The following is a 72,089-nucleotide window of genomic DNA, read 5'->3' as shown; positions in this document are numbered from 1 at the left end:
TATATAATAATTCAATTAACAGCTACGTATTAAGCTCTGGTAACCAGCAAAAGTGCATACCTGTATATCGCACATTGGAACAATTTAGCTGGCAGATGGTGGATCGGCGGCTTGCGGTCGATTGTTACATGTACTGTGTTGTCAAGTTTAAGATGTCCCTCTGATTACAAACACTATTGGTTAATAATGAAAATACCTTGTATTTCCCGCTACCAAACTGTTGAAATGTGGCTTGTTTTGAGACGTTTGGTGCTAATTTGGCTATCGTCATTATGAGGAAACTCATTAGAAATGACGTCGTTAAACTTGCGCTTAATTTTAAATGAGAACTGCCTAATGTTTTACCATTTATCTGATTAAAGTCTTATAAATATCGGGATAGACTGGTCCTTGAAAGTATTTTGTAGCAAACAAATAGTTGATTTTGACCTTTAAATGTCAATGAGCCGACTTATTACTCCCCTTTTACCAAAGTTGGCCATGACAATTTTATAAACACACATAATATTTTAACACATGTTGATACCGATTTTAGCGTGATGATTATAATAGTGGTTGGAGTTAACTTGTCTTTGAATAAGGTAAGAGTTATTATTTTAATTAGCGTTACTTTTATGGTTAAATGTCAAAAATAATTAAAACAAACAACAACGGACAACTGGAAACGAAAGTAAAATTAGCGACGGTGATTTTTTCTCAGTTCCTTATATTGTGTTTACATTTTAATTTAATAAATGAAGTTTGTATTTGTTTTATTATGGTTGAATGAGTTATTCCAACTTTAAATTATTTATATTTTCCAACTAAATGTGTCTGCAAGAAATGACAGTTTTTTCTTGGAGAAATTCCTATCTTGTAATTTGCCTATAGTATAGGCTATACTCATTGTCTGTCACTTTATAAAAGTGCAGTTTAAATTTATGTTGCTATTGAGCAACATTATTACCTCAATTTGCTTAAATCTAATTTTTGCTTTAACACAGAATAACATCAGAGAATCGAGCTGGAAGATAAACAGCCAGACAGGGTCACTGTGCAGATGATGTCAAGGAATATATGAACTTATTGAGAAGAAGTTTAATAACCTAGTGTACACCAACCCAGCAGTAAACTCTTAGCCTCTCTGCTCAATGCCTGCACTATACGAGGAAGAATTAGAAATCTGTGAAAAAGGCAATATTCCTGTCTATCACACCTGCAGATTCAGCAATGCCAACAATATGTGACTAATAACAGCTCATATTACACCTAGTTGCTGTAAAATTTTCAAATCACGAGCAGTCTATGATAATATGCTGCAACAATGATAAATTTACGATTTAGCAGCCGCAAGACCTCACTCATATTTATGGAAAAGGTTTAAATGTATAAGACACTTAACCTATATTCCTTTTATAATGAAACTTGTTTTTATAATTTTTATTCCATTCTGACATTATATGTCAACTTAGAATAATTGCATGCATTTTTAATTTTTAAAACGGATACCATGGTAACCACAACGTTTTAATTAATGCCATGCAACTTACTCTTTAACATTGATGTTTATTGAATGTATTGTGGTTTAATAGGTTTTAAGATAGCAATGTGTAACATTAATTATCCAATTAAGGTAGTGCACCTCTAATGGGCACATATCCAAATATAATTTAATTAATTATTTTCCTAATCAGCATCATTTCACTGAACTACATGCACATTTGTAGGTAGGCTTTCCATGCTTTAAAAAAAAAATATACCGATTTTTTTTCAAAACCACCCTCACGCTCGGCTTTTGTCCAATTTATTTTCACCCCTGGGGTATATAAAAGTTCCATAATTCATTCAAATTTCCAAATATGGACATGCAGTTGGTGTGTACAGATGCAGTAAAGGTGTTTAAAGTTTAAACAAGATGAAATAAGTATTATTTTACAGACATTTATTTTTTACAAATTTTAATCTTTGGAATATCGCCATGAAATGTAAGTGATTTCAGCCAAGTAAAAATTGGGTCGGTTAAAAACAAAGTGTCATAAAAATTCAAAATAGTATCATTTAAGTTATATTTTAAACTAAGTTTTTATAGAAACACTATATACAGCAAAAATACCAAAAAAATAGACAGATTTACCGTTTACTTTTTGAAATAAAAATAAAAATGCAACATGCATCATTCGTATGTTCAGCAGTAAATTAATCAATTTAGCCATAACGTTGTTTAAATTTTAAAATTGAAGGATGTGCATACAATTTTCAACATATTTAACAATAAACATAGCTTATGTGATTTATTAAATCAAATTACGTTAGAACAGAAATAAAACGCGTCGAAAAAAGTCGATGTCGGCAGGAATCGAACCTGCGCGGGAAGATCCCAAAAGATTTCTAGTCCATCGCCTTATCCACTCGGCCATGACAACTTCACATTAGTGCAACCTTAAATTAGATATACATAAGTAAACAGGTAAAAAGGCTCGCTCGATCTGTGAAGAAAACGCGAAATCGTATTTTTCAGATGATAATTGGATCAAAGTCAAAATTTATAGTGAAAATAATGTATTCTAAATGCATAAGTTAAACATATATCAAAATTCGAAGTTTGAAAAAAATAAAATGTATCTCTCGGAAAAAAGCGATCATTGAAGATCGGCAATGATCGTAAAATAAATCGCGGGAAATCATTAGAGGTGCGCTACCTTAAATAAACATTGGAGAAAACAGTGAAAATTACGTTTGTCTATATATGTACTTAATTATGGGAACTGTTTTTAACTCTTTATAAATGTATATTATCACTGAATTACTATAATATCTACATTGCTATGAGATTAAACATGCAATTTGTAATTACATTGCATATTTATGTTTTCAAGGTTTAATAAACTTAATATTTAATGTTCAGTTATTTTAAATGCATTATTTTATTTTCACCTTTTTTTTAAATAAGTAATTTTGTGTATGGGCATTGGTTTTCATGGTTACAGTACAATTAAAACATTGAGATACCTTGTAAAGAATCACTGATTATATTAGGAAAATAATATCTTCAAACTTTAGACTATACTGGTACAGTTTGTAAGATATATTTTGCCATGGCATAACATTTGTTAAAATTTGCTAAATGTTGATTATCTTATCTGAACAGAATGTACTGCAAACTTATTTAGCGCAAATAACCACACAAGTCTATATCTATTGAAATAGACCCTATGACTTTGTATCTGCATCAGGTATGTACGATTTTTTTCCGTATATCAGTTATTAAACAAACAACAGTTAAAAAGTGAATTGCATACACAGAATTTCTGTAGCTTTAATTATTTATGGTGTTTCCATGGTAACCAATTTAAATTTTATAATGTTGATAATTTTTTTGTAATTATTGAGTAGTATTAAGTATATTGTATATAATTATAAGTATATTGTATTATAAAAACATATGTTATATATTTATTCATACACTTGTAGATTTATTATACCCCGATTACTTGTAATGGCAGGGTTTTTCCCCTCTTTTTGGGAAGATAGCACATGGCTTTGGAATTGGGAATTTTAGCGGCATTTTTATGAAATTGGGAAAATAAATTCATTAGCCTTTTTTTTCACACGAAAAGTCCACTGATTAGGGAAATACTAAATTTGATATAACTCTTTATAATCATTCAAATAAAAAGAACAAAATCATATAATACTTTGTAAGATGAAATTGAATTAAAAATTAAGATAAAATACGCATCAGACACTTCTTTCTACAAAAAAAAGAATTGAAATTGGGAATTTTTTGCCACATTTTCGGATAAAAGTATACTTTTTGGGATTGGGAACATAGCCGAATTTCTGATATAAAATCGAGCCAAAAAAAACTGAATGGGGGCTACATAGGAGTCACTTTGTCGGTCTGTCGGTCGGTCTGTCGGTCTGTCCCGAAATGTCATCCGATCTTCACCCAACTTGGTCACAAGTTGTATCTAGATGATGTCTAGGTCAGGTTTGAATATGGGTCATGCCAGGTCAAACACTAGGTCACGGGGTTACTTAGTGTGTTTTAAACCGAAAGTTTGTCCGGACCATAACTATGTCATTTATCGTTATATTTTAAAATGACTTGGTACATTTGTTCACCCTCATGGGACGATGTGTCGTTTGAAAAAAGTCCGATGATATCTCCAATGTCAAGGTCACACTTGGAGTTTAAAGGTCAAATGCATGTCCGGGCCATAACTTTGTCATTTATGGTGAGATTTTAAAATAATTTGAACAATGTGTTCACCATCTTTGGATGGTGTGTCACGCGAAAGAATTACGTCAATATATCCAAGGTCAAGGTCACACTTTGAGTTCAAAGATCATAAATTAGCTTGTCCGGGCCATAACTTTGTCATTCATTGTAAGATTTAAAAAATCATTTGGCACATTTGTTCACCATCATTGGACGGTGTGTTGCGCGAAAGAATTACGTCGATATCTACAAGGTAAAGGCCACACTTTGAGTTCAAAGGTCAAGCATGACCATAAATGAGATTGTCTGGGCCATAACTAATTTAAAATCATTTGGCACATTTGTTCACCATGATTGGACGGTGTGTCGCGCGAAAGAATTACGTCCCAATATCCAAGGTCAAGGTCACACCTTTAGTTCAAAGGTAAATAATGGCAATAAATGATATTGTCTGGACCATAACTATGTCGTTCATTGTGAGATTTTAAAATGACTCTGTACATTAATTTTGTGCACAGTCATTGCACGTCGTGTCGTGTACGAATTCAATAGTTCAAAGATCAAACTGGCTATAAATTATAACGGCATAATAATTCTTACAGATTGCCATAAATTAGATTCTCTTGTTTTGTGAAGACAGCATGCAAAATAGTCTGGGTCAATGCGGCACGTGGGGGTATACGCCACGTCTGTGACAAAGCTCTAGTTAAAAATTTTTCCCTTTTAAATTGACATAGGCATTTCTAAATCAGCCGTTTTTACCTGAAACTGAGAAATATTGCCCACATCTTATTTTTTCAGTGTTCAACATAAATAATGTTTTCTGAAAATCTAAATGAGTCAATTTTGTAAATGTACCCCGTTTTGACCAAACATCTTAGAACAGGCAACATACAGGTTTCCTTGTGATTCACAAAATCACACCAAAGCTTAACACAATAATATTAGTAACTTTTTTCTTGTAAAAACTATTCAATGTTAAAAATTATCGTAAATTGGACCCTTAAAATAGAAATTTTAATGTTTTTACGCCACTGAACTTAATGAAAAATAAACATAGAGAACGTCTATGAGTTGCGATAATATAGTGTATTCATTCCTTAGACTTAGAAGTGCTTGTTCAATATAAATGAATACGTAAACTCATCTGTGTATAGATTTTCACGACTGTAATGAACACAGTTCCAAAAAACATAAGTCCACATGAACTGAATATAAATTACACATGCATACGTAAATCGTTTTGTTGAAGGTATTCAACAAAACTTTTCCATACGTACTACTTTGTATAATGTTCTAGTTCATCATACTCAAACATGGCTGATTGGATTGATCATTTCCTTCTTTCATTCTGAACATGGTATTACTTCTATAATCTGAATAAGATTTAGCACGGTAATGTATCATATATAAGTCGTATATCATATCCTTTGCACACCTGTAATGTATTAGAACGTACACGTTTTTTCTCCCCTCAAAACCGGGGCGATTTTTACAGTGAACGACTACAACGTTATAGAACGCATACAAATTTTGTTGTTTCAAAACCTGACCTTTATGAGGCGTAGAATCCCTTTTTTTTCTTTTAAGAATACAATTACCCATATTTGTAAATGAACTGAAACTTAATCAAAGACAAAAATTAAAATAAGACTGCGACGTTCGAACGTTCAATATACAGTCTGTTGACTACAAACTTTTCAAATAAAGTTTCGACCATTTATTGTTAATAATTGAGCGTTAAAATCAATAAATACTTAAATGCTCAAAACTCATCCTAAAAAAGCAAATGAATTTGAAATGGTATTTTGAAAACAATGATTTTCTGTCATGTTTTTGGAATAAACTTAAGAAAGTTCTGCATTTTGAATGTTAATATGACAACGTTTTGGCAAAAAAGGTCAACGGATCATGTGTTTATTGATCTGTATTGTTTTTTTCAATAATACTTTTTTATACGTTACAGAGGTTTATTTGCTATTGACAAAGTTCGTAAAAAATATGTTACAGTTCTTCTTTTGTCTACATCTACTTCATTTTTCAGTTGAATAAAAGCGTAAAAATACGGTAGAAACCGCTATGGGGCATCCCTTTCTAAAACAAATTATAACGTATTTAAGCGGATAATTGTTTGACGATGAACAACTATGACGGGTAAAAACGTATTTTAGGCCCGATTTTCGATGTGAACCGTAAAATGTATTTTAAAAAACGCGACAATCCGTTACAGTATTGAAAATTGTGAAAAACGTGCACGTTTAACAACGTTGTAGGTGTTACCTTTTAAAAAAGCCCTGGTTCTGAGAAAAGAAAAATTGCATAAGTTTCAATACGCTACAGCGTTTCGCTGCAAAAATCGACCAGGTGCCTAAAGGATATAACCTTAAATGCTGCGTTTTATTACTGAAACTTCAAAGGCGATATAAAGTTTCAAGAGGGTATTGGTTGATTGCAGCGTGAAGATTCTAATTAAAACAGTCATCAATATATCATATATTGATAAAAAATTCCTGACACAGAATTTCTGTTTCCATCTGTTAGTTTTTTGTTGTATTATTCATTTTTTTAATTCGAGGCAAGTTATTGATTGCCTATACAATGCCTAAAATGTATTCGACAAAGTCAAGTTTTCCGTATCTGGGTTTTCAAATTATTATAATTATTTCAATTGGCAAATACTTTTTCTCTATATATTCAGGAACTTAAGAGCCAATCAGACATTTATCAAAAACGATCAAAACTTCAACACCAGTGCGACATTTAACTTTTAACTGTTACGTTTTTACTAACGAAATACATGCACGACGGTTAATAGATAAGATATATGATACACAGCAGACTCATTATTAACGACGGCATGGTAATCGTTAAACTTTTTGTTGTGTATGTGTTCAGTCATCAATTTGATAGCACAACACTTAACCTAAACTTTAGATATAATTAATTAAATACTAATACAAACAATGATGTTATTTAAAGTGAATCTTGATACACTGATCGATATAAGTTTTTTATATTTGTTTTGTATTGTTGGCTATTTTAGTATCAAACATGTATTATCAGTCGACAAATTCAAACATGCACATTTTTGAACGGAATAGACCATTTATATGGTACATTTTTCTGAATACAGATAATGATCCCAAGTGTATTGAAGATAAATATTTTATATATTCAAACATTTTGTTGTGGCTGAATCTAAAATGGCTGAAACTTGTGATAAGAAGATTGGTGTTAAATGATCAGATTGTAATTCGCTATACCAATATTGTTCCATATGAAGTTTTCAAAGAAACACAGCATACACAAATTGCGACAACAATCTCAGTTCGACGGTTAGAATTTACTTCTAAAAGTATATCGTATGTAATGTAGATTGCACCAAATTTAATAGTGTTGATAATAATACTTTAAATGACATAAAACATACGAAACGTGGTGACCAGGTATCATCATTTCCGCTTTGTCAATGTTTCCAGGTGTTGTTGTACGATATGAAAACCGCATTTGTAATTTTAATACTGAGATGATAAAGTCAGTCTGTTATGTGCACAGCGTGTCCCACTATGCGTTGATTATGAATTTCCAAACATATATGAACACATATTGTGAATTAATACACCCCATACGACAATTAGGTCCTTCTTAACATTACTGTACATAAAGTGTTAAAATCATCATCATCATCATCATCAATGGTAACTAATTAAGAAAAGTTCAGTAGATACTCCAGTTTTGTTCTCAACCCTCGATATGAAAGATTCATATGTCATATGTAGATCTTAATAATAACAATTAAATAATAATATTGAATTAAAGCAACAAAATAAATTGTGCAACTTAAAGAGTTATTCTTTCTGTATATGTTTCGAACTAAGCATGCTAAACCATCACAATCACTTAATTATGTAGTGAGCGCAATGTAAAGACCAAAGTGTTCCGTACTTAAATTTCCTTATGTAGTCGGCGACTGAATTGATACAACCGTCCTGCGTTTTGACGACAATGTTAATCATTCCTTTCTCTTCATCATCATCATCATCATCCTTAACACCGTCATCATCATCATCATCATCATCATCATCTTTATCATCCTCTTTATCATCATCAGCATCATAAGCAACAGCAGCAACAGAATCATCATCAGCGGCAGCTACTACTTATCATCATCATCATAATCATCATCATTATCACCATCACCATCATAATCAACATCGTCTTCACCATATTCATCTTCTTGAGATGTTTCTTCGCATGCAAATCTTCCTCTGTCTTGTAACTTGTAATTATATTTCTGTCTAGTATAAATATATACAAATTGTGGGTGCGGTGGTACATGAGTAAATTGTAGAAAAAACAAAATGGTACATAAACATGCATGCATGCTTATGAAATAAACATTGTATTAACTCCCTTTGTCGAAGTGTTTCTTTGAGGAACATATACGAGTCATACTTGATGCGCGCTGTTATCGCATGTTATTCGACCTCCAACAGTTATCCGATCGCGCGACTTTAACCGCATTATTATGCAGCTAAGTATGCCAAGGTCTTATTATTGATGGAATGCAAAGCATGCTTACTTTAAAGCACCCATAACACCATTTGACAAAATGTCTTTGTTTTTGTTGTTCTGATGATTAACATTAAAACAAAAACTCGTTGGGCTAATAACGATGACATTTTACAATATTATCTTTGACAGTAGGATTATTAAACCTTTAGCATAACATGTTTTATGAATTTGAAAACGTTTCTATTTATTCGTTGCCAAAATAATGTTTCGAATTCCAAAGAATTAATTATAATGTACAAATACTCGTTATCATGTACCAGTTTAGATCGAATTCGTGTATGTACCGGTAATGCTGGGACGCATTAGCCATGGTATAAACTACTATTATCTGTTTGTTTATTTTGAAGATCGTGTACCTTTAACATCATAAACGTGAGCGCTTGAGCAATAATATTTCTTGTACGCCAATACGCCGATTGTTTTTAACAAACATATGGCGAACAGCTCATAGTTTCACTTTGTACTGCGCAATAAGATACAACTTTGGGAAATCCCTCTCAGTCGCATTCGATATCAAAGCGCTTAAGGCACTGCATTTGTTCGCTGTTGTATAATCTTAGACGCAACTCAATTTTCAAAATTATGTTATGGCTTTTTATATCGCAAGTTTGAAATGATCACAACCCATTCAAATTTATAAAGAGTGTCTTAAAACACAGGTCGAGATATGTTGTTGTTTTTTTCAAATCATTTATACAGCTTATCAGTGTGCACAGGCTATATAATCTTATTTGACATGCATTAAACACCAGAGAAGCAGTATGAAAGGGCCACAAACTCACAAAATGTCTACTTTTCAGTTGTACACTTGTGTGTAAACAGCAGAAAACAAAAATGATTATTTTCATAATATTTAAGTTTTTATTTAATATTTTCGAATGAAATTTGGAGTACATATACTTTAGTATGCAAACAATATGTATGCGTAATTTGGTGGTTGAAAGATATATAGTTATTGACTTATAGAAAAAGTGTTTTGTTGTCTGCTTGAAATTCAAATTTCCCTGTAAATGCTTAGCACCGCCCACTTGAAAGGTTATGAACTTCTCTCAGCCAGTAGCTAGCAAATGGCTCAAATCAAGTTTACATGTAAATACAGATTCAACAGTATACCAAATGCTGTCTGCTCAAACACGTGTTTCTATTTATAAACACAAATAAACACTCTCATGTTAGCAGCAAATCAGTGGCAGATAAACCCAGCCTACTAGTTAATGTTGGTTAATATTTAACCACCGCAAAATCAAGCAAGTGAGATCCGGCTTTGAAGCCCCTTTTTTCCTGAAAGCAGCCAATATGTACAGATTTCAATGATAAACAAGAAATGTGTTTGTCAGAAACACTATGTCCCCTTCTGCGCCGCATTTACATTTTTTTTTACCTTTAACCTTGAAGGATGACCTTGACCTTGACCTTTCACCACTCTAAATATGCAGCTCCATGAGATACACATGCATGCTAAATATGAAGTTGCTATCTTCAATATTGCAAAAGTTATGGGAAATGTTAAAGTTTGACCAAACAGACCAACGTACAGACCAACAGACAGGGCAAAAACAATATGTCCCCCACTATAGTGGTGAGGACATAAAAATAGACTGACCAACGTTGTCTTTCTACAAGTTGTTAAATAAACTCTATGTACTGTACCAGTGATAACAGGTAGATGCGATTTAAGCAGACACTTCTAGCATTATTGTCTGCCAAAGTTTACTGGAGTGATCCACACAGGCAGTCACCGGTTATGGTTCCTGCCGTACCTAAGCCCATACTGATCCATACTTATTTGCAAAATTGCGTCTGCATTATTTGTGAGCTTCGCTCAAAATAAAAACAATGTTAATTGAGTATATGCTAAAAAAGAACGAAACTAAAATTTTGGGGAAATGAAATTTTAAACTCTGACTTGCGTAAACTTACCATTCCCATGGTATTTGATGGTGTAAAATACAATACCATTAATGTGTATACATATATTTAAGAAATGTTCTGTCTTCACGGATCACATGACACATATTAATAATAAGGTTTCTCAAAAATGACATGGACACATTTACCTGCACTATGTGACCTTGTTATTTTCCCAGTGTTGAATGTGAAATAATATACGTGACTTTCGGAAACTTTCACATGATTATTGCAGAACTATTGAAATGAATACAATCAACAATGACGTGCAATAAGTAATTTAAATTAATACAATAAACAATGGGTTGCAATAAGTGTTTATTTATATAATTATCTTTACATTGAAACGAACCTTGATCCAAGTAAAGTGAGGCACATTATATTATATATATTATAGTTGAATATTCTTGTACAGAGCAATGAGTAATAAGAAAATAATGTCCTTGTATGATGCATTTGTAGCATGTATATGAACATAATTGCAGACTAGACAAATATCATTTGTTGTTAACAAATGTATAGATATTCAGAATAATATATTAATATGAGACAACTTATAAACCTTCTGACAATGTCAGACTGGTACACACACAAATGTAATTTATAGCAAAAAAATGTATCTTACGGAATAAAGGTAGCTAGTGATAACTAAAAAACAACCAGTTTAAGTGTAATCGTACTGATAGCTAAAATGCAAACATTCTAAGTGTTATTTTACTGATAACCATTATAAGTGTTATATTACTGATAACTAAATGTACTCTATTATAAATGTTATGTTATTGAAAACCATTCACAGTGTTATCTTACTGATAACTAAACTAAAGCCATTCTAAGTGTTATCTTACTGATATCTTAATTTTAACTTTTCTAAGTGTTAATCTTACAAAACTTCAATAAAAAAACTCAGATTTTGTAATATGAGAATGTTCCAGGTGTTCAATAAATCTGTACTTTGTATCCTGTTTAACAGAATGCACTAACAGGATGAATTCAAATTCCAATAGAGATTTGTGCAATTTTTAACAGACACAGTGAACTATTAAAATTGTAGAAGAAAAAATATTGCCATGTTCTGTTCAATAATTTGAAAGCATTCTAACAACAAGTAAGATTCATACTTAGTACCCTGTTTTGTGGAATGCCTCTCACATCCTTCATACAAGTGAAAATGATTTTCTCATTTTTAAGCAAAAATGTACATGAACATATAATACAACTCTCATATTTGTTATATTAAGATGATAAATAGATGCATGTCAACCTTTTTTTTAATGTGAACAAAAATGTCTAAGACCGACTGACAGATAGCCAGAGAGATCAACAGACAAATGACATTCACTTTAATTTCTGCCACATTGCTTGAGTGATAAAGAGCCAAACCAAAATATTTTATTTTATTGGCAATTCCTTTATGTTCAAACAACAACAATATGCATGAACTGTAATGCTAATTGCCAATAATGGTGACAGGTCTGTACATTCTTCTGTCATATGACTATGTAATGGTACGTAAAATTTACAAGATTGTATACTCTCTTTTATTTGAATTATTTATATAATTTCTGATTTGTAACAAGGGCTGTTTGTAAAAGATGCATGCCCCCCATATGGGCTGTCAGTTGTAGTGGCGGCCATTGTGTGAATACGTTTTTTGTCACTGTGACCTTGACCTTTGACCTGGTGACCTGAAAATCAATAGGGGTCATCTGCTTGTCATGATCAATGTACCTATGAAGATTCATGATCCTAGGCCTTATTATTCTTGAGCTATCATCTGAAAACCATTTTACTGTTTTGAGTAACTGTGACCTTGACCTTTGACATAGTGACCTGAAAATCAATAGGGGTCATCTTCCATTTATGATCAATGTACCTATGAAGTTTCATGATCCTAGGCGTAAGCATTCTTGAGTTATCATCCGGAAACCATTTTAGATATTGCAAAACTTTAACAAAGGTTACGGTTTTGAACAAACACAATAAATGAATTACTGTGACCTTGACATTTGACCGAGTGACCTGAAAATCAATATGGGTCATCTACCAGTCATGATCAACGTACCTATGAAGTTTCATGATCCTAAGCCTATGGATTATTGAGTAATCATCCGGAAACCATTTTACTATTTCGAGTCACTGTGACCTTGACCTTTTACCAAGTGACCTGAAAATCAATAGGGTTTATCTGCCAGTCATTTTCAATGTATTTATGAAGTTTCATGATCCTAGGCCTATGGATTATTGAGTAATCATCCGGAAACCATTTTATTATTTCGAGTCACTGTGGCCTTGACCTTTGATCTAGTGACCTGGAAACCAATAGGGGTCATCTGCCAGTCATGATCAATATACCTATGAAGTTTCATGATCCTAGGCCTAAGCGTTCTTGAGTTATCATCCTTAAACCATCCGGTGGACGGACCGACAGACGGACCGACAGACCGACGGACCGACCTACGGACCGACCGACTGACCGACCGACATGTGGAAAACAATATACCCCCTCATCTTCGAAGGGGGGTTGGGACATAAAAATGTTAGCTTGGAATTCTGTCGCCCACCAACGAAATACTAATAGAACATTAAATTTTATGGTACTTAATCAAAATTTGGAAAACTGGAAATATCCAAAAACAAGTATCGTTGAAACGATGGATGCTCGCCTTGTTTGATCTTGAGAACAATTTTAATCTATTATTAGCATAATTATTGGGAAATTAGCGGACTTTGCTGGTGAAAGCGTTGTAGTGTCTTGAACAAAAAATGATGGCTTAGCTTTTGGTAAATTCCAGCACATGTAGGATGTTCACGTATTAATTCGGGTTATTAAAACTGGGTTTATTATGATGATGTATAACTCATTTCAACTTTTTCTAAAACCCGAAACCCGTTTCGTGTTTAAAAGCCACCTTTTGGCATCAAAAAAAAAATCGAGATTCAATTGTGTTTTGTTTTTTTTTTGGGGGGGGGGGGTTCGTCAAAATTTACAGTCGGCGGGTCGGATAATCATTTGATAAACAAAATTTGGCCTAAATAGGTCCAGGGATGTCATTAGTTTTTTAAAACCAAGGGTCAAAGGATCCATGTACTTGAAAAATTCAGGGTTCAGATGAAATGTTTAGGGGTCAAAACACTGAAGAGCAGAGTAATTTTTGCTTGAGTGTACTAGTTAAATTCTGTGTAAATGTTTCTTAGTATAATTTTAAGTCAAATTTTATGCAATTTATTTAACATAATTTGTATGTTATATACATATAGCATAGACTGATTTACATGTGCAGTAAAATTTGCATCAAGATGATGCAAAGCAGAAAAAATGCAGAATTCAAAAGTGAACAAATAGCAAAATAAGTGAATCAAATGCAGCATTCTGCTTCAATTGAAATACCTGTTGAAGCTTATATAATTGAAAAAGAAAATTTTGACATGTAAACCTGCTGGCATTCTTCCGATATAATCCAATCAATTTGATGTTTTTGTTTTTTTCCCAAACTTTCCCATGTAGAAACCTTATAAATAATTGATGAGGGCTTTATGGCTTTAATTTACCCATCGGTCTTGATCCAGTGACAAGATAACTGAGTGTATAATTAGCTCAAAGTATTATATCCTGAGTTGAAACCCCCTAGGCATAGACATACAACACTATTTGGTATGATTTTCACCACTTGTATGCCAGTCTTAGTTTATGACATGTACATTATACAATTAATTTTGATTGGTTGAAAGTCATATCTAGATACATATAAATTTTTCATCAACATTATATAGGAGGATTGCACATTGCATTTAAATATATTCAATTATTTACTTGGCTTTGTGAGATTAAATTGTACAACTATCAAAGACTGGTATACCATGGTCCTTGTGTTATACAATTATAGTTTCAAAACAACATCAAAGGCTATCAAAGGGTTATTGCCTGCTCCAATTGCGTTGATGAATATGTCTGTGCGTTATTTTTATTAGACAAAACTGGGTTATACTCTACAGTATCAACACTACCATTTATCAGAACCAGCGACACTTGTAATACTGAGCCCTGCAGGAAGAAATCTGCTGTTCATGATGCATGCATAGGCTATATAATCTTATTTGACATGCATTAAACACCAGAGAAGCAGTATGAAAGGGCCACAAACTCACAAAATGTCTACTTTTCAGTTGTAAACTGGTGTGTAAACAGCAGAAAACAAATATGATTATTTTCATAATATTTAAGTTTGTATTTAATATTTTCGAATGAAATTTGGTATACATATACTTTAGTATACAAACAATATGTATGCGTAATTTGGTGGTTGAAAGTTATATAGTTATTGACTTACAGAAAAAGGTTTTTGTTGTCTGCTTGAAATTCAAATTTCCCTGTAAATGCTTAGCAACGCCCACTTGAAAGGTTGTGAACTTTTCTCAGCCAGTAGCTAGCAAATGACTCAAATCGAGTTTACATGTAAATACAGATTCAACAGTATACCAAATGCTGTCTGCTCAAACACGTGTTTCTATTTATAAACACTCTAATGTTAGCAGCAAATCACTGGCAGATAAACCCGGCCTCCAAGTTAATATTGGTTAATATTTTACCACGGCAAAATCAAGCAAGTGAGATCCGGCTTTTAAGCTCCGTTTTTCATGAAAGCAGCCAATATGTACAGATTTCAATGATAAAAAAGAGACTGGCCAACGTTGTCTTACTACAAGTTGTTAAATACACTCTATGTACTGTACCAGTGAGAACAGGTAGATGCGGTGATTTAAGCAGACGCTTTTAGCATTACCGTCTGCTAAAGTTTACTGGAGTTATCCACACAGGCATTCACGGGTTACGGTTCCTGCCGTACCTAAGCCCATACTGATCTATACTGATTTGCAAAACTGCAGATCGTAGTTGTTTTGTATTTGCTGAATGAGGTTTTGCAAGCATGCAAGGTCTTGCTATTAAAATGATTGATTTAAGTTCTTTTCAGCTTTTAACAATAGGAAGAAACTTATGTATTTCACATATTCTCGATGACTAACAAAGATAGGTGTATTTGTTATCGGTGAAACTAGTTATATATTAAACGTTTATAACTTCCTTAAGTTTATTGTTCATAGAATGGGATGGTCTGTGTCAGTCCGTTTTCCGATACAAAGGCCGGTTATAAATCAACTTATACAAAAATAAGATATTTGAAACGCCTGAGTCATAGTGCAGTGCATATGCATGTTGCATGATGGCATAGCAAATGTTTGAATCATTTTGTTTAAAAATGCTTATGCATTATTTAACATGATGGTTGTACGGGTATTTGTGTTATTATGAAATACATTTTTAGTTCCACACAAATTGCATAAAACAATTTTAATTATCGAATTGTAAAAATCGATAAATAACTACGCTTTATTCTGCTAACACTGTCATAAATCAGTTTATTTAGTTTGTCTAGAGCGCATTTCAGTACTTGCTTCGATCAATATAATTATGTGCATCTTGTCTTGGAGAACATTTTATTGACTCAAACGAACGCATCACGTTGTCGTCAGTTAATAGTGTCCACATATCCCTTAGGAGTAGGTTGTTAACATTTCTAGTTTGTAGAGCCAATTGATATTGATTTTTTACGCATAAACATATTATAATGGGTCCCAAACTTAATGTGGTATTCATATAAACTATCAACAAAGCTCGAAATGGATAATTTAATAGCTATATGCAACGACTGCAGGGATGTAGGTCAGGGTTATCCAGCTTGCTGCAAACAGGCTTGCATGAGGCTCGTTCAAGTGCAATATCAGATAGCAGGTTAGGGCTAAATTGATAAATCTAAATGCATTGTTCACTGGCTCATGTGCGTAGGCTTTCAGTGTATTCCCTTCCTGTTAAAAGCATCATTTGGTCGAATTTAATGTGAGATCGTTAAATGAGCGTCCGATATTAATACATGAAGGCTAGTTAGGCTTCTTTTATTACACACACATAAGGAAAGTTATTACAACTTAGTGAACGATCCGCGTTTTAACTATATACCATATACATGGTGTAGATACGTCACGTCATTTTTTGGTTGGTCGCGTTAGCGGCGAGCTAAATTTACAGAGCATATTTTGCAAATCAGTATGTGCTTAGAAGCCTTAAGTACGGTAAGAACCACACCTCACTCTGCAAGGGACGATTACCGCTGCCTGTCTGCAGCAGACGACAAATGATTCTGCTCTAGCAGTGAGTGTATAAACCCTCTAGCAGTGAGTTTATATACCAGCTTGTAAGTCGACATTGGCCAGTCTTGTGTTTATCATTGAAATCTGTACATATTGGCTGCTTTCAGCGAAAACGGGGCTTAATGCACGTCAAATAAGATTAGCCTGTGCACACTGATTAGCCTGTGCAATGCGCACAAGCTTATCAAGATCGACAACAGCGAACAACTACAGTGCCTTCAGCGCTTTGAATATAATAGGTCATCATCATTGCGTGTTATTTTGATAATCATACGATTGATTGATTTCTTAAACGCAAAACAGTGTTGAAACGAATCGTCGGGAATACTGTTAGTGTTTATAATAACTGTTTTTTTATCACATATATTTTTGTTTAAAATAGTTTATAGGTGGGCATTAATTTTTGGAAGTGGCAATCAAGTATTATATCGATAGAGTAAAAGTAATCAGACAATATCGTCACTTTATTTAAGAAGGCTTCCATGCATGAATTAGTATTGGTCTTTACAAATTATCATAATCTCATTCAAATCACGTATAATGTGTGTGATTATGTGTTGTATATTTTTCACTATGATATAAATATATAACACATAAGTTACATTTATGTTATATGATGACTATTTTATTACTCCAATTCAACACATATGTCATTAGCAAATTACATGTACATATATAATGGTTAATAGTTGTTTTATTCGCAAATGCAAATGCATATTATTTGGAAATTATTCTGACCAAGTATGTATTAAGCAAACCATGCAGTGTCTGCACAATACAAAGGAATGGTTTCTACATTTATGCTTCTGTGTGATATGTCAAATACGACCATGCATATATATTCATATTTTTTTTTGCTGTGTGTGATATACTTGTTTGAGATGCCTGTAAACTTAACATATTAATTAAATAGTATTAAAGCACATATCATAAAATAAACATTCTTATGCAAATACAATAAATTAAATATCATTATTTCACATGCAAATACAATACTATAGGCAAGTTATTATCATAATAAGAAAAGCGTTCACGATTAATTGAATGTTCACAAATGTATTTACATATTTACATATAGAAAAGCTGTTTAAAATATTAAGCAATAATGAACCAAAGAGACATAATCAGAAAAAATAAGTTTATCAACCCATGCTTGTCTTTTATTCAAGCGACCGATCCCTTTATGATAAAAAAAACACTAAACATTGAGTGAACCACTCACTTTGCTGTTTAAGTATTCTTGAGTTTCAACTCGGTAAAATATTGATGCGTGTTATCATTTTCATTGAGACCATTCAAACATCAGTGTGCGGTCAATATGCAGACACTGTTTTTGATATAGCATTCAAACATCAACATTCGTTGCATAATGCTTTCGTTTTAAGGTGATTGACAGACAAAATGACAAATGTAAACTTGTTTGTCGATTTATCAGATACTAGAAAATTTTTAACGATGGTTCAAACTAAAAGGACGAAGTGACTGAGCATATTGTTTTAAATATATTAAAAAGGTAGTTAGTTCTAACTCATTTTATAATTAAGAGTGTTTCGGAAATTTTAATATCTAACTCCACTTTGGTTTGAAAAGTAGCATAGGGACTTTAATAAAGTAAAAAAAATAAAGATGAGTGTTAAAGGTGGCATTAAAGGTTTTTAATGTGCGTCAGATTATTATTAAAAGTTTTTAGCTATAAACATGTATAGAGTAGTAAATATTTATTCTATATTTAAATATCAGTTTATATAAGGTCCGATAAGAAATGCGCATGTATAGAATACATATAATTAGCAAACACAGATAAATTATGTTTCAATTGAGGGCTTCTAATGTCAGTAGCACGAATTGTTTTTATTTAGTTTCAATTTCTGCTCGGTTTCCTCATAGTCGGGAAGGTTATTGTTTCTTTTGTGTCGTTAACCCATCATGTATTTTAATAAACGGCACACCCCTCGACAAACTCCTTCATGAATTCATGGCAGAAACGGTATTGTTCCTGAAATGTTTAGAAATTAAATATAAAACAAAATGTTAGTAAGTCAATTATACATTCAATACAACCAATGTTAGTATGAGCAAGTGTCTGTTTATGCCAAATTCTCTATTTCTCTACTAGTCTGAATCGTTTCCCGGCATGCCCATATGTTTTTGTTTCTGATTTTAAAGTGGTCGCAATGTCTTCCCGTTCATTCGTCCTCCAGCTGTTGTTTCTATGAATCTCTATGCCCGTCTTTTATCAGTTTATATCTGTGTGTGTATGTCAGTATGTATGTCACTGTATTCTTCGATCATTATAAGTGTAGATCATCTTATTTGTGGGTTAGTATGTGACGATTACAATATGTCGATGTTCTGGCTTGCTCGTCTTGATTTGTGTCGTTGCGATTGGTTGAATTGTCAGATAGACGGACTTCTAGATGGTATACCAGATTTCAATCTACCCGTGTTCTATCTGCCTGTATAATGCTTTTGTTAGTTAGTTTGTCTGCTATATAGCTGATGCAACCGCCCTCCTGTATGTTTGTATGTCTGTCGATAAGATTGTCTTTTTGGATTGACGTTTTTTTCTTTGACTTTGACTTTCTAGTCACAGAGAACCATGTAGGCATGCTTCCGACTTACACGTAGGCGTATTTAATTAAGAATGATGTGTGTGCGTGTGTCAAAGTGGCGTTCTTAGTGTGCAGCGATTCCGCTACTCGCTTCCGAAACCTCTTACTTTCCAGTAGACATACGTAGAGAACTAACCGAGCAGCTAACAGAGTTTATCTCTTATCCCACTCACGTGTGTAAATGCGTTTTTCAGTCTCTCCGTGGATGTGTGAGTTTTTGAGTCAGTGTGTCAAAAGTATACCAGTTTTTTTTCTGCGAGTGACCATGCATTTTTGTGTCAGAATGTTCTTATGCCGATATGTGTATAGTCTTTTCTCTAACTCACATATGCGTGCGAAGCAATGGGCACTATTTAGTGAGAAGGCTTTAATAATTTTAAATTGCTTTCACACTTTCAATAAACAACATTTTGTGTAAAAGATCATGTTACTATTTAAAATATGAGCATTATTAAGCTGTTAAAATTATCATTGCTTTCGTGTAAGGACAACCAAAATATATTCCCTATTTATCAGTGCAACTCAAATTTACCTCGTTACATATGACTTGCCGCCTCCTTCGCCTGATCAGTCGTACTGTTTCTTTCACAGCCACTTCCCCGTCATGTTTACTGCGCTCCATTAGGCACCAAAGCACTGCCACTAGACCACTGTGACGGTACCCGTCACTTTAAATAAGGAGGTGAGTGATTGAGAAATCGGATGTTGATTGTTGATAGTAAATGTAGTATTGTCAGCGTACGTTGTCACTTTCCCACTGTACATGTTAAATAGAAAATAATAACTAAAACAACTAAGACCACATTATTATTGAATTTATGACATACTGGCACTGCATCACCACTGGTTCATCTGCTGCAGCGCGTTCTTGAACTTCGTTTAGCAGACTTAGCAATTCCTTCGCCGGGCACAAACCCAACTGATGTGACCAGTTTGTGAATCTAAACACTAGAACATCGAAGCCGTCTCGCTTAAATGAGATAACATGACATATTTGAACATAAATAAATAATCTAAACACAAGCAATAACATATAGTTCTCAGGATTATTTACAAAATATGGGTGTGTACCTCCCCGATAAGTTTGAATCTCACAACATATTGTTTAAAGTGCTGCTTCTGTTCAAATGGTATGGATGAGGTGGTGAAAGGACCTATCACAATAGTGTCTTCATTCTCTGGTAAGTACGGTTCCATCTAAAACATATGTGTGAATGATGTATATTTACATACGTGACTTATTTCTAACATGAAATTCAAATTTATTAGAACCTAAACATCATTGGCATCCGTTCACATAGAGACAGTGTATGCCAGGCTTTAATTTGGAATACATTGTTTCCGTAAAACATAACCTTATCGCCTACGGTTACAACCGTCCGAACATAGTGGTCGTGCAGCAGACGCACGAAATCAACATCTGAGCTTATATATGCTGACTGCGTCAGTATCAATCTGTCTCGTTTTTGAAATGTCTACAATGCAATTGTAAAAGCTCTTAAAATGCAATATCATGTGATTGTAAGTAACACTAAAAATATAACGCTAATTACTTTTAAAAAAAACGCAAAGGCATTAGCTATTAATAATTTTAACACTAATTGTTTAGAACTTTATAGTGATTCAAAAAGGGGTACTACATACAATAAATCAATTATTTCCGACTCGTAGAGAAGCTTTGCATATATATTTGTTACAAGTACTTACCGAGAGATACACGGCATTTATGTAATCTGTATGCCCCGTTATGTTGACAGCCATCTTCAGTACTGGGCGATATTTGTCATCTGTTTGACAAAAACGTAAAATTGGTACATGTAATGAAAATGTATTGCCTAGTGCATGATCGATTGGAGACACTTGTATTGAATATGGAAACCATATCTAATAAACAAGTCGATGTGTAACACACTAATAAACAAGTCGATGTGTAACACATATTTTTAAAAAACTTGTGTACCTGGAATAACACATGCATCGAAGATTTTATAAATGTTATCAGGTTTTTTACCATCTAAAACTCCTAGGTAGACATCATCTACAGTTTCTTCTTTGCTTTCAGCAATGTGAGATCGGCAAATTTTCTGTTAAAGCAGAATTAACACACGGTACAATTGGTCTACACTTTGTTTTGAAAAACAAATATGTTTCAACATTATTACAAATGTAACATTCTGATAAAAATGTGATTATTTTGAGGAAAAACAAGCGATTATGTTTACCATGTATTCTTCGTTGAGATAGTTGGATGTGTATTTTTGTTCTAAAATTGTTTTGTTATTCAGCACTTCCCCAACAGGACACAATGCTTCGCACAATACTTCATGGAGGTATAAATACTGGTTCTATGTAAAATACAATAATAAAATAGCATAACAACCAAAACTATCGACGATATTCATCCCAGATTGTTTGATTTAGCCTTAACGGCATTAACTGTTATTTAATAATAATAAGAGATGTTTGTAAATCATGTTTCCCAACTGATTTGCTGCAAATTCGTCCTTTTGATATTGACCATCGATCGGTTGATGTTGAAAGAAACTCGCTGGATCCTTTTTCAAGATTTACCAGATACACAAATAAAAACAAAAAGCAAATGTTTTAAACTATAATTGTTAGCATGGAGACACGTGAGAGGTAATATGTATATTTAATTACCATCAATATTATATAAATCCTATACATGAACTGTTTTAAGCTGATCTAAACTGAAAAGAATGTCATGAATTGTAAATTGAGTCCGGGAACAGATTTTCGAAAATTCGCAAGTTTTCTAGACAATTACGTGAATTGAAAAGAGACTTAATCAGAGTTGTTGCTTACTTACCTCAATACCAGTCAAAGAGGATTTATAGCTTAGGTATCCTACATTCTAATTCTCTGTCCCAAATGGATTAATTAAATGATTGAAAGCAATTTCTTGATGCCAGTACCAGTATATATCCAATAACTATTTACCTCATACTCTTATGTGTTTTATCAGAATTGAATGGCTTCGAAAGGGTATTTAAAGCAATACTAGTTTACTATTTGATTAAAAGCTCGTGTGATCTTAAACTTTAGCAACATCTGACATCAAACTATAGAGGCTTCTTTATTTGTTCTTAAGTAATTATTTTTCTCATTTTCATAGCCGTGGGTCAAACAGTTTTTTAAATATCGCGCGTACACGAAAAATCTATGGATCGAACTAGAGAACAACCTACCTCAGGACATACCGACTCACAGAGGTAAATGTCCAAAGTGATATAACCATTAGTCTTTGAATGCAGTAGTGATAATAAACCCTTGATATTGTACGTTGAGGTGTACTACAACCACACATACGCGTGTCTCGATATGAAACAAAGATTTCGTTGTTTGGTGTTTATGTATCTATACAATATTTATGACCATGCTCCGAACCTTTGTCTGAACCATGTTCATCCTTTGTTCACGAAGTAGTAACACGGCGTCAAAAACGTTTATATGTTTCTCCGATATCCCTTGGTCGTAAAGATAGTCAAATGTGATAAATGTGCCAGTTCGACCCACACCAGCACTGAAGAAAATAATAAACCATTGGACATAAGTGTACCGGAAAATACTACAAAAGATCGACATACTTCGTACATACTTATATAAGTTTCACATACTAAAATTATAAAAAAATACAAAACCTGCAATGCACAATCAACGGACATTCCTCATGACTCTCCAAGCTTCGAACGATCCGCCGAAATTGCAAAAGTGAAAGGGCTGTGTCTGGAACGTCTTTGTCAGGCCACGCCGTTAAGTGAAGATGAGTAATTCTTTTTGAAGAACCCTTCTAAAAAAATTCATTATTGTTTAACTTTCATATACAATGCAATACGCAAATCAATTGATGGTATTTATTTTAGTTATAAATACAAAATCATGAAATAAATACCCGATTGCATTCCAATGTGCGAACAACAAAGTCGGCATAAATATCTTCAGAAAGTAGGTGTATTGTAGAGTCTCCATACTGGCGGTTATTGGCGGGTTCTTTTGGCCAGTACTGGATGCATTTTCTCTGTAAACATATGCATTTTTAAAACTCGTGGATTTGAAGTATTTTTGAACGGATTTACACAATTTACTCATATAAAAAAATCAATGTTAATCGACCAAGCCATGCATACATATTTTTTTTGCTATAACATATTATTGTACGTACCTTCGAATCCTCTACTAGATTTGTTAACATTATCACAACTCGGACATTATTCTCCCAAATCATTCTCCAGAAATCCGCGATCGTGTCGCCTAATGGACCAACAGATTCATGCGGTCATACATACAGGAATGAATACAATGATGCATGCATACATACATTCATTATTAAAGAATAGCATCATTATAAAAAAAGCCAAACAATCATAATTACAAAAATGCATAAATACAAAACAAAACATAATTAATAAATAAATACACTCAACAAACGATGACTATATTCATCATTAATTGCATGAATAAAGGAAAGTAACTAATTTGTTTACCTGGTGCAGCGATATAATTCTTTGTAGATGAATAACCCTGAAATAAAACGTTTTGAGTGTATTGTTTTTAACTATTATATTTACTTGAATAACACATACACTGCACAAATATGTAATATAAAATATACATTACATCTATGAAGCTTGCATTATATATATTGTTTCCGATTACAGAGAGAATAACCCGATTTTTGTCGTCTGAAAAAAAAAACTAGCATGCGTAAAATATGAATATTTTTTTACGACTACATGGTTTGCATAAATACCGATCAAACAAATAGACTATAGGAGTAAAACTTGCTTACATGTATCTGTTTTTCGATGCATTGACTGCTTTATTAGCTGCGTGTGTGCTCTCTTTTATTGCCTTACTTGCGATGCTCAATGCCTGGCAATAAAGATATGTAATGGCATATTTATGTGTGTTGAAAAAAAGGAAAACAATGTACTCTGAGTTATCATAAAAGTTTTTAAAATATATGTGTAGTCGGAATCGTAATGAATCTGGTAAAGAAGAACGATTTAAAAAATGCTTACGCTAAATTCAGTGAAAACATCTGTTTGACTGTTCTTATCTGAAGTGATCTCGTAAGTTCTCAATGCTGATGTTTTTGGTTTGGAAATTAGTATTTTTCTTGTAGATGTTGTCATTTATTGGATCATGCTCAATAGAATAGGATTTTCGCCGTTGTGTTGAAGATAAATCACCCGAAGTTGCCGCTATAGGTGAGCCAGAGATGTCTGATATAACTGTCTAATGTTTGTTTAAACGTTGGATCCCAGCTGTAAATTGTGAGTTATTTTGCTGAGTTTGTTTATCTTCGTTTACTGGTACACGCTTGTCCGAACAATGTATTTTGTAATCGCTTAGGCAGGATGCTAATTTATTTCCAACTTTGCATGATTGTGGAACATTAATATTAATACGAGACGATTCATTTTCTTCTTTGGTTGGTTTTGTTTCCGCACGAGGTGTTACCATACCTTGCAATTTGAGTATAATATCATGTTTTTAAATTAATTAACGATATTTATTCTGCTTTCTTGCCACAAAATTGAACTTATGGTAACAAGTACATACCAATTATTTTTCTAATTTGCAACGGGATGTAATATCTATAGCAACCGCGGGATGTTGTTGAAAACAATACTTACCGATGTTTTCGAATGCGCCATTAGATTGATTTATTGATCTTCAAAATAAAATAAAAATACATACTGCATTGCAATACCATCATGCAAAATCAAAAACAATGCATTCAATTCAATCACATACATCCACATGGAAGTAGTTAATAAATTAACGTTATAATAGGTTCATAATAACGATAAATTACTATACCTTTTCTTTTTTTTCAAATCAGATTTTGGCACGTCTTAAACCAGAAAAAGTGTATAGTTAAAAACAATAGTATTAAACATGATAAATTAACAAACACCTATTTATAATATTATATTATCATACATTTGTAAGAAGGTCATTGGAGTGTTATTAATTCATAATATATATATATATATATATATGTATGTGTGTGTGTGTGTGCTTGAGACTTGAGCAATATACCTCTTTTTCTGTGTCTCCATATAACTATAATGTTGACGATTAAGACCACTACTGCAGCACCACCTATCGAACCACCAATAGCAGAAGACGTCGTACCCTTATCAACTATAAGTTCACATACATATTGTTAAGAACTTTTGTAAATATACTTTGTAAAGACGATGTGTAAAATTCAAATTGTTGATAGTTAGAACAAGGTTAGATCCATATGAATGAAACAAGAAGTTTTCATTACCAGCATCATCTAGTGTAGTTATGTTTATTTCTTGTGTCCAATCCGACTTCCCTATTTTGTTTAGCGCATTAATTTGAATTTGGTATTTCGTTCCAGACGTAAACCCATCGATTGTCCATATAAAGTGAGTGATGTTAATGGGAATAACAATCCAGCTTCCAGCGCCTAATTCTTTAAACATGATAGTAAATGTTTAACTTCCCCCCCATCAAAACCAGGGATCCATTTGACAACCAGTTCCGTACATATATATATATATTTTATTATTATTATTTTTATTTTTATTGTATTTATATATTAAGAAAATCAAATATACAATTCAGGAGTTTAATGACTAATTTACATACACTGTGCTTTTAAAGTAAACACTGTTAAACCCAATATGTTAGAAACGTTCACCATGTATTTGGTATAATCGGCAAGTTGTACATGGACTATTTTCAGCTGTATTTGCATGCTATCAACAAAGACTGTGACCAGAGAGCTCACTGGGGGCTGACGAGGTCAAAGCGTAGTCCGTTTCGCTACGACGTCGGGTATATGTTTTACTACGAAAACATGGTGTAAATACACTACTTTCATAGGCGAGTTTCATATTTTCTGGTGTTTATGGATTAGAGAACGGAACATCCAGTAATGGTAGGTACTTATTTTCAATAACAAACTAATAACAAATGCGCGTAGTTGCAACCTTTAAGTTTATTTTGAGCTAAAATCGAATTATTTTGATTTGAAGCAATGCATAAGATGGTTATTCTGTTAAAATAGCCAATTACGGTAACTTAAATTAAATAAAACTACATTTTACTTTGATTCAGTGTACATTACACATTTTAAAATTCAAAACAGGTTACGAACATATATTTTAATTATTCAAATGCTTTGTTTCGAAGGAAATTACAAGTCGCTTTATGTAAAGGTTTCGCACAGAGTATGTATTGGTTGCGCAACGAAGTACAAATATAATGCATAGGTTGCTCAACGAAGTTTCTGTATCCATTTCAGGACATATCACATGCAGTTTGCAGTTACTGCAGACTGCCATTTCCCAGTGCAAAAGATGCCGTGCTTCACTGTGCGCATGAACATCCAAACGAAAAGGTTGAACCCGGTGAAAGCCTGCAGAGTCCCGGCAGAGCCCCGGTAAACCGTCACTACGCCGGCACTCACCGGGGTTATACCGGCATCAGACCCCGGCAGAGCTGCGGCAACGCCCCGGTTTAACCGGGGACAACCGGTTCATCCCGGAGGTATTAAACATTTTCATACTTTCCCGGTGGAGCCCCGGTCGTCCACGGTTCATCCCGGTGGAGCACCGGTTCATCCCGGTAGGGCCCCGGCTCATCCCGGTAGATGCCTGATCACGCACTGGGGCTCCGCCGGCATCATAGTGAGACTGGGCCTTAACCGCATTGTAACACGAGGTAAATTTACCGGCCGTCTCATGTACGCAGTTAACAATAACCTGTGACAGAAACCCACTGCCACACCTTTACAACAATATATTGATTATGCAATTGCGGATTTGTGCCATTGGGGCCCTACTTTCCACACCTTACGGCTGTTACAGGTGTGGATTTTACAGGTACAATCATGTATACGAACATGAAATTTACCTCAAAATTAGTTGACGATAACCGATTTTCAAGAAAATCGCTTTGATATATACAATGTAAAAATCAAAATCCGTATGAGATAAATAATGATCGAAGTTGGGACATGGGATTTACTTTGACATAAGCAGAGTTTCGAGATAAGCGAGTTGGGGATAACGAGAACCGAATGTTATTTAATAAAGAGTACCGTATGCTGAAAACCTATCGTCGGTCTCTATCAAAATAAACGTATAAGGGATTGTCACGAGGAGAAGATGAGTCATATTTATTGAGACCGACGACATTAGGTACTCGACTCTCAACTGTCATCTTATATATGGATTTTCGATTTTAATCGTTTCCTTTGGCCTAGTCGTGAATGTAATTATATCATAATAATGTGCATTACCATGTCGACTGTGCGCTTCGGATCATGTTGTGCCGTTGTTACTTACTCTGTCTCAAAGGAAATATCCAGCCACTCCATGACTCTATTAAATTTTGTTTTTTCTTTATTTTGCCTTTGAGAGATAACCAATACGTCTTCTGTGAGAAACGCATGCACGCTAAAGCGTTGTCGTAGCGAGGCATATACGTATACTGTCAGAGACATGATCATGCCTTATAATAATATTTAGCCTTTATTTATGATAACTGGGTCACCCTACACATTTCTAAACACACCAGTGGCTTAACAATACATAGATCAATATGGAAATTGTAAAATTGTGTCAATTATACACAGTTGTAAACCTTAATTGCATTTTTTAAAATGAAACTTGACTTCGGTTTGATAAATCAGCGGTATATTTCATGTTTAACCGCATAAACCAGACACATCTTGGATTATAATTCGATGTAACAGACCTATGAAATGACATTGTGCTTAAATTCAGAGTTTTGTTATTACAAAATCATAATCTTACATGTTTTAAACACAATGTTCGACTAATCCGTTCTCGATGTCATGTGTATTTAAACAATGTTTTCGTAGTAAAACATATACTCGACGTCGTAGCGAAACGGACTACGCTTTGACCTCGTCAGCCCCCAGTGGAGCTGGTCACATCTGATACAGCTCTCCAACTATCATCATCTTGCTTGTACCAAACGACGTTTTGTAAAGTCGGTTAAGGATAAGCAATAACTGTGAATGTGAACAGCACATCGTCGTTAGGCGCTCTGTACAATGTTTTAATTTGCTGAGAAAATGGCGATGCTCTTGGTGAACCTGTAAAAAATACTAGATGTTAATGTATATTCATTTTCACTTATAACACAAGTATTTAGTTTGATATGATATACTTACAGTAAACGAAAAGAGCGAGCAATTGTCTCCCTTCGTTATAACGAGTATTTGCCGAACATGTGTAGTATTCAGTATCATATTCACATTGTGCTTGTTGAATGAGATATTTAGCTTTGCGTCCTTTAATTTTAACTAAGATACTTTCATTTACCCGGGTAGTAATCATTAGACGAACCACAGGCTCGGGGTCACCATATGCATCACACACAATATATACTGTCTCACCCTGGTTAACAACGATGCTATTGAGTGACTGGTTTGCTTCGAATATCCGTACATATGCCCCGTCTGGAAGAAAATGTGTTTTAATTTATATTAAAAAAACAATAAATCCTCAGGCAAAGTCAAGATACACAAAAAGTGGACATTGCATAATTAACAACACTGGAGACAAATATTGCAGCAATCGTGAACTATTTAATTGATTTTTTTAGTGATTAATATCAAGTACGTGTTCAATTGAAACGTAAGAAAAAGTGTGACAAACACAAGCTTAACAATTTTGTAATTCACCTATGTCATCGTGTTATCTATTGTTAATATATGAATTCTAAACATTATTTGATATTTCTCATTATGTTCTTAAAACGACGGAATACTTATACAAATATACTGAATATGTTGCTTTTTGTATTATTTGATAATCCATACTATTTTACATAATGCCATAATACTTAGATTGATATTTTGATTGTTAAATGATTTTACCAACTGTTTTTACATGTTTACTAAATACATAATTTATCTTACATTCAACATTTATATAGACTCTCGACTGACTAAATCCGTATACCACTTCATTTGTTATTGGTTGCATACTGTTCGAAGCATTACATTGGTATTCCCCTTCATCTGTCAATCTATGCTTTTTATTATAAGAGTTTGTCCAGCACCCAGCACTTTGTCATTGTCCTTCCTTATCCATAAAAAGTTTGAGGCTGGTGGATTACCAACTTCAGTCAAATTGCACACCACTGTGAGAGAAGTGTTCAGCAGCAAGGTTTTGTTCTGTAGATGTTGGATATCAGGCGAGTCTGTACAATCAAATAGGCATATGTGTGCGCACACAGTTATATTACGCAATGTTATTTTGAAAAAAATTGCGAATGATCGTTATAAGATTATTCATATTATGTAGAGAATTTGCAAAACACAAATCAATAATGTTTAAATAACTGTTAAATACATATAATAACAGTTGATGACCAATCTATAAGCAGACATGTTCAATATTAATGGATATCTGTACTCACATAACACTTCCATTGAAACGGTTACAAGTGTAATCCCGACAACACTCCCGCCACACTATCTATCATGATGTTTTCTGCTTTACATGTTACGTTCTCTCCATGTCAGCTCTCACATTTCTTTTTATCAGAACATCACCTTCTTGGGCAACATAACCAGACCAAGAATATGTAGAAGCTGGATTACTGCTGGCCGAGCATAATATTGTTAACGACCATCCTTCAATAACTTTAAATTTATTCTCTATTGGGGTGACGTTATTGTACCTCAATGCTATGGTCTCAAGGCCATCTTAACATTATAAAGAATATGTAATTGAAGGTTTTATAAACAAAAGTATACGATACCTTGTTAAAACTCACATGTAAACTTATACTTACAGAGTATATCAAGATTTGCGAAGGAAAAGTTACTGCCAATAACATTTCCTTTAAATGATGTGTCCATAACATTTTGTGCCATGCAATTGTGTCTTGTGTACGTTGTTCGCGTTACATTCACTAGCGTTAAAATAGTCCCTGTGTGTCCGGTATCCCAGGTGAACGTCGAGTTCGGAACACTGTCAACGGAGCATATCAAGATACTGGTACTTCCCACTATGACTTTTATTGGGTTATGTAACGCATTCCAACGTGCATCTGAGTTTGTAGGAATTGTGTACGTGATTGTAGGAACACCAGGACCATCTACAGACAGACAAGTATGCATTAATGATTAAGCAAATATAAAAAATTAATATAAGATTAGCAATAAACTCTCAATATGTTCACCGGTTCTTACATAATACTCTAGCGAATACGTTCATTGTTACATTAGACGTTGATCTAACTCCATCAAATTCAGTCATTTTGAGTGCAGCTTCGCAAGTCCATACAGCGTCATGCTGTACACGTGTGACGGTCGATTGAGTCGAAACAATCAGTTGTCCATGCCAGAATACCGTAGCCGGTGCATTGGCGTCACTAGTACAGACAATGTTGATGTTGTCATCTCTCTGTACTCGTATTGTGCTATTATTGATTTCTACATTATTGTCATTGCTTGATAACTTCTTAATGACTGGTGGATCTATAATTGCAGATTTCAATATTGTTAATGTTATTACTACGTTAACATTTAAGTGCAATGTCAAATTCTAAATTGAGTAACTTTAAAGCTTTATTTGCATTCTGACATTCATTTTATCATATAAAAGCGATTATCTTAAAAGAGAGATTGGCCTCTTGTTGTACCAAGCATTTATCTTATCAAAATGTGTTTAATCCAACTTACACAATACGTTTATTTTTAATGCGATATTCTTCTATATAGCCTCTGCGCTATTTGTGCCATCCAATTTGCGCATAACATTATATGCTTTGCATGTCGCGCTACCGCTATTGCGAATGAATGCACAAATAATTGTAATTGTGTTCCAAGTATCCTGTGAATTAATCTGTATTAGAACCACTGAACCCGACGTCATCAATTATTATAAAAGGTAGCTCAAATGTGCAATTATATTCGTTTTCATTAATTAAAGTTTTGAGTTTTGAACACAATTTTTTTCTAAAATGGTGTATGGTTGTTTGCACCAAATTCGTTTATGTTCTAAACACAAACACTTACACTAAACACATCTTCTAAAAGACTAATTAACACCAACATACTGTACTGTTTCAAAATGAATATTTGCATTATGGTTTACATTCAATGATTTGCTTAACATTACAAGCGAAATTTGCTATAACAAAAGAAGAGAGCTGAGGCATGAGCAGAACACCTGCCTGGACTCTAGGACATAATACCAGAAAGAGGATAGAGAGGTGAGAATGACGATGAAAGAGGCCAAGGTAAATCGAATTGAGGAGAATTTGATCAATATTGACAAAGAGATAACCACAGACATCAGTAAGAAGGAGCACCCTCAAGACCCTTACAAAGGTCAGTCAGCCCATGGCCAGTTTTATAGAAGACCCTGATAGAAACCAACCGACCAAGAGTACTGCAATCGGAAACAGATGGTTGGAATACTATAGCAACCTCTATAACTACTTATAACTACTACCCAGTCTCATTCAAAATGATTGAAGAACTTGGTGGGGAAGCTGATGGAACTAATTGTCTACTTGTGCAGTCTGGCCTACGCTGGGGTCTTATTTGGACCGCAGCAGTACTGGTGCCATTCTTGGACAGGGTTGCTGCCAAGTACTTGAAGCTGGAAATCTCTCTCAGCTTATTGCTGTTCATGGTGCTAACTGCGTTGTGTTGTTTGTGCTGGTCATCATGATCTCCGACTTCTCAGTGCTGACCTATATGAGGTATGCTCTAGCTCATGCAAATAGTCTGTTGCTGATGTCTTGGAATTCACCTCTGGTGCCACCAATGACGTCAATGCCATCAGCAAAGCTCAAAGATGGGTCTTCCTCTGTTGGAGATGGGGATGTGGTGGTCTTTCAGGGTCTCCTGCATTACCTTATCAAGGAAAAGGTTGAACCAGACGGTTGAGGGCAGACATACCTGTCAGATGCCCACTGTTTTCTAAAGATCTGTTCATTTCGCAGTTATGCGCTCATATAGATCTTGGATGACTTGTACCAACACTTTGTCAATGTTGAGTCCCCTCAGAACCTTCCACAAGTCATCATGCCACTCGAGGTTGTCAAACTTTTTTCAAAAAATATAACGTTGTGAAAAAGCTCACTTTTTGTTGCAGATATTTCTCAATGACGACTCTTTAGTTAAGATCTGTCCTGCTGTGCTACCCCCAGACATGAATGTATCATTCTTTTCGCCAGCAGTTTTTTTTTCAATTGCTTGAGGGTAATGCTTAATTTGTGGGGATTGCTGATGAGGCTGCTGGTGCGGTGCAATAATTATGGCATATATTAAAATTGCCCTTGTTTGGTATGGTGATGACCAGAGACTGGGGCCACTTTTTGTCCTCCCAAATCTTCTGGCAAGCGCTGCATCTTCTCCTTGCTTAATCAGATGACTTAGGCTAAGGAAGAGTGGTTTTAGTAGACATGTCAAACTATTGACAGGCAGTAGTAAGAAGGTCTATAGCCTTGAAGACCCTCACGAACACTAGTCCGTCCAAAGCCATGGTATACGCTGATGAGAAATACAATGCAATTGTGTTAGTTTGATTAAACTTTGCAATTTGATTATTTTTACATTCATTGAGAACTCAGAAAGAGTAATCGCCAGGTGAAACTTTTGGATGATATTATCAGTATTTCCTACCAGACGTGTTCACCTTTCACATTGCATGTCTTCAAATTCACAAATGCCAAAACAAAAGTAAGTTACATATTCATATAAAAATATATTTATTCATTTGATAACATTATATTATAATCATTCATATGCAGCAGTCGATATTGTTAATTGAAAAAAATCGATGATCGAGCCTGATGCTACCTTGTGTTTTTGTGTCTAAAACAATATGGTCAATAACTGAAGTGTTCAGATACATTAAGGTAAAATACATTATCACCTGAAAATGTGGTACGTTTTATCGTTATAGTTATTGTAATTGAGTCTCATTTCGGATTGCAAATTGAAATACAATTAACTATTTACCAGCATACGTATACTCATGCGTCTTGTTTAAAATGTTTCATAAGTGTCATTGCCGCTCCATGACTCATATGTTTATTGACGGAGCTTCAACTAATTTGACAGAATGAATTTAGCTACGTAAATGTTTTGTTCACAGTTTGAGCGGTGTTTCCTAGCTGGATATTGCACATATATGAAATGCATTCAGGCGATATAGAGAGAGTTTACATACATTTCGTCTTCATCCATGTTAGATCAAGGACAGTTGTTCAAGAAAATGTTTGGCGAAATCATGTCTATAAAAATAATACAATACATATTCCGCAAATTCAAAGTGTCATTGATATACTTTGATGATCGTTAGTTGTTACATGATTGCTTTTAATGACTGTACATGTGTATATAAGATTTGAAATTAGTCCAGTATAACCATTACATAGAAATTCTTGCGTTGAAAAACAATGCATATTGTGGGAAATGATTCTCGAAATGAGTAACTGGTATACTATTAAAAAAAAAATATTATGTTTTTGTAGCTATTTCTTTATTTTAATGTCTCAGAACATGCTTAACATATGATCATCCTTTATTCAAAATCACGTTCTGCTTATTTTTTATCGAAATGAGTTCTACTAAATTGATGCGGTTCGATGTTGTACATCTGTTGCTGCAAAACATAGTAAATGATTAACCCGTGTAAATGTACTTTTCTTATGATCGTCTTAATATCAGGAATTTGCAAATACTCCATTGCATTTGTGTCCCCATTAGCATTACAAATACCGTGCATGTGTGTGCTAATTTTAAAGGAGTAATTTGTATACAACTATTAATAATGTATGTCATGAATTGAAGCACTGAGTCAAGTCTCGAGTACTCTAATATGTCTTAAATTTGAAATATAATATATGTTGAAATCAAACGTACATTAAATATATGTTTTTGAAAATGATATTTCACCCTTATATACAACACCATTCATTTAGAAAATGGGAACATGTGTTTGTCGTTTGTAGACAAGGGCACAATTCTAGGAGAAAGACTTATTGACTCGTTTGACAGAGAGATTCGCAGGTCAAAATCCATGATACATATAAAAAAGAGCAAAGGTATACATTAAGCAACATTTAACTCTAAGTCTTGTGTCACATTATAAACCTGACGGTGTTTATATATACGAATACTGTATGACAACGGAGAAACAAACTGAGACTGTAACTGCTTTATACATGCAATGAATTACTTTCACATTCACTATTTAGAATACTATTATGTCCCTTGATTATGTATCCCCTCAAATGCAAGTTTTTTACGGACAATCTATTTTATAAATAATAATTCAATAATCCCAAGAATTTTAAATATATCTGCTTCAATCGAGCCTACATGAAATATATGTTTTCGATATGATCTTGTATATGTTATACTACATCATTCATGCAGAAAATTCGAGCCTCTGCTTGTCTTTTGTAGATAAGCGTGCATGTCGTAAATGAAACTAATAAACCAGCTCCACAGAACGTTACAAAATTGTAAATCAGTGATATATTTTAAAAAGGAAACACCGATACACATTGAGCGACTTATCGCTTTCAGACCATAGAAGTTTAATACACTTGTATCAAATGATCAACTTTAAGGTACTATTTTACAAATGTATGCTGTAAGACAACATATAAAGAAACATAAGTGGTAACTTTAAATTTATAGACTTAATTACTCACTTATTCACAATTAGGGCTAGATTTATGTTTCTTTAGTATTAACCCTGTCAAATTCTAACTAATGTGAACACTTATGTTTTATAAATAATAATCAATCCATCCAAAAAATGATTTAATTAGAAACCATACGAACATCGTTTTGTGTAAAGTATGCTTTTGTTGTTTATACCGTTGCTTATTTACTGTTCTTACTAATCATGCGTATCAGAGTAGTTTGTGTATGTGCAGATATTATATTGTATAATACACTCACATCATGTTTTAACATGTTATATGTTAATTTATGTGTCTAGCAGTTCCTGATGCGCTATAGTGTATTACATGCAATTATATTATATGATTAAAATTAGTTTAACTTTTGGAATTAATTATACTTTCATGTATTCATTGACATTATATGGAGTATATTTTACAAAATCAAAGAATGATTATATTGTACAAGATTGCGTATAATGACTAAGCTACGAATATGCGCATGACTTGTGTTTTTATGTATCGATTTTAAATACGTATGTTTCAATTTAGAGTATTGCAATTGTTTCATTTTATTGTTTTGCTGAAGTAATTACACTATTATGCACATGTTGTTTGAACAACTGTAAACAAGTACATATGTAAAAAAAGTACACATATGAGTTCAATATTCGTAAAAAATAAATGTGTTTTATCTGATGATCGTATACTATGATTGCAATTCAACTGAGCAAATTGTGCTCATGGTGACATTAAGTGATCAATTTTCGTCCGCTGTGCGTCTCTTTCGTGCGTCGTCTAATGTGAACATTGTGAATTTTCATGTCTGGAAGAAAATGTATTTTTATTTAAATTGTAACACGACTAAATCAATATGGAAAGTCTAAATACACAATACAAGTAACTATTGCATTATATTGTACAAAATTATTCATATCGCGTAATTGTTCAAGTTCACAGGTTAAAACATTTATTAAAACAATGCATACCGCGTAACACAAAAGGTAAACATAATTTGTTTTCGCCTATTGCATCTTGGTACCTATTGTCGATATACACATTTTACACACAGTGTGTTCTAATGTATTGCGAATTATGCTTCAAACGACGGTGTAATTTTTACAACGATTTAAAATACATTATGTTTTACTTCAATGGATAACCCATTTCTTTGTAATGCCATCATACTTATATGTATGCGTATATTGTTGAATGATTTTGAAAAAAAATGTTTTGATACATTCACAATAAATATGGTATCTTACATTTATCATTTATATAGAATGTCGACTGACTTAATCCTTAAACTACGTCTGTGCATATAGGCTGCATGCTATTCATCATTGTGTTCACTTTCATATGTCAACCCGATTTTGTTTAATAAAGGGTGTTTCCAGTGCCCACAGTGTTTGCTATTGTCCTCCCTTATCCATGACAATTTTTAGGCTGGTTACGTTATAAAACCGGTTTAGATTATTTTTGATGATAACAAGTGAGCTGTCTCTACTCGACATTATTACTGCTTAATGTGGACAAAAGCCCCATCCAATAGACCCCCCCCCCCCCAACAAAAAAGGTCATATTTTAAGTAAGCTTCCAATCCAAGGCATCAAAGTACTCCAGACACATACAGGATATAACCACAAAATTCATGTCTCACATTTTTAAATGGCTTTTATTCAAGAAGAGAAAGTATTTTTTTTAGAAATAGGCACTACTTTCGATACACACTTAGTTAGTGTAATGTAACCATAATATCGCTTATGTAATACAGATGCATGCTTATAGACGAAAGCATATTATAATAATTGGATACAAGAACATGCTGTCTAGCTTTTGTATTGACCCTTTTGTTCATGATATACACAAGAGTATTCTTAAAATAAAGTAACAACAAATATCAACTGTTACCCGGCGCATAAGACATGATGATTTGGCTATATGTTCGCGCTATCAATTGACCACGTGCGTATGAATTTAGGAATAGTACGTGCTTTGTTTAATATGTTCGAGTATTTCCAGTATTTAGTTTTCCACTATTGAGCCTTAATCATACAGATGGGTGGCTGCTTTAGTTTATATTAAGCCTGCACTGTCAATAAGACTTGATTGCTCTTGTTGTTTTATATATAAGTAAACAATACAATCGCAATTACTATCAGCGATGTCTCACAACAGTGAGCAGTATGGTGGGCGTTTGCTATTTATCATGTGCTATGAAGTAAAGTATATTCGTTAATAAGTTGTTTATTTGTTAAAATGACATCTTTTCTTACAAGATTGGGTAGATTTATATATAATTTTAAGTTATTTGAAGTGTATTGATTTTATGTTATTACATCCAACTTCTCAAAGGCGGTTGTTTACTATCACACATTAATATAACGGTCGTATGAACTACTACTCCTAAAGCAATTTTACAGAATCGAACTTTATTGTATCAACTTATTCACACATAACCTATTCCATGATAGCAAACAGTGACACGAAAGGTATGAACGATAAGTTGCGGTAAACAAGTAAACGTAAAATACACTTAATACAAGTCGCGAATGAAAAGTACAATTAACTATCAAACTTGAGATTCATTTGTGCCATAATTAAAATATCAATCTTATTGAATTTAATTGAAGCATGATCTATATAAATCGTTTTCACCAAGTGTGTTAACGTTGATTAAACCTAATAATAATTTCACTTAGTTATCTTGGTCATAACATTCTAAGTTCAAATTGGTATGTTCAATCCTTTTTTTTTGAATGTCTTTAATAAACATTAAATGCAACCGAAACAAAAATGTTTTCTACCATATGAAACATTCCGAAATACATTTTTATTAAACCATTTACTAGCGATTTTTATTGATAATGAAACATGAAGCACACTTTATTATTTAATAGTGCCTTATATGGGCTAATGTTCAATAAAATCGAATACTATCCCTAATACATTTGCGTTCATCTCCACGAATATGAGTGGCTTATTTTGACTTATAATACAAGTTCTCGTTGAAGTGAAATAACAGCATAATAGCAAACCTAAGCTCCGACCAATGTCTGAACACTGTAAGATTTACAGTTTGAATTGGATGTGATCATGTGTTAATCAGAACATAGTATTTCATTGCAGTTGTAACTATCCTATTGAAACATTTTACAGCAAAAGTGGATACATTTGTTTATTTACACACGGGTTTATAAACACTGTTAAGAGCGATTCTTAACTACAGCCAGTTCAACATAACCATTACGGCCGTTGGTTTTACTCCCTCTGATATGATTTATAGCTATACGATATGAAGTTCAGAGCACTTGACCGGTGCACAAGATGTGCACGTCCGCACCTTTAGTGTCATCTAGGTTTTCACAAACACTGCTTTTAATCGTATGGCTGATTGGTAAAATTATGTCTAAGTTAGCTGCACTAGAAAACATATTGAAACATATACCACACATTAATCTACAGTAAAAAACCAATCTCAGGATTGTTTATCGAATATACCATCTTGACAAAAAAGAGCTTGACCCTATTAAACGCTAAGGAATCGAAATTCAAAACGAATTGGCACATTTCGAAATTTAAGTAACAGACTTCGCTTTCTGGTAAATTCATTTTTATTATTTCACAGACATATGGTTTTGCGGAAAACCTTTTCAACTGATTAAGAAAAATATCATTACGCAATACTTGCTTAATATTAATGTCAGTATAATTTGTATTAACATTCCACACTGATGAATTGGAAATAACGATGCTTAATTACTATTTAAAAGTGATTACTTCTAGACAATAACCTTATGCTTTAAGATATTGAATGTCATTTGGTGACCAATAAACTTTATGCACAATCTATAGTAAATAATTATAGAAAACAGAGAAACAACTACATTCTTTTTCAAAATCAATTTACTCAACATTTCGATCAAAGACCTTCATCAGGCGTAAAACATTAGTAATAAAGTAAAGGAAATGACGTCACAATCACATGACGTCAGCAACAACGTCAAAGTGTTTCATACTTTTTGGTGTTAAATTAACATTTAACCAAAATAATTTATAACATCATTATACAAAGCATATAGTTGATATATGTATAAGTTATCTAATTAACTAGATTACCAAGTTCAGTTATGAAACAATCTAAACACATTCAAACAGTGTGTGATGTTTTCATAAAATTGCATTAATTGTCTCCTTTATACATTCTCCGTCTAACTACGCTCATATTATTATAAAGAAACGGACAACGTTTACGGTAAATACAATGCGCAATAACCCTGTACATTATTGATTTAAGATGCCAATTAACAGTATAACAACTGAATACTAGTCTATGCTCATATCTCGTTTGACTTTGAACGAACACGGCTTAAAAGTCTAATATAAGTATTTGAGCGATATTTACAAGTCCTATGTTCAACTTGTAAGCATTAATTTTGGTGCATGTTTAAATCAATATTTAAGTGTTTGACATCAAATTATGATTATAAATTACTTAATATTCGTATACACATGATAATACACCCCTTAACAAGGGGCAACGACTACAATGGAAGAGTAATATTTCACTAACTAAAGTTACAATATGAACAAAACGGTTTAATGGCACTTAAAATTTAATCGATGATTCCTGAAGTGTAAATGATCCCAAACTTTTTGAGGACTTTGAAGTCGGACACACTATGACAAATTGTGCGTTCCTCTTCGATTGCAACTAAAACAATAAGGTGATGGTGATAATTTACGTATATTTCGTAGTTTAATGCATGCGTACTATTATTAATATTACACGTAACGTGTTGTTGATCTAATTGACACCTCAACTGGACGACAATTGTTCCGCCCACTAAGTCACGTGGCTCAGTGGTTAGAAAACCTAGGCAAGCTAACATCAAAGCGGGTTCTTTGCCTATATATTGCCTATTGATTACGCGATTTTTCTGATGGTTTTTATGGACTTTTTTCACACCCTATAACACTGGTAAAAGAGATTTGTGTCACATATTTATTATGCAAATGCAACACAATGTTAGCTTATAAAGAACATTAGCCATGTATAACGGATGTTTCGGTACTTTAAACACGCTCCCAAGCGCTTGCACCCTTTCCGGAATCTAACTGGTTGCTACGTGTTATGGTGGTATAAGTAATACATCTACACTGGTATTTACTCATGTTGTTTTGCGAAAATACTAACGAAACATTTTGTCCACATGTATTTGACACGAATAGCGCTTTATAACTGTAGTTTTGTTTTACATGCTTTCTGACACCGAGCTGGTACCGATATACCCCATTGTATTATGTATAAAAGGGCAGACCAACAAAACGGTTGTATCGATACGTTTTTATTAAAAGAGTAACATACAATAGTTTGCGCTGATTTCTGACATAAAAAGCGATTTATAACGTTGATTTCGTTATGTTACGCAAATACCAATATTCCCTATTAGTTTACATATACACGTGATATAATTCATAATTAATATTGCTTATATGACATTTGGTTTTCTGAAATAAATTAATTTTCTATAAGTGGGATTTTTGGTATTTTTTTTATTCTGGACATTGAAGCTTCCATTCGCACTTGTCGAGACCACATTTCGGCGTAGGAAATTGTAGAAATTAAATTCCTCTAAATTATCTATCTGGTGTTGCGTGTACCACTATGTTAGAAATACAAATATTTGCAATGAAAAGCTTTATAAAAGCTTTATAATTATCTATTTTAATTAATAATAAATACACTGAAACCCTTACACCTGTTACATTTATTTTTTCTGATGGCTTTATTTTGTGGATTTGAGAGAAAGATGATAACCTACATGTTGTGTATTTAAACGAGCATTTCATCTGTGTAGATTTATTTTTTCTAATTTTTCGCATATTATAACTTCGTGTATAATAACTGAAACCAAAAACTGGCTATATATTGATTCTTTTGCAGTTAAAATGTCACATACATGTATGATACAACTGAGTTGATGGAAAACTACTTGCACATGTACCATTAACACAGATATAGCCCCGGGGGCAAACAAACATTGTTGTTTGTTAGTGTTCACTGATTTCGCCTTAATTGAGGCGTATTTACATGTAATACTCACTGTGGTATAGGGTCGACTTTGACATTTAATCCTTCACTAGTTAGATACGTATTTTGAATTTTTTTGTCGTCAAGCAGAAAGTTGCATTTAATTAAATGTATTTCTTACTATATTCAAGTTAGTTTTAAGGCTTCATTTCCAACCCTTAGATACTGATGAGCAGCAAACAGCATAAAACCTGAACAGACTGCCAGTTACTCGCATGCTGTTCTGGTTTTATTCTGTTTACACATAGCCATTTCACTTTGCTTCTGATTGTGGTATAGGGTCAAATTTGACTTTTAAGCTCCTCAGATCGTAAATCAATTGAACAGTTGCTTGTAGAAAAGACATCACAGACTATGTTTACCGATTATTGGTTTATACATTTGTTGTAAAATTAGCAAATGGTTACATAGTCAGATTGATTTCAAATGTATACCAACAGAAAGGTTGACTAAAGTATGTGCTTTTGTTTAAATTTTAAATTCAACCCTTACATTATTTAGAACTGTATGCATAATAAAATAACATTTTTATATTGAATAGTAATAATTGAATTTGTTGATTCAATATTCACCAAAAATTAAAATTTCATTCTACATGTACTATGATGTGACTTCAAATTTTGCAACAGAGTATAAGAATGGCGTAAGTTGTCAACACAATGTTTCACTTGATTATAATGCTTTAACATTTTGAAAACTTATCTTTGAACAAAAAAGGAAAATTATCATTTAGAAAGTAAGGAATTTAATTAGAGTGCAAATCCATTTTTATTGACTTTTCTTATTGTATAGGCCAATTACTCATAAGCACCTGACAAGGAAAGTATATTTATAACAACAATTTATACCACTCCCATTGTGTGTGCTATATATATACTGGTCAATTGGCCGGTACATGTACAATAAAACGCGGAGAAATAATGCAAAATTATATTTTGCAGCAGCAATACTGTATGGTGTTTTATAATTAATGCATTACTATAACTAATTTACAAGGAGTATAAAGGGGTGTAAAATTCCTATGACCGACTAGTCTGAAACGGGTAATTTAACAAGTGTACAAGTCACAATTTCATGTCAGCTAGTCTACAGACAACTTCAGTTTTGATCTTACAAATCGATCAAAAATGTTTTGATAACCTGTTATATTTTTTCATTTTATCGCTAGATTACCACAAATTATTCCGGTTCAGAATGACCGACCAACTGACTCCAATAAACATCCTTTTAATCTTTGCTTTCTGATGTGTAACTAAACAGGAAAGCAATTCATTTCGAACTATAGTGTGTTCAATTAAAAAAAAGTAAAAAACAAACGCAAATATGTAAAGCATTGTTATATTTATTATATTGTAGCACAGAAAACATTGAAATATATGGTGGCATGTAGGTGACATCAACGATATATATTTCTTTATGTACACACATGAAGACCTAAACATGAGACCTCACATGCCAACATGAAGAACATTATATATTGGATTTATCATCAATGCAACAGTAGAGATCTTTACTATTGGTTACATATTTGTAGTGCATGTAACAAAACTTCATCTTGCATGATTCGAAATAGATTTTGTTTCTGCATCAAATACTAATCAGTTTCTCTCTATCTATATGCATGTACATAAACCTTATTGACACCGTTTCTTTATATTTCATTTCCTATTTTTTTAACAAAATAAACGAAACTCGTTGAATAAACAAGAACTAGGCATTCGGCTTGTCAAGAAAATGGCGGACATGTCGTTGGCAACCGGCGCGCAGATTTATCGATCGCTGATTGGTCGATCGATATTTAGATAAGAATCTGATTGACAGTTTGCGAGATGTCAATTCGATGACCGTTACGTTTTGCTATGATTTCAGACCGTAAATAATTCATAACCTTATCTAGTTCTCGTAAATGGGGAATAAACAAAAGGACAGCAAATTTTTCCAATAGAGTGTCAGCTCTTTTTTCAACACGGTTTCTTGTTGGATATAACACAATGTATGTTTATTTATTATAAGGTCGCTTATGCATGCGACCATATATGTGCATGGATATATTGTTCAAACATGTATTGAGTAATATTTTACTGCAGCTATTGCTTTTATTTAGGAATATTTCGCTCAAAATAGACGAAGAGCTCCAATTGTATAAGGAAATGTGTTTGCGTTTGTAAAAGCAACGGTCCGCTTTATGTTGTTCTGTAACTGGTGTATAATGTGTTAAAGAGTCTGGCACTGTCTTGTCAATGTGCATTTTAACCCGTTCACTAAACATTTAAAAAATACAAACCGACTCATGTTTCCTAATACTTTGCTTACGATGTTACGCAACTATGGCATTCAATTTTCAGTTAACATGTTTTTATTAACCAGAACATTTAAGTTTACTGTGTCTTTACGTTATTTTTATATGGAGTTGATACTTTGTAAAAAAAACTAGGTGCTTATCATAAGAGATAAGAACACATTTTAAAAAGGAATTAACTCAATTGTTTGATATGCAAAATATCACATATAACTAAAATAAAGATAGAAGAGTTTGCGTTTGAATAATCTTAAATGTGGTTGTGGTGTTCAAATGACGTTTTCAACATGGTATGACTCTAAGTAATTAAATGTTACACGTACGCAGTTGAGCGCGTGTTTGAAGACTGAGAAGATTGTGTAAATGTAAACAACAAAACCGCCACATTATATTAAGCACTTCTATAAACAGAGTTTCTGGCAAAATATAACGTTCAATATAATTAGTAATGTATATTTATAACTTCATATGAAACGAAACTGGTGGAATAAACGTGTGCGTATAATTCCGTCTGACATTATCGTTCTTTTATTTGACAGTCATTAGTTTTAAAATATAAAAAAAAAACAGTTTGTGAAATATAAACAATAAGTGTTATATATATATATATATATATATATATATATATATATATATATATATATATATATATATATATATATATATATATATATATATATATATATATATATATATATATATACAATAAATAATATATGACCAGAAATCAACGGGGTCCTTTGCATATATAATTTAGAAAAATTCTAGAGACATAATAAAACAGAATATTACAGATATAGGCAATATTTAAAATCGATTTTCATTATAAAACGCAAATAGATATGCATAAAAGTGTTCCGACAAGATTGTAACAAAACTCATTATATATATATACAATTACCAAATGCGACAGTCAATTCGGGAACAACTGTAAATTTACGTATTCCGGATCGGTCGTTGAAACATCAGTTTGCCCCGATGCGGATATCTTTGCAGATGTAGTATTGTCTCTTTGAGCATAACACGCCGACATAATCGAGAAATCATGACTTTCAAGCTCCACAAGTGTTTCCAACTGATTGGCATTTCGGGATTGTGATGATTCTAGTAGAAAAACAAACGAGTATCTATGTGGATATCTAGGTTAATATAACCTGACGTTTTATTTTTCAATTTCAAACAACACGTGCAAACAATCATCGCTCAGATTTATACGTTTTCCTATAAGTACTTCTTATTGCAAACGTTAAGTATAAATAGTCAGTAGATTAAATAATTAAGCCTTACCGATTCTACAGATTGCATAACTTCCATCTGTTGTTGAGGCGTCGTTGTTGCCCCTGAATGCAAACATAATGTGGACATCTCATCAACTTTTTATGATAAGAAGCATAATGTTTTTATATAACCAGTCATCCTAAAAGAACGGACATACACTGTTCAGGTTAAATCATTCGCAAATACCTACTGAATATGGTAACCACCTGGTGTCTCATGCAAGGATACAACTAGTATTTTGGCGCTGTTAAAGCATAATGCTCGTAATGTTTATGTACACACTTTTTAAGCAAAAACTAACATGAACAAGTGAGTTGAAAGCGTATAATATAATGAGAAGATAGTATTAATATACTGAAGATAAGTAATACTTATGATCAAGTACACCCTTCGTAGTATGTCAACTTTGTAACCACTTTGTTTGCATTTGAACCATTGTTTATTTATATATAAAACTGTTTATTTTTTATTTTTTGTTCCGACTCTGTCAGATAACAATTATTAATGTATGTACATATATGCTTATATTCAAGTCTGTATATATGCATTTTGTTATGGGCCGGTGGCCTTGAATCAAAGACAGAATAAACTTCAAACTTACTGTCCTCGGATAAGATCCTCATACTTTGTCAACGAGGTCCTTTTCGTTCGGCAATGTTTTGTTGTGATTAGTCCTGTAATGACGTAGACGACAATATATCAAGTATTATTTAGAATAAGTATTGTCCAGGTCATAAGTCTTGTTTACCATTTATTTAATATCTATAAGCTTTAACAAAAATAAAGGTCATTAAACGGGGTTCGATTAAATTGAATTATAAAGCTATTGAATGAACGGTTGAACAGACAAGAATGCATACTACATTGCAGTAAAGTTTACCATGTGATCTGCATCTCCAGATAAGGGCGGACAATACTATGATAACAACGACTCCAAATATTCCACCTGATCTTAGAGCAATTTACCTCGTCTCCTGTGTCTCCATATAACAACTAGAACGGCGACGATTATGACCACTCCTGCAGCACCACCTATCGAGCCCCAAATAGCAGATGAAGTCGGTCCCTTATCAACTATAATAGTACATATATATATCATTAATAACGTTTGTAAATATACATCGAATATAATGGTGTTATTCAAACTGTCGATATTCAGACACAAGTTTCGATGCATAGACATTATATAAGAAGTTTTCAATACCTGCATCAAACAGTGTAGTTATTTTTATTTCTTGTGTCCAATCCGACTGTCCTATTGTGTTCAGCGCCATCATTTGAATTTGGTATGTCGTTCCAAACTTTAACCCATCGATTGTCCAAATATAGTGAGAAATGTTTATGGGAAAAACCATCCAGCTACCATCGCTTAATGCTTTGTACCTTATAGTGAATGTCTGACTTTCTCCGCCATTGAAACCAGGGATCCATTCGATAATCACTTCCGTTTGTCCTGTTCTTCTTACTTGTATTTCTTTCGGAACTTCCGGTTTTGCTATGAAATACGGTAAATGTAATAAATGAATATGATATTTAAAATGTATGCATTATGTAACACGATGTTAAACACATATTTAATGTAGTTAATTTGAGTTGAATGTGAAATAAATAATTGAAGAGTTACGGGTACATACATTGCGCTTTTAAAGTAAACACTTGCACTGTTGAACCCCATTTGTTAGAAACGTTCACCATGTAGTCGGTATAATCTTTAAGTTGCACATGGAATATATTCAGCTGTGTCTGCATGCTATCATCAGAGATTGCGACCACAGAGTTGGTGTCATCGGATAACAACCTCCAACTATCAGCATATCGCTTGTACCAAACGATATCTTGCGAAGTCGGCTTAGGATAGGCAATTATTGTGAACGTAAACAACACATTGTCGTTAGGCGCTCTGTACAATGTTGTAACCGGGGGAGAAAATGGCGATGTTCTAGGCGAGCCTGTTAAAACAGTTTGTGCTAATTTATATTCTTTACCACTGATTGAAAAACAAATATTTATATTGATATAATATACTTACAGTAAACAAAAAGTGCCAGCAACTGTCTCTTTTCGTTATAATGATTTTTTGCCGAACATGTATAGTTTCCAATATCATATTCACAGTTTGCTTGTTTAATGTGATATTTAGCTTCGTTTCCTTTTATTTCAACTAAGATACTTTCATTCCCACGGGTAGTATTCATTATTCGAACCACAGGCTCGGGGTCACCATCTGCATCACATACCAGATCTACTGTCTCACCCTGGTTAACAACGATGCTATTGTTTGATTGATTTGCTTTGAATACCCGTACATATGCTCCGTCTGGAAAAAATGTGTTTTAATTTTACTTTTAATACCAAGAAATCAGTAGGCAAAGTGCAGATATACAAAAAGTGGATATTGTATGATTAACAACAATTTAGATAAATATTTCAGCAATTATGACATATTTAATTGTATTTTGCACAGTGATAAATATCGAGTACGTGTTCAATTCAAAAGTAACAACACGTGGAACAAACACTATATTATGAGTTACAAACAAGCTAAATACGAGTTTTATTTACCAATGTCATCGTGTTTTGTCAATATATGCAATATACACATCATGCAATGTTTTTCAAATTATTCTTCAAACAACGGAAAAGCTATACAAATATACTGAATTTTTTTTTCGCTTGATTTGTATATAAAGTCAGCATTATTATATTGCTATATTTATTTTTAAATGATTGAACACCTGTTTACTAAATAATTATCTGATCTTACATTCAACATTTATATAGACTGTCGATTGACTTAATCCGTATAGCACTTCATTAGTTATTGGTTGCATAATGTTCGAAGCATTACACTGGTATTCCCCTTCATCTGTCAATCTAATGTTTTTAATTGTAAGTGTTTGCCCAGTACTCATCACTTTGCCATTGTCCTTCCTTATCCATGAAAAGTTGGAAGCTGGTGGATTACCAACATCGGTCAAATTGCACAAAACTGTGAGAGTAGTGTTGAGTAGCACGGTTTGGTTCTGTAGACGTTGTACATCAGGCGAGTCTGTAAAATCAAATAAGCCTATTACTGTGTACTTTATTAGTAATACGCGATCGTATTTTTACAAAATCTGCTTATGATCGTTATTAGATTATTCATATTATGTCGTGCATACACTGGCTTGACGAAAGTTAATGTTTTTTAAACAACTGTTCAATATAAAGAATAACAGTGGATGCTTAATATATAAGCAGAGATTTTCAGCAATTGTCAATATTAATAACTATATGCACTTACATAACACTTCCATTAAAACGGTTACATGTGACTTTGATTGGATCATTAAACGCATTCCAAAGTGCATTTCAGTTTGTTTGAATTGTATACGTGATTGTAGAAACACCAGGGCCATCTACAGACATTAAATTATGTATGAATGATTCAGCAAATAAAAACAATTATATTAAATTAGCAACGAACTTTAAATATGTGCAACGATTCTTACATAATACTATCGCTGAAATGTTTCTTGTTGCAGAAGACGTTGATATTACTCCATCAAATTCAGTCATATTGTTTTTAGCTTGGCAAGTCCATAAAGCGTCATGCTGTACACTTGTGACGGTCAATGTAGATAAAACACTCAGTTGTCCATTCCAGAATACCGTAGCCGGGGGATTAGCGTCACTAGTACAGACTATGCTGATGTTGTCACCTCTCTGTACTCTTATTGTGCTATTATTTATGTCTACGTTCTTGTCATTGCTTGATAACTTCGTAATGACTGGTGGATCTGTAATTGCAGAGTTAACTATTTTTTATGGTATTACTACGTTAACATTAAAGTGCAATGCCAAATTCTAAAAGTGTAAATTTAACCTTTATTTACATAACGACATCCATTTCACCATTTAAATGGGCCTTTTCACAGATTTTGGCATGTTTTGAAGTTTGTAATTAAATGCTTTATATTGATAACTGTAAACATTGGATCTAAAAAGCTCCATCAAGCATAAAATTAAAAAAAAAAGGAAAAGAAAGTAGCCCGCAGCAGGGCTAGAACCAGTGACCCCCGGAGTCCTGAAGTAAAAACCATTAAGACCGCTCGGCCATCCCGCCAAGTATGTATGAAAGACGTATTATGTGGTTTATATAAGCAATCTTTGTAGTTTCACAAAATTAAACGACAACAACAGAACTCTCCATATTATCTAATCGTTCCGCGTTGCAACGCTTTATAATTTTCAGGTTTTTAAATCGTCAAAAGATGCATATAATGGCTGTATTAGACCATGGTAAATGTTCAGTATTACTGTTTCCTCACAAATATCATAACTAAAACGAAAATTTGCGAATCTAAAATAACTTTTTTAAATTTTGTTAATTTACAAAAACGTGAAAAGATCCCTTTAAAAGCGATTATCTTACAAGAGATATTTTCCTTTAGTTGTACCAAGAATGTTAACTTATCCAAAGGGTTTTAATCCAACTTACACAATACGTCAATGTTTAATGCGATATTCTTCTCTTCAGCCTCTGTGCTATTTGTACCATCCAATGTGCGCATAACATTATATGCTTTGCATGACACGCTACCGTTATTGCGAGTGAATGCACACTTCAGAAAAGCACCGGTCGACCGTCCGCCCGGGTAAGTCCAGTTATAAGAAGGTTGTGGATATCCGGCGGAGAAACAATTCAAATGAACGAGTCTATCCTCTCGTATTGCGAAACCAGTTGATATACTTCGATTGTTGACAGTCACTATTGGGTTCGAAACGGGGTCTGCAAACAAAATATCAAACGAGTTAGTTTTAAATACGTCGAATAAAAAATCATTCAACAATCGTTTTCTGAATGTCGGAAAGACATTTTAAAACAAGCTGCAATAGACATAACGTAGCAAAAGTAACGAAAAATCATTAAATATTTAAAATGAAAAAACACCATACATTTAAAAACTTGTTTAGTACTTACACTGTACTTGAATGCTCATGTTAGCTGTTAGAACTTTACTTATGTGTTCGAACTCATATTTTGCAACGCAGGATATATTTCCACCACTGTACCCGTTTGCTTTTGGTATATATTGCAAATCACTTCTTGCGACCTCATAATTGTGCGAGTATATAGCAAGGGACGTCAAGTTTATGTTGTTATTGAACCATTGAATACTAGCCAGAGGCCGGCTTAATGACGTGATGCATGTGAAGGTCGACACGGCATTGAAAACAGGGTACGCAACGGACGTCTTCGGTAGAATGGTCAACGAAGTAATAGGAACTGGGAATATAACACTATATTGTTTATTATTATATAGTCATTTAAGTTACCAGTATCAAAAATGTCAACCAAAATTAATGAGTTATACGTTTTATAATGTACGTATTTCTTTGACAGATGTCCACTTTTACATGATTGGTGGTACGCATTTGGTAATTTTTCAACTTTTAAAATGAAATAAAGTGTCATAGTTTATATTTTGAGACTATATAGTTATTCAAATTCGTGTACTACATTGCCTCGCAAAAAGTTTACTACATCATACAGTCTACCAATATCATCCGCAGTGAGTGCCGCGGCGACACAGCGCCGAGCGGTTATTCAAAGCACAGCGGCGCTATCTAAAATACTTTAAATGAAGACTTCAATTGCAATGAACTATACCTTGGGCATCTGTATTAAACGATTCGTTTGCATGCGTAAAATGACAATGTACATAACGGATTGCAGCTGGTTTAAACATTAACATAAATGTACGCCACATAAGTAAAATTCGCAACATACAGATGCATATATTGTAAGAGTAATTATAACGCTGCACCGAAATTTGATATTTAATTAATAACAAATAGCTTGGTTGAAATGACGATATAAAACATTGTTAAGGCAAAAACTATAAACGACGTTACATGTACACATGTACACAGGCCGGTGAACATGTTTTTACTTAGTTGTATATTTACATTTACATAACGTTATCTGGATATATAATAATTATATACAGAATCTTTTCATTATTGCGTTATTATGTTTTTGTACCGATTTGGCAACAGTAGTCAACATTTGCTATAAGTACGCATTGTGTCGATCAAGTACGTAATATCGAAGTATATTACACACATGGCAGGAATAGAGGCCAATGTGTAACCATCCGTCCGTAAAATTATAATTGACAATGCGTAACTCGATAATTTACATGTTGTCTGTACATGTAGTGATCCATTTGACACTGTTGTACATGTGAATGTTAAACCGACATAACACACTTATTCTTGCATTATTAAATCAAACGACAATTTCGATCTCCAACATGTCAACGCGTGTTTACAAAGTATACTTTTAAAATATGTTCTTATACACGTTTTGTGTATGCATGTAGACGAACCTGTTATCCGATGTGAATAAAGTAAATCGCATCGGCCTACCTTTTTGAAGCCTGATACATGCCCGAGCTAGCACCGCGCTCTTAAGGCTCAGATCCGCTAGGCTGACAAACCCTTGCGTACAATACACACTGACGCAAAATTACGATCAAGTGAATTAAAGAATTGCACCAGAAAAATACATTGAAAGTGTCGTCTTTAAGTAGCCTGTACAGACTTCACATTCTGAACGTTACGACACTTAACGTAGCCTAATAGCATATTTGTAACACGATTAGTTGTACATATTTGCTCATTAATATAATAGTATGTAGTTTAATAGTTTGTGGTAACATAAAATATATCAACTGTGAACTCATTACACTGTGCTATATTATTTTCTCTTTTATGCAATAACAATGCTAACCTCTTTAGTGTGACACAACGTGGGAGAGCTAAGTCTATTATAGGATTTTGATATTAAAATACACCAATATAATTACATTTGACAACTAATGTTTATATTCGAACTTTGCACATGAATGAGCACATATATAGAGATTGGTCTTTACTTGTCTTATTTCTGTTTAAATTGTTTTAAGTAACCACTGAAGTACTATTATTCACTATTTAGCATACAAATAACTTCTTTTGAATCCGAATCTTATGGTACACGTTGATATACTTATATTGACACTATTATATACACGATACATAATTTAGTACTAGTGCTTTCACAAGATTATCGACATAGTGATAACTTACATATTAATCTGAGCGTGTAGACGTTGCTTTCAATCTGCACACCTCCATATAAAGCCTTGCAGCGCCATCTTTGACCGTCTTGTGTTGCATTCACCGACTTTATAGAACATGAATAGGTCTGAGGTGAAGAGCAGAAACACTCCATAGCAGTGCTGTCAGTCCGACATAGTTGTTTTTCATCCAACCATTGTTGAGCAATGACCTTTTCCTCTACTTCTGATCCTTTTTCTGTTTTGAACCAGGTTATAGAGACCGGCCTGGATAACGTTGAGCAGGTTAACGTTATATTGTTGTTGACAATGCCTCCAGTTACATCAAGAGTCAATGTCTGCGATGCCGTGTACCCTTTATTGAATAGTGATTTTATTTTTGGATCACAATTTATACAATAATGTGATATCATTATCATAATAATGTATCCTTTTCACATGAAATTTCGTATTTATCGAATAAAATTTACAATTTGGAGCGCAATATTTATGCATTACTGTAAGGAAATGTTTATCAAAATATACCTTTCAAAACAAATAGGTTAATAATATTAAATAAACGGTTAACAAAGGTGAAACCCATAGCTCATCGATTTAAGTAATAAAGTAGTCCTTTAAGCAAACGGGCAATTGTCGTTTTATGCTAAACGGAAGTAAAAAGAACTTGAGGTCACGGACTTGTATTATTATCTTTCCGGACAACAAATGAAACACATACATAGATATATGGCATAAACTTTCTCTAATTGAAGGCATATATACGAGATATAGTATCCACGTTTGTCTCCGTTGATGTCTTAACTTGTTACATTTATGGCAGACCCAAGTCTTTATAACAAGACGGACACATAGTCAAAATCAAAGTCTGTGTCCATTTTGGACAGCAAACTACATATATTAATACTTGTTAAGCGTACATGTGATATATTTTGACAAGAACATCGTTCACCAGACGCTGCATTGCACCTGATTGATTTTAGTGTAATATACGCTTTTGTACTTTATTGATAGATTGGCGGACGTACAGATACAACGGAGGTTAAGTTGATGATTAACAGTACCATACCAAATTTAGTGAAGTATGCAAAACATGCTTTAAACAAGTACTCTCAATAAATAAGCAATATTAACAAAATGGGCACTAAAACCGTTATCGCCTTATTGCCAATTGACGTCGACGACGTCGCAATTATCTATGTTTCTTAAAATCGAAAAATCCATAAAAATCCGTATCATTCGTCGTACCATTGTCTATAATAAACTTAATATGCGCATGCTAAATAAAGTTAAAGGAAAAACTAACGGAAACCCAAATTAATCACATCATTAAATCCGCATGCATTTAATCAGAGGGGGTACTTTTTACGTGACTGAACGACTTATTTATTCGGATGCTTAAGTCAAAGTTATATATTTGTTGTTCTTGTTGTGTTTGTTACTATCAATTATAATGTTACGATCGCTTTATTTTCGTTACATCGGCATACGTTCTGAAGTTGTTAATCCCTATTCAAATAATTTTAATAATTTCAATTAATATCCAACATAATTTTCAATTTAATATCAAAATGCTATAATTTGAATCCCCTCTTTTGCCGGGCAAAATCGCAAATTCAATGTTTGCTGTCACAAAGTTTAACGATATTACAGCCCTAAAAAAACTCGTCAGTCTTCTGCAAGAAACGAGACATTATATTTCCCTGAAAACTATTTAAAATAAAGTACCCCATTTATAAATACATTGACAAAGTATTTAATCTAAAAATCAAATACGACGAGATTAACTTTTTTAAAAACATATAACTGAGTACACAAAAAGATAGCAAATAATGTTAGGAACATATTTATATGAATCATGGCATGTATGAAACAAGTTGTGGAACTACGGTAATTTAATAAAAATCTCATTCCCATCCAAGTTTTAAAGAGAATTGATAACATATTTTGTTTTAATGTCATTAAATATGATTGCTTACAAATTTTTAATGTTTTCAATAATTGTTACTTATTTTTATATTAAGATTTTTTTACCAAAAAAAAAACAACACCGGCGGGATTCGAACCGTGTCGTCAGGATCAGTATGCGGATGCGCTACAACTGCACCAAATTATTATGGACTGTTGCCAAACATTATACCATTTGTAAACGTTATCTAGATAGATAGATAGATAGATTCTTTATTTTCTCCATTCATGGAGAGCTTAACACATTTACAACAAGTATTTACATCATTAATGTATACAATAGATAATAATATGTGTATATTAATATATGTACATGCATATCAACAACAATAGAGAGACGATTTTATAATTGGACACTCACAAACTAACAAACTAGTCTCAGCAATAGGATTGCTAATTGATTATTCAGGCGATTGTCATCTGTAGTTGATAGCGTCATTTGAAACAACGTTACGATTTGTTCTAATGGTGTCTTTCGTATCAATTTAATAAAACACTGAGACCCCTTTTGGTAAATGACAGCATCCCAAAGTGATTCACGTAACAGTTCCCTTCTCGAACAAAAACACACTGAGTGAAGTAGTTTGTTTTCCGTGTGTATCCCACACAATGAGCACACTGTTGGGTACGATCTAGAGAGGAATCCTCCCAGTTGTGCCATCAGGGTGGCTATTAAGGGCGATAGCTTAGGCGAAATCCGGGATATTTTCCAGAGGGACGAGGGCTTATCTACGTGTAGAACATCATCAAGGTTGAATGTGGGACACACGTCCCGGATACTTTCCAACTGTCTGTGATGTTCCGGAGCGGATACCGATCGTTGGAGCATCTGTTTCCACGCTTGCTTAGACGGGAACAAACCTGATTGTAAATACCCGTCTAAACACGATTGCAGTTGGTATTTATACAGCAGTCTGTAGATTTCCGGAACGAAGCCTTTAGTTTGTTTGTCGTTATTCAGGTATCGTACTAGTCTGTTAATGAACACTTGTTTGGCAAGGTATTGGTTTGGTAAACGACATAATTGACCAAAAAACACTAGCTTTTTCCTGTCAATGATATTCTCAATCGAGTTTACATTAATTGATGCTAATGCAAAGTCCGTATTCGTTAAGGAATGAAATTGCTGCATAGATTTAATACAAAACCGATGAGAGCGCTCAAGGCGTAACATATCGCTGGCACCGATAACAGTCCACAGTTCACAGCCGTATAATGCTTTCGGAACAACCACGGATTGATAAATTGTTCTTAAGGTGATTGGGCTGAGTGATGGTGGATTAAAGCCGCTGCTGCATATGCTCAGGTATGTACCTCGAAGCTTGTTGCAGGCGTCTGCTATAAGCATTTGCGACGAAAGCCACGCGTCGGTAGTTATCCCCAAATGTGAATAACTTTCGGATTCTTTAACTGTTTCACTTCCAAGTCTAAACACGCGGGAGTTTCCTGTGTGTGTACGCTCATTAAAAACGATGACGGCACATTTACTTGCGTTATATTCATAGCGCCATACTCTCGAGTATTTGTAGCATATATCCATCATTTTATCAAGTCCCGTTTTTGAGTACGATATTAAAACCATATCGTCTGCTACGGTCGGCGAACAGATGTTCATGTTGTAGATACACATACCCAGCCCGCTATCCTCCAGTTGTTTGATAAGCCCATTGATGAACACTAAGTACAGGAGCGGTGAGCTTTTACTCCCCTGGCGGGTACCTTGCAAAACCGGGAACTCATGGGAACGTCTTCCATGGGTAAGAACATAGCTTTTGGCGTTCATATAGAGGTCTTTAATCGCAATGAGGCTTGTGGGGTCAATGTTGCATTTCAACAATTTGTACAGAAGCCCTGCATGCCACACATTGTCGAATGCATGCTTCCCGTCCAGGAAGCAGACAGACATCTTGGATGAATGCTCGCGTGAAAACTGAATGCATTCTCGTAACACGAATGACGTCATTATAGAGCCGAGTTGTTCTTGGAAGCCACGTTGTTGCATGCTTAAAGTCTCGGAAATAGTATCTTTACAACGCAACAAAATAACTGATTCATACAATTTTAAAACCGCCGAGAGAAGAGTAATTGCACGGTAATTATGTGGGTCATCCTTTCTTTTTCTACCCCCTTTATGGATAGTTATTATCACACCACGTTTCATACAGTTCGGGATATAACCTAGTCTTAGCATGTACGTGAAGAGGTTAGCTAGTGCAGGGGCTACAACTGTCCGTGCAAAAAATGAAATGTTCATAAACGATATTGTCTTCGCCAGATGATTTTCCTCTCGGTAGTGTATTGATGATATTTTCAATCACTTCAGGGGACACAGATGCGTTGGGGTCTGTGGTCGTGGAGAGAAGGGTACGTTCCACTTCGGTAGACGTTTTCAACAAAAATTGTTCGTCAAAGTCGCGTGATGCTGATGGCTTATACAGATTCTCAAAGTAGTTTCCCCATCCTTGTAGTTGCTCATCGCGGTCACGAACAACGGTTCCGTGGAATATTAGTTATTAATATAAAATCTTCGAAAACAGTTTTCTATTTGAAAGGGCATTGTTATCCCTTGGAAAATACGCACCTGACTGAGAGATATGTTTCTGATTTGCGGTTTACAATAGTCCGTTGGCTTAAGCCAATAGACTGAAAAGCTGCTGAAGGATATTTTGAGATTGTTGTTGCTATTGGCACATTAATCGGTGTCTGCAAGTTTAACTCTTCGTAGATAAATTACCGACAATACTTTTTATTTGTGAGCGAAGATGCAATTTTGCAAATCAGTATGAGTTAGCTACGGAAGGGCCCGTAACCCATGACTGTCTGTGCGGATAACTGCAGTATAATTTAGCCGGATCTCACGTGCTTGATTTAGCGGTGGTAAAATGTTATCTACCATTGATTTGCTGATAACATTAGAGTGTTTATAAACAAAAACACGTGTTTGAGCAGACAGCAATTTGGTTTTTTGTTGCATCTGTATTTACATGTAAACTTGAATTGAGTCATCCGCTAGCTTTTGGCTGAGAGAAATTCATAACCTTTCAAATTGGCGGTGCTTAGCATTACAGGGAAATTTGATTTTCAAGCAAACAACAAAAAACCTTTCTCTGTAAGTCAATAACTATATAACTTACAACCACCAAATTACACATACATATTGTTTGTATATTAAAGTATATGCATGCCAAATTTCATCGAAAAATATTCAATACAAAGTTGAATATTTTGAAAATAATCTTTTTATGTTTTCTGCTGTTTACACAACAGTGTACAACTGAAAAGTATACATTTTATACTGCTTCTCTAATGTTAAAAGCGTTTGCTCTAACCACCTCATCTGCCTGTTCTCACTGGTACACTACATAGTGTGTATTTGACAGCTTGTAAGACAACGTTGGCAAGTCTAGTGTTTATCATTGAAATCTGTACATATTGGCTGCTTTCAGGGAAAACGGGGCTTAATGCATGTCAAATAAGATTAGCCTGTGCACACTGATTAGCTGTATCAATGATTTGAAAAAAACAACAACACACATATCGACCTGTGCTTTAAGACACACTCATTATACATTTGAATGGGGTGTGGTCATTTCAAAGTTGCGATATAAAAAGCTATAAAATAATTTTGAAAACTGAGTTGCGTCTAAGATTATACAAAAGCGAACAAATTCAGTGCCTTCAGCGCTTTGATAAAAACCATTATCGCAAGCAGAGCTTTGATTTGTGTTTACGTATTGACAGCTGTAAGCAGTGAGTGTGTGCTTGAAACTCACAATGAACGGTGACTATGGCGTCTTCAATTTTAGTTGGAGTATTAATAATTCTCCTGGAAACGAGCACCATATCAGGTTAAATATGTTTTAATCGATTTCCCAGTGTATTACTTAAATTTGTGTTTTCATATTAAAATCATAAATACAGCAGTTCGATTAAAGTGTGACGTATCACAATATCAAAATGTGATATTTTAATTTGCATTTCAGGAACATGTGCAGAGCATTTTTATGATTACGGAACACAAAATGTTGTGTTGGAGTTTAATTTTAGATGGGTTATTTCCGAACAAAAACACGTACTCTGTTTTTTTGGATCCAACAAAATAGGAGAGTGCTATGATTCATTTGGATATATATGTGCTCTTAACTCAACGAGCACAGGTGTATACACAATCGTGATACATCGGCTATCTCGGATTCCTCCGTAAGATAGGCCTCGTGGCTAACGGTCGCCATATTGCCTTGTATTACTACTTTACTACCCAAAAGGTTGTCAGTCTATTGTTATGAGGCTGTATACGATGCGCGTTGAAATAGCGCCAAACTTTTTACCGAAACTTTGATATTAAGAGCACTATAAACGTTCATTTGAGTTGCATTTTGACCTATTATCCAAGTGATTTACTTTTCCATTATTATTTAATCACCCTATCATCCAATTTTTAAGATGAAATTACGGTGTTTACAAAACCAACCAAACCGAAAGTGAAACTTGATGCATTACGTTTCGCGATGTAAACATTAAATATTTGTTCAGTTTGAGGAAGCGAATCGATAATAGACGGTGGAATATGTATGCAATACAGACTATCATTGCCGATTGTAGTACTGGCTAAAAAATACTTTTTATGACAGGTCATGTATAGAACGTTAATCAAAATAGTGACCATAAATCACTACAAATGTCTGGGTTGATCATTAATATAATTAATGCACGTTTCTGATCTAATGCCTGTATCTAGTTGTAATTGCCATGATATTGATAAAATTAAAACGTTTTTATCATATATTAACATTACATGTTTTATTTTTATCATTTAGGTAATATATGATTGTATCATTATCATCATTAAATATTCTGAAAATGATCTAAATTATCATGATTACTTTAAAGTAGAATTTTTAACGTTTACTCATTATTTTTAATGAATTTGCACATTTGCTTGATTCAAAATAAAATGTATTAATAAGGGTTTCAGTTTTTAATTTTTATCCAATTTTTAGTTCGATTAAATTTAAAGTACTAACTACATACATGTATGTGAAATGCTCTTGAGTTCGTTTCCTGGGCCTAGAACCAGTACTTGGGTGTCTCTTGGAGATTTCTTAAGAATGCTCCCACACTGGGGATCAAACCAGTGACCTCCAGATCATTAGGTGGACACCACATCCATTACACATCAGCGACCTTTAATTAGTAAATTACTTTAGTATTGCAGCATTATATAATGTAATGTTGCTACATATTTTTGGAAAATGATTAATGTGCTGTACTAAATAAATCCAAATGCATACAATTTTAATTGTGTATATTGTGTGATTATTAGTTACAAATTCCCTTTTTACAGGTATACTGGATTATGAAAGACTGATAAACATAAAATTGACAACTCATCTCCCCAACGATACTTTGTGTGGCTCATTCTCAGAACAAACCCATAGTCAGTGAGAAAACTACAGTGTAAAAAGACCACTTGATTGTGACAATTATGGCTGACCAAGCAAATGTTATCATTTAAAATAAAGAAAACTTCCAGTTCAATATACATTTTATACCAATTATGACATTGGCCAACACAGAAAATAATTATAAGGTTGATTTTCCCAAAATTGACTGTTACAATTGGATACTGTTTTAAGCTTCACTCTACTTTGTCTGAAAATAAAAGTCCTAAATGATGTAATAGAAACATACATATTTAATTTTTAGTTTTACAAGGATATATATATACATACATATATTATAATATCTTTTTATCGATGGTCAATCAATTTAAGATTAAATAATATATACATACACATTTTATACATGTGTATGCTTTGATTTTTTTCTATTGAAGCCAAATTAATATCCCATTAGATAGATAGATAATATCACAGCAGTATTCCTATTTTGTCTGCAAGTACTGCAGAAATCATGGATTATTATTTTACTGAGTCAGCCTTAATCTTTATATTATAATTGTTAAAACAGATTAAGATGTGTATTATACAATTGAGGATGCATCAAGATTAAAAAATGGTACATGTATAAATTAATAAAGAATCAATAACAATCAGAAACTGTGCATTTTTTACAGTATTGTGTGAAAGGATTTGAAGTAATGATTTGTTTTTGAAATATGATTTATGTGAATTTGAATAAATATATAAAATTTAGTGATTTTCTCAGACAAAAACTGTTAATTACATACTAAAGTATTCAGAATGTATTATTGTAATATTCATTCGAATTTTTTAGTACAAAAAGCACTTTTCCCTGGCATTTGTATTTATAGTAATTGCATATTTTATAATTCTGACAGCATTTATAAACTGTGTTCATGCAAGCATGAACACGGTTTCATTTTTTGAGTATTTAAACAAGAGGACCATGATGGCCCTGTATCACTCCACTGCTGAAAAAAAGGCTGAAACAAATTTCTCTGCATGTGCAAATACTTAAATATAGGCCCTATTTAAGCACATGTACACTTTTGTGACCTTCTGGGCTGGGTCAAATTTAACCCCAGGGGCATAATTTGAGAAAACTTTGTAGAGGACTACTATATCTCACTACATACAAAATGTGGTAGCCCTAGGTCCTAGAGTTAAGGACAAGAAAATATTTAAAGTTTTCACAAAGTAAGCAAGATATAAGCGTATAATTATAATGTTCAATTTTGTGACATGCGTGTCAGGATCAAATTTGACCCAAAGGGCATAATTTGAACAAACTTGGTAGAGGACTATAAGATGTTACTGCATACCAAATTTGGTAGCCATAGTCCAAATGGTTTTCGACAAGAAGATTTTTAAAGATTTCACAAAATAGGCGCTTTAAAAGCGTTTATTCAATTTTGTGACCCCCCGGGGCAGGGTCAAAGTTGACCCCAGAGGCATTATTTGAACAAATTTGGTAGAGGTTTATTAGATGTCACTACATACCAAATTTGGTAGCCCTAGGCCCAATGGTTATGGACAACAAGATTTTTAAAGTTTTCACAAAATAGGCCCCATATAAGCGTATGTTCAGTTTTGTGACCCCGGGCAGGGTCAAATTTGACCCAAGGGGCATAATTTGAACAAACTTGGTCGAGAACTATAACATGTCACTACATACCAAATTTGGTAGCCCTATGCCTTATGGTTAAGGACAAGAAGAGTTTTAAAATTTTCACAAAATAGGCACTATATAAGCATATAATTGATTTTGTGGCCACCGGGGCAGGGTCAAATTTGACCCCTGGGGCATAATTTGAACAAACTAAGTAGAGGACTATACAATGTCACTTCATACCAAATTGTGTAGCCCTAGGCCTTATGGTTATGGACAAGATTTTTTTTAAGTTATCACAAAATAGGCAATATATAAGCATATGTTCAATTTTGTGACCCCTGGGGAATGGGTCAAATTTTACCCTAGGGATTAAATTTGAACAAATTTGGTAGAGGACTATTAGATGTCACTATATACCAAATTTGATAGCCCTAGGCCGGATTGTTATTGACAAGAATTTTTTTGAAGTTTTCACAAAATAGGCCTTATATAAGCATATGTTCAATTTTGTGACCCTCTGGTCAGGGTCAAACTTGACCCCAGGGGCATAATTTGAACAAACTTGGTAGAGGACTATAAGATGCCACTACATACCAAATTTGGTAGCCCTAGGCCCAATGGTTATGGACGAGAAGATTTGTAAAGTTTTCACAAAATATACCCTATATATGCATATGTTCAATTTTGTGACCCCCGGGGCAGGGTCAAATTTGACCCCAGGGGTATAATTTGAACAAATTTGGTAGAGGACTATTAGATGTCTCTACATACCAAATTTGATAGCCCTAGGCCCAATGGTTATGGACGGGAGATTTTGAAAGTTTTCACAAAATAGGCCTTACATTGTATTTAAGCAAATTTTCAATTTTGTGACCCCCAGGGCAGTCAAATTTGACCCCAGGGGCATAATTTGAACAAATTTGAAAGAGGTACACCCCAGGAACATTCCTAAGAAATTTCATCAGAATTGGACCAGTAGTTTAGGAGAAGATGTTTAAAGGAAAAGTTTATGCATGGATGCACGATGGACACAGGACCTTTGGCCAGTGGAGCTAAAAATCAAATTAAACATTTAGTTTTGATTTAAAATCAGTTTTTATATGCAAGTGTCTATTTCACTTATAAATTAAAACAGCATATTATTCATTATTGAAAAGATTATTCCAAGCTTGATGTCATATTTCAACTTTGCATAGTGTAGTTAATTGAACATTGTATTGAACTGTATGGGCAGCTATATTTTTTAATTTATGTACATGTGTATGTTGTATTATACAAAATGCATTATTTCTACCACAAGTAGACCATATAAGGCTTACTGCTACTAAATAGGCACTGGTATGAATTTGACACTGTTTTTGATGCTCATACAAAACTTTAATTATTACTACACTTTAGTATATTAAATATTTTCAAGTTTTTTTTCAACATTTTTTGCAAAAGAAAAGAGTGTCTTAATGCATTTGAAAATATACTTAAAACAAACTAAAAATGCATTTTAACATACCTTTTTCCTGGTAAAGTGTATTTGGGATGATAAAAAATACACTTGAAGAGTATTAATGCTGGAAAAATGCAGAAAAAAATACATTTGTTTCTGTTAGAAGTGTGTCTTGTCTGCATTTTTAAGTGTATTAAATGCACATCAAATGCAGATAAATACAATGCCAATACTGTTACATGTATTGTAATGGACATAAAATGCACTTGTTCTTGTAATTAAATGCTTTAGTGAATTGAAATAACCTTTTATAACGTTTTAACAATTAATAATACCTTCTTATATAAATTTTCTTTTGAAATGTGACACTTAAATGATTTTTGCACCACTAGTAAGAGATATAATTTGTGCTCATATAAATGCTTTATCATTACACTACATAATATCATTTGTTGTATGAAAATTACGCGTAAAATTCATGTGAAAGCTCAAGAGATCAATAGCAGCGTGCTATACCCTGCTCCTTTTTACATGACTTGATGGTATTTAGTCCCCAATTCTACATGGCTAAGGGAAAATTAATGTGCAGATTTGACAAATAAGTCTTAACTGGGATCCAATAGGCAGACTTTCATATTACTTGTATTTAATTTAAATCATGATCTGAATTGCTCTTTGGCAAATCTTTGTTGGTCACAGTATTCAACTGAATTTTGTTCACTTTGTAGTGATTATATTTCCTATATTTATCAGACAACATCGTTCTTCAAAAGTTTAACATGATTGCTTGGTTAATTTAGAAACAAGATCAATGCATCATAACATAAAATGAAAAAATGTGTATTAAATAGTAAAAATGGCAGCAAAAAAGCACTAGATTATCTGCCTTAAATCTGAGACGATATGTTGATGTATTGGAATTTCTCATAAATAATGTGCTCCATAGTTGTATAATTGTATAGTCGCATGCATGAGTGGTGTCAATGTCACAATACCAATTAAAGCCTATAATTTACTAAAACAATTTGAAGTTTGATGTGAGTGTTTTTCAAGATCTGTTATATATAATTATATATACATGTATATATATATTGTTGAAAAGTTAACATGCAATAAGTTTACTGTAATTAAGTGACAAATAGTTTTACTGATTTGGTTGGATGCATATATGCAGATATATCATGGTTTGTGCAGAGGACAGTAGCAAAAACAAGAGCTGTCTCCGTAGGATGACATACGCCCCCGATAAACGCTTTAATAGAAGTTATGAGCATTTTTCAAAACCTAAAAGCCGACCCTAAGTTCAAGGTCAAAGGGGTCAAAATTTGTGTGTGTATGGGAAGGCCTTGTCCATATACACATGCATACCAAATATGAATGTTACATCTGAAGCTACATAGAAGTTATGAGCATTTTTTCGAAACCTAAATGCAAAGTGTGACGGATAGACAGACGGACAGTGCGATCACTAAATGCCCTCCTTTGGGGGCATAAAAATGTGTTTCACATTGTTTTGGTAAATTAGTAATGTAGTTAAAAGAACAGAATCATCAATTATAAAGTTATTGATTATAAAGTGTTGCTGGCATATTTGATGCATTCATCTAGCTAAAACAAGGTCCCTGTTTTATCCCCACTGGCACCGAGTGAGGGTTCTCAAAATCTTTAAACAATATAAATAACTACATATAGGGTCGAGAGCCGTGTTGATATGGGGGCTAAACACCTGAAATCAAAGCGACCCAGGTTAAAGGCCGAGGCCAAATAAATAAACCAGGGCAGAGGCCGCACGAGCCTGCTATACTCTGAACAAGTATTGTTTCTTCTCAGAAAACTGGCTTAAGTGTCTTACTAAGCTTTAGACTTTGAGTTTCAGTGCAATCAATCTAAAATAAATTGGTCAAATTATAGCTAAAGAAACTCCAGCGTACAGTTTATATAGACTAAAGTATTGACTGACCTGTAAAGTCGCGCCAGTCAAAAATCATAAAAAGCGACATTTAAAGTTATGGTAGCCAGAACTAGTCAAATTAAATAATAATTTGTAAAAAATAAACATTCTGCACAAATTCAATTATTTACTTTACCTGTGTGCATGAATCATTTCAGTCTTGATGGTTAGTGAACTATGTCAAAAGCACCATATCTATGAAACACTTGTTTTTTTAATAGTGCAATGTTCCACAGAAATGATGCTGATGATTATTCTACACGATGATGAATTATTAGATATATTTCTAAATTCCATTTCCACCAACAATTCGGTTATTCAACTACCAGTTCACATGCTTCATACACAGTTGAAAATAACACTATTTCACTCAACAACCGTGACACATGTACTCAATTTTTCAACTTTTCGCAATTAAAATTGTCTTCTACTGTTATTGTTGTTGTTGTACTTTTGAAAGTAGTTCGAAAGATGGCGACCATTAACCCAGAGATTGATTTATGAAATAAATCGTCTGCTGATCCAGAGTGGTGTATACAGTATATCTACGAATATAGATTTAACCGGTGTGAATGTTACAATAATAACATTCAATAGCACAACGTCGGGAAACTACAGTTGTTCTAAAAATACTTTTACAGAAAATGTCACCAAATGTGTACAAAACGCAGGTAGTATTTTATGTTTCTTGTGTAGTAAACCGTATAATGTTAAAGTATGTATTGTATTTATACAGATTCACTAATACAAGCCCTTGTCAGTTTAGTGAAAATAAAGACAAATATTTCAAAAATAATGGGTTAAACAAATAAAAAAGCAATTAACATTTTTCTTTAAAAGTGCATTCACATTTCAAAATAATAAACATTAAAATAGTTTGCGAGGAAACGAATGTGCAGACTATTTAGGATAAATTCCCTAAACACGATATGCTTTAAGAAAGTGTTTTCGTCGTTGCTATATTTGTCTCCATTTGTTTAAGTTTCAACAACTGCTACACCTACGACTATTAGGACAACTCCTGAACCTGAAGGTAGTGTGTGTTGTTTATTTTGTTGTTGTTGTTGTTTAATTTGTTGTTGTTGTTATTAACAATAATATGCACTTAGAGTAGTTTTTAATTTAACAAAGAGTGTTGTATTCCAATGATTCTGGAACAGAAAACGCTGGCTAATGGTATGAATTTTGCAATCCGAATACTATGTTTTGTAATAGTTAATGTGTTCTATTTATAAAATATTCGCTTTTAAAATAACTTATAGAATCACGCAATGCCACTCAAGTTTTAATTTTGGTAAATTGATGTCATGCCGTTTACTTAAACATTAAAAAATCAGCAAGGAATCGAATAATAAAACACCTTTCCATTTTATTGCTTTTATTGGGACCAATTGTGTCGAATTTTACGTTCATAAACAGTGCGCGTGTTACCCGTCTCCTTCAATTGCAATCGACAATGCTATGTATTCACTTATACTTTGTGATTTAAACCAGTCATGTTAACTTGTCAAAATAATATCGTACAACGATTTTGTTCGCTTGCTGTTGGTTTAAATGTTTAGTTATACAAGTCCGAATACACATGTCATCTTTGCTTTAGCACATAGGAATCGGATTGCAGTCAATACATCAAGATCGGCAACTCTACACAATTAGCAACGAAATGACTAAGGAGTTACCTCCCTCTTTTAATATTACAAACTAAAAATATAATCGTTTACCAAAATATATTTACGCTAATATTGTACTGAATGTGGGTGTGAGTGTGTGTGTGTGTGCGTGTGCGTGTGCGCGTGTGTGCGGGTGCGCGTGCGTGTGTGCGTGTATGTTTGTGTGTGTTTGTGTTTGTGTGTTCGCATATGGTTGCGCACATGTGTACCTGCGTACGTCCCTTTGTGTGTGCCCATGCATGAGTATGGATAAGCTAGCGTGAGCATGTGTGCGCCATGCGTATGTTTTTATGTTTGTGTGTGTATGTATATGTGCCTCCTTCGAGATTGTACGTGTATGTTTGTCGAATTGTATAAGTCCCTTCCTCATTGAAGCTCTATTACAATTTTTACATGCTTGTGGAGGGATCTAGCTTTCGGTTTAAACCTTCTCTGTTCGGTAGGGTGAATACAATTTGAACCATGTCCCTAAATATACCTGCTAAAATTCAGCTGTATATCTTTTACACATTTTCATATCTCTGTTATAATTCTTCATTTGTATTATGGTATTAAATTGACTAATAATCGTATAATCGTTATAACAGGTCACACCAACATTGCCGAGCTTTTGCAAAATACTAGTATCCAGTATCCTAAGAAGTCAACTGGTACCTTAAAAAGTTAGAACTATCTGCAGAATATGTACCGCCTTCATATTTAACGATCAATGCGCATTTGATAAATTGTGAATTTCGCTTGGATGAACTTTAAACTTAAAATGTAATGCTTGAAATGGAATAAGTTAGTTATTAACATTTAGGAAGTGAAATGTAAGAGAAATTATACATTGTATAAACTTAATTGACGATGTGAATTCTACACAATAACAAATGCTGTTTTATTATATAACTTATTGATGAACACATTCTAAAATCGACTGTATATGATCGTACGAAATTTAGTGTACGTGCAACCAGGTCAAGAGCCGCCTGTGTGTTCGAAAGTGGGAATTTATTTTGATTATTGTGTTACAATCATTGACAACAGCTGTTGAATCTTAAACAAAACGAAATATAACTGTTTTAATTATTTGTTTTACAGCATTAGAGTACTTTTAATTAAATTATATCTAGTCAGTATCTATGCCACAGTGATTTCGCTATATAATTTTCAGTGGCAAAGGCTTGTGGAGCTGAACATGTTACAGGTGAAATATTAATATATTCCAAAGTATGCTGTTATATAAGTACACATGTGTTGTCACTGTTCATATCAATACAATGCATTTTTTTAATATCTTGAAAGTCAATTTTTAAACAGAAAACCTATCATAACTGTATTTTTTATGTTTTGTACTAAATCCTTTAGATACTTGTGGTGAACAATATATAAATCTGTACTATATTTAAAGATCCGTACGAAGATGTGAAATAATACATTTCTGTTTCGAAAAGATCTGAAATCAGATAAAAAAATGGGTTTGTTGCAGTATTAGTATATGATACGAGTAAACCCACGTTTTATATTTGTTTAAACTTGGCATCAACCATAATGGATTAAACCATTGTTTAGAATGTCTGTCCTTCCTTACACGATGGCATGTTACATACTAATAGCCGAAAACAATGGTCAAGCCTTATTTCTTTTTTTGTAATGGAATTGTTTGGTTTTGGAGAATCATTTTCCCTATATTTAATATTATACAATTTTGACATTTAATGTGCAATGCAGGAGACTGTGTCTGTGCGCAAAACAGTTAATCACATTTCTAACCTTTTTTCATAATGTCTCAATTGATCATCAATCTTAAGTACAACATTGAAAGGCATTAAATTGTTTTTGAATAAATCAACGATTCCACAGTTAGCCATTCGTCAAGCAAAATCACTCTAAAATATTAATAATGTCATACGATTAATCAATCTAGAAATATTAATTTCAGTTAAAAGTAGTGCACTGTCATCCCATATTATTTTAAACTTGCTGTAAATATATTGTTGCTTCGTGTGCTAAGTACCGTGAATGCCAAGTTATGGCTTTGATGACAGGTCGTTACTAATACCTAAACAGAAAACTCTATGATATTATTAATATAATTAAATTCTTATTACATAATTTAACAATAATCCTTTATGTTTGAGTTGTCGCCGATTAATCAGTATGTCTATTGTCAGTCTTGAGGTGAATCAGACCAGCGCATGCATGCACTATCCTTTCTCATCAAAATGTTTGCCAATTCTAATATTTCGCAAATTACCATATTTTATTTTCTACATTTAGCAGTTTGGACCAAAGCAAACATTGCAGTTTTTACCTACGGAATAATCGTCTTCGTCTTGTCGATTGTGGAAATAAAATAGTATCTAGGCCCTATAGATTTCGTGTACATGGGTAATATTGGAAACCTGGTAAGTAACGAGCAGCTTATATGAATAACAAAATAAACTAAAATAAATGTACCTTCTGTATCTTTCGAATTCACTACCGAATTTACAAGATAGGACTTTAGGTTTAGCCTTCAAACTCCGAATACGTCTGAGCGTCCTTCCGTCAGTACGCAGGAATTTCTTATTCCTGCAATTTCGCAAACTTTTCGAACTTGGTATACTTATAAAGGGAACTGTGGCAATTATGCGCTAGATGATTCTTGTTTTGCGTGCAATACAATCCAAGCCTTGTTTAAATGTATGCATAGATATAGGATCTGACACGAGTTCTCATTTCATACCATATTTTATTAAAAGAGTTCAGAATTTTGGCGAGCTTACTTACGAATTTCCTGGACGAGTTTAATAAAATATCGTATGGAATGACAACGAGTGTCCGATCTTTTTTATCACATGCTTTTAAATGAGCTAATCTAATAAATATTAACGCAAACATAATGATCAATCCCGAATGTTGTTTACATTTCGTGACGTAATTTGACGTTGCAACGTCTTTGCAGCAAAATAACAAAATGTGATTGGCCAATCGAACGAAAATAAGCTAATGAAAACGCTTAAAAAGTATATTACACACGTGTAAGATAAAAATATTCGTAACGGTTATATAACATGGGAAACAGGGTATGGCATGTAATAAATTAAGCTTTTAGTGTAGGCTGTTGTAATATTTATATTAAAAGCATTCTTTCAGATCAATTTCAAAAGTGTCTCAATATGCTTTGTTGGTACAAAGTAAAAACTCTGTGGTCTTAAATAGGATATACCACGTTGGTATAACTATTCAATTAATATAAGATTCGGTGTCGTCCTGCTAACAAACAATACGTTTATTTTTGCGAATTACCCTTAAATTAGCATTATCGAAAGTGGCCCGATTACAGGTTTTACTTCTCAATATCAATTATAAGATATTTTCAATTTCTTAAGTCGCATAAGAGTTTATAAATGCGAAAACAAAATTAATAGTAATATTAATCATCATCATATAATATAATTGAAATAATAATAATAATCATCATCATCATCAGCAGCAGCAGCAGCAGCAGCAGCAGTGGTAGCAGCAGCATCATTAGCAGTAACAGTAGCATAAGCAGTAACAGTAGCAGTAGCAGTAGCAGCTGTAGTAGCAGTATCAGTAGTGGAAGTAGTAGAAGTAGTAGTAGAAGTAGTAGTTGTAGTAGTAGTAGTTGTAGTTGTAGTAGTAGTAGTAGTAGTAGTAGAAGTAGTAGTAGCAGTAGTAGTCGTAGTAGTAGTTGTAGTTGTAGTAGTAGTAGTAGCAGTAGTAGTAGTAGTAGTAGTAGTAGTAGTAGTAGTAGTAGTAGTAGTAGTAGTAGTAGTAGTAGTAGTAGTAGTAGTAGTAGTAGTAGTAGTAGTAGTAGTAGTAGTAGTAGTAGTAGTAGTAGTAGTAGTAGTAGTAGTAGTAGTAGTAGTAGTAGTAGTCTGATAAAAAGTTTATAAACGCGAAAATAATTATTATACGTATTTTTTTTGTTTTTTATTTTATTATTATTTTTTTTTAAATAATAATAAGTATTATTATTTGTAGTATTATTGATATTATTTCTCTGATTCTACTCATTTTATCAACGTTTCGATATGCGCCTTTATTTAAACAATGCACAAATGGTTTTCCTATATTTTAATTTTTTGACAACACATTTTGAATAATAAAGTTAATGTTTTTCAACGTCAAGTTACGCTGTAAATGATAACGTTGTATCAACTATCATTATTATTATTAACAGCGACAGCAGCGACAGCCGGAAAAGCAGCGGCAGCAGCGGTATCAGATGTAGGAGTGATGTAGCGGTTTTAGTAGCGGTAGAAGTAACGTTATTAGTAGCGATACTAGTAGCGGCAGTAGTCGCGGCATCAAGTAGAAGTAGTAGCAGTAGTAGTAGCAGCAGTAGTAGTAATAGTAGTAGTAGTAGTAGTAGTAGTAGTAGTAGAAGTAATAGTAGTAGTAGTAGTTGTAGTAGTAGTTGTAGTCGTAGTAGTAGTAGTAGTTGTAGTCGTAGTAGTAGTAGTAGTAGTAGTAGTAGTAGTAGTAGTAGTAGTAGTAGTAGTAGTAGTAGTAGTAGTAGTAGTTGTAGTAGTAGTTATATTAGCAGTACTAGTAGTAGTAGTAGTAGTAGTAGTAGTAGTAGTAGTAAGTGTGCTCAATTTTTACGTGTATTCAACTTACATATTTCATTCAAGCCGATGGTTAAGACCGAATGGTGAGTTGTTGAGCGATATACTAGTATAAATGCATCGCAGTTGTATAGACAACGATGTCATTCTGTACACAACGCAAATAAACAACCTTGAGGTAATCTTCGCCTTTAATAATATTGACAAAGTACAGCAGCTTGGCAGTTATCATGTAAAATACTTTTGTTTAGATCATTTAAACTTTTTTTTTAAATCAAACACATTATTAAGCTGCAATGACCCGCGTCATGCGAACACGTGTTTTATCATATACGCCAGCGTAGCTCTATTTTAGATTGTGCAGTATAGTCAGGAGCTTCGCTGTCAGCTCTAAGTCATGCACTGTTTTCTGGTTTCATGAGCGAACGTGGTATCTCCTGACCATACCATGCTGATGCGCCGGATGGTCTGGAGCTACACTGGAGTTTTACACAGCCATCAAGTCGATACATTTGATATGATTTATATGATTTTTCGAAGACCTGTTTCTGTTTGTGTAAATTAGCTACGGTTTAGAAAATGCGGTAAACGGTTTACAAAAATCACAACTAAATGGCATACCCGGTAACTACTGTCGCATAAATGTGACATATTACATATTTTATTTAGCGGGCTCTATGACTTGTTCACGCGATACCAATTTAGTACGCAATCGAATGCTATAACGTTCTCACACTATAACTATTACGTGTGCATGCAATTGCTATGACGCACGCACACAATATATATGACGTGCGCGCGATTGCTATGACGTTCGCACGCGCTAGCTATACAGTGCGAACGGATATCTATGACGTGCAAATGCGATATCTATGACGTGCGCACGCGATAACTATGACACCAACACAATGCTCTTTTACTGACTACGGTATTATTAATTGGGTATAACAGCTGAATGCGATGACACTGTGCAATTGGCATAACACTGAAGATATTACGTGTTTACCAAATATCAGCAGTTTTTGAAGAATAGCGTGCGGCGACGCATTTCTAAAAATCAAACTTGGAAATCGAACGCAAATGCTAGTTATACATGGATGTAATCATCCCAAATCATCTTAAGAGCGGGACTAAAGTGTGTGTTTTTTTTAATAGTTTTATTTATATTTTAATGAAATGATGTGTGAATATATTAGTCCTTAAAGTCAATTTTACTTACATTCGTACTTAAATACATTGAAAATTAAATTTGAGCTAGGATAAACGAAAGACTATGCCCATTCATATATCGTAAAATGTTTTTCTTACGAATAATTTACGTGAACAATGTCTGTTTGATCGCCTAAGATACCGGTGTACATCCATGGTCATCCATCACTAGCTTGACTCAGCTAATAATGTTTTCTTAGATCTGATACGTTTTTTAATTGGCCATTGGTCGCGTGCGCGCGTCATTGTTATCGCGATTTAACACAATAAATATCCC

General features: G+C 33.5%; 2 protein-coding genes and 1 long non-coding RNA gene across 4 annotated transcripts; 2 read left to right on the top strand and 1 right to left on the bottom strand.

Annotated features, from left to right (window-relative positions):
- Window positions 1-463: 463 nt before the first annotated feature.
- LOC127836620 (uncharacterized) lies at window positions 464-2,877 on the top strand. Its single transcript, XR_008028849.1, has 2 exons — window positions 464-581; window positions 984-2,877. It is a non-coding gene; the product is annotated as an uncharacterized LOC127836620 (long non-coding RNA).
- A 17,689-nt stretch (window positions 2,878-20,566) lies between these two features.
- Window positions 20,567-55,907, bottom strand: LOC127835938 (nephrin-like). Its single transcript, XM_052362359.1, has 15 exons — window positions 55,577-55,907; window positions 54,551-54,805; window positions 51,990-52,334; window positions 49,837-50,142; window positions 49,354-49,644; window positions 48,365-48,652; window positions 47,638-47,922; window positions 46,903-47,190; window positions 46,508-46,822; window positions 46,078-46,368; window positions 45,840-45,905; window positions 45,475-45,547; window positions 44,883-44,935; window positions 44,497-44,699; window positions 20,567-20,700 (listed from the first exon to the last, which is right to left on the bottom strand). The coding sequence occupies exons 1-14, from the start codon at window positions 55,905-55,907 to the stop codon at window positions 44,509-44,511; spliced, it is 3,378 nt and encodes a 1,125-aa protein (XP_052218319.1). The 3' UTR covers window positions 20,567-20,700; window positions 44,497-44,508.
- A 1,750-nt stretch (window positions 55,908-57,657) lies between these two features.
- Window positions 57,658-68,778, top strand: LOC127836617 (uncharacterized). 2 transcript variants are annotated; one of them, XM_052363290.1, is made up of 6 exons: window positions 57,658-57,792; window positions 57,928-58,110; window positions 64,911-65,042; window positions 65,354-65,404; window positions 67,198-67,230; window positions 68,307-68,778. In XM_052363290.1, the coding sequence occupies exons 1-6, from the start codon at window positions 57,732-57,734 to the stop codon at window positions 68,381-68,383; spliced, it is 537 nt and encodes a 178-aa protein (XP_052219250.1). In that variant the 5' UTR covers window positions 57,658-57,731; the 3' UTR covers window positions 68,384-68,778. The 2 variants fall into 2 exon arrangements, with proteins under 2 accessions (XP_052219250.1, XP_052219249.1); XM_052363289.1 differs by having other exon boundaries at window positions 68,304-68,778.
- The last annotated feature ends 3,311 nt before the right edge of the window (window positions 68,779-72,089 follow it).

This window comes from Dreissena polymorpha, chromosome 6 (assembly GCF_020536995.1).
Source record: "Dreissena polymorpha isolate Duluth1 chromosome 6, UMN_Dpol_1.0, whole genome shotgun sequence".
Lineage (NCBI taxonomy): Eukaryota > Metazoa > Mollusca > Bivalvia > Myida > Dreissenidae > Dreissena > Dreissena polymorpha.
This window is presented reverse-complemented; position numbering and strand designations above follow the sequence as displayed.

What these genes read in the sequence shown, in the direction of transcription:
- LOC127836617 (XM_052363289.1), top strand. Translation starts at nt 57,732, where the DNA reads ATGGCGTCTTCAATTTTAGTTGGAGTATTAATAATTCTCCTGGAAACG. An exon ending in GACAACTCCTGAACCTGAAG is followed by an intron (nt 65,405 to 67,197) that starts GTAGTGTGTGTT and finishes TATAATTTTCAG; the next exon opens with TGGCAAAGGCTTGTGGAGCT. An exon ending in TGGAGCTGAACATGTTACAG is followed by an intron (nt 67,231 to 68,303) that starts GTGAAATATTAA and finishes TTCTACATTTAG; the next exon opens with CAGTTTGGACCAAAGCAAAC.
- LOC127835938 (XM_052362359.1), bottom strand. Translation starts at nt 55,907, where the DNA reads ATGACGTCATTCGTGTTACGAGAATGCATTCAGTTTTCACGCGAGCAT. An exon ending in GCTGGCACTTTTTGTTTACT is followed by an intron (nt 46,823 to 46,902) that starts GTAAGTATATTA and finishes CTGTTTTAACAG; the next exon opens with GCTCGCCTAGAACATCGCCA. An exon ending in GTTTACTTTAAAAGCGCAAT is followed by an intron (nt 46,369 to 46,507) that starts GTATGTACCCGT and finishes CGTATTTCATAG; the next exon opens with CAAAACCGGAAGTTCCGAAA.